Here is a 72,089-nt window from a genome sequence, read left to right on the forward strand (position 1 = left end):
AAGAAAATTCAAGGGAGCAAAATCTTGTAGTTTGATCCAACCCTAAAGATAGATGGAAATAGATATCTGGTCAGAAAACCCTAAGAGAAAACTTATGTCAACGAACACTATAAAAAGTGTGAAAACCAAAAGAAAAGTAAGTAGACTCGCACACTCCAAATCTCTATGTTCTACATAGTTTTTCCTACTAACTAATTAAGTATTGAAATTTGTGTGGCAAGAACCATACACTGGTGTGTTGATATTTTCTATTTATTAAATTACGTTCTTTTTCGAATTACATAAGTTCATAGTTAACCAAGAGAGGAAAGATCGAATCCATATTTACCTCATCTAGATTTCATCATTAACAACACTAATTCACCTAACAATTTCTACATTTTGTATAAGTAACTAATACGAACAAGAATCTATTTGAAAATTTCTAAAAATAATTAATTCTTTTTAAGTACTAAATAAACATCATCCTAAAAATAACATGCTCGTTAAAAATTATACATAAGTGTCTATAGATTTTTTTTTTTTTTAAAAAAATGAGAGTTATCAAATAAGTTTTAATTAAAATCTAAATTTATAATTTTATATATTACAAAGAAGAACCATGCAAAACCAACTCCAAAATAACAAGATACTCTTTTTTGTAGGTATTTTTTTATTATTATTTTCAAGTATAAAAAGTGATAGTTATTTCATTATTTATGTGAATAATAATCATCATTTAATATTTTTTATAATAATTGAATCCTATTCAATAATATGCTTCTAATAATTATTGTATAAGATTCAATTAATGCCTATGACTTCATTTTTCAATTCTTCACAGTAACTTCACTAATCAAATTAATATACCACAACACAGTGAATTAAAATAAAATTGATTGGGAATTTCGAGGAGGAATTATAAGTTTTATTGAATTATCTTTTCACCGAGCGAAAAATCGAATTATATCACATTTCGAAGTTTATTGTACAAACGCTATGTCATTAAATATAAGTAGAAACTATCATACATTTAATTGGTTTGATTTTAACTTAGCATTTTTTAATCAAATTAAAATTAAACTTAATCTCTAACCTTATGTATAAGTGATGATTTAGTCTCTAAAAATTAGTTGGCAACCATTTATAAGTTCTTATCGTTTTTAGTTTAAAACGATTTTGGCTTTCCTCTTTGAGATTTGTACTGTTTGAGTTTTTATCATATAATTTTTCTTTAAGTTAAGTATCAACTTTTGGATCGAAAATGGATTTGTCTTTACTAACTTAAATAAAAATAATAGTTTATGATAAATTTAGAGAAATTGTTACAGAAAAAAAAAATACTATTTACGAGAGAGAAAGACTTAAAGGGAGTTTTTTTTTTTAAATGTTTCGTAAATTTATCTATTTACCTATGTTAAAAGTTTCATTAAATTTTAATAATGTATTTTACAATAAAATCTAGTTCGTTACAAATCCTAAAGGGTAGAACTATGTTATTCATTATCAGTATTAATGTTCAAAATAATTAATTATATAAATTTGAGAATGTAGAAATTTTCGAACTAAGATAGTTACAAAAATAGGGATCTAATTTGTAATTCACAATAAGTTTTTCTTTTTTATATTTTCCGGCTATTTTCACAAATTGTTTGACTTTTGTTTATAATTATGAATATGTAAATAATGATTTCACTTCATTAAGTTCTATACAATTGCACAATCATAATTCTATACATATAATTTTTTTAAAAAAAAAAAAAGAAAAAGAAAAAAGAAAAAAACTCAAATAAATCATTGATTTCTCTAACATAATTTTTAATTGGGTGGTGTCCTGCTTGGAATTGTAGTTGGGAGTACTTTGACTTTTAACCTAATTCATTTACCACCCCAAAATACTCTTACAAACTTAAATATAAAAATACTTTAACATCTTTTAAATGTAAAAAAAAAAATATTTTTTCAAATAAACCAATATATTTTGTTATATTTATAGATAATTTGACTTGTTTTAATGTATTTGAAAATAGGACAAAAGAAAAAGTAAAAATTAGAATATAGTTGTAGACTTTGTATAGTTTTGCCTTAAAATATCAGAATACAAGCATTCAAAAGAGGGAATGATGAATAGAATGAAGATAAGAATTGTGAAGGAGATTGAAGTAATAAATATATATATATATATTTTATCATCATAATAATAATAGTTATTATTATTATTATTTTCGTAATCCAAACCTATATTTATTACTTTGTGGTTCCAATAAACAAAAACTATTTTGTATTACAAAATAAATGGGCCCTACAATGTCCCGTCAATAGTACCATCTTACTTTTTATTTTATCTTTAACTTTACTTTATTTATTTATTTATTACCATCCATCCTTCAAACCATAAAAAAAAAAATAATAATAAAAAAAAAGTGAAAAATATTGATATAATTTCCAACTTTAAATTTTGATTTTTATTTTGAGGATAAAAAATTTGACTTTAAGAATATTTATGAATTTTTTTCGATAGTTCAATAACATATTTAAAACAAAATTTTAATGGTTTTCTTATAAGAGTAATTTTTAATTTTTTTAGAAAGTTGCTAAGGTTATTTTTGAAACTTTTAAAATTTTAAAAATATTTTTGACATAAACAAGTTGAGAGCACTTTTTTGCAATTTAGCCTATTTTTCTTTTATAAAATATTCATAAAACAGAAAAATATAATCCAAATCTAATAAATAGCTTAATTTGAAAATACAGAAATCCAACTTCTAACTTCAGATACTACTTTGATTTTGTGAATCCATAAATCGTAATATAAGTGATCCACAAAGCATGTGATTTGGGACAACTATTTAGTTAAACCAAAAGTACTGTATTAAACTAAACATTCTTCTCACCAATCCTAAGTATTTGATCATTTAATCCCCACCATACAGTTTATTACTCAACTGTTATACTATAGATTTAAAAATTTACATAAAACTATTTTACTATCACATAACCAATCAAGTAACATTGTTAGTATCGAACCCATCTTGCCAATTTCAGAAAGACAATTCTCACTTTTTTGAGAAATTATCCGAGGGAACTATCAAAATATGTTTGATAGTTTTATATGCTTGAATGTTTCGATGTCATGAGTTCAATCCATGATGTCATCTACTTAGGAATTAATTTACTTAGAGTTTTCTTGATGTCAAAATGTTGTAGCGTCAAACAGTTTATTGAAGACCAGTCGAGGTACACACTCTACAGATATCAAAAGAAAGAAATATTATCGTCCCCTATAATACTTTAGCAATAACAACTCTTTTGTTAAGATAATTAGTCATAACAACTCTTGAAATTAAATATCAATACAATTTCCTTTTTAAATGAACGCTCCAATTATTAGTCTATTCTACAGAGTGGACACAAAACTGAAATCCATAAAAACCTATATCTTCCAAAATGTACAAAAGCCAATGACAAACAATATAATCCAAGAAGTTTCCTTAATACATGCCAAGTCAACCTCTACAATATTTGTGATGTAGCTAAACAATGGCTTTTAGAAAGTTGTTTGTTTACTCACAACTCTATAAAAGCCTAATCTGTTTATTGACAAAAATTATTGCACAATAATTTTAGTGAACTGACCTATTTGTCCTCGGGACTCCAAAAATGTATTTAACTTCTTCAAAAGAATCCTTTCAACTCAGCTTTGACATGGGGGAAATACCTGTTTTCTGGAAAAATGTAAGCAAAGATTTGAAGGCAAGTTGAGGAGATGCTATTAATGATTGATTGAAATAAACATATACCGACCATTGTGACTAGATAATGCATCCGTTGTAGTTACTCATTGACACGAGACATACTTTCCAAGCTTCCATTAACAATTGGACATTCATGGAAGAATTCTTATCTTTCAAAACACTGCATTTTCTATTACAATCTAAATTACATAAAATTCATTAATGTTTGACATGTGGATTTAATAATATACTTAAAACGCAGCAGACAAAGAATTGACTGTATAAAGCAGAGGAAGCATTCCTAGAAAAAAAAGTTTCTAAGAGTTCTAATAAAATAATCCTTCAGTATGTAGTTTTTTTTTTATAAGAAACATTTCATTGATTAATGAAATAGGGGAAATCCTGAAAGCCAATAAGCAATTACAAGAAACATTTCCAATTAGAGACTAAATAAGACAAGCTGAAATGCCTTCCATAAGTATTTTGCTTCACAATCATCACTTCAAAGCTAATAGCCTTTATTATGTGCTAACATTGCTGCAACTAATTAAATCAGAATCAGGCAATAGGTTAAGGCAACAAGAAAGTCAGAGTAACTCTGTTTCCCTAGCAAGTGTTAATTAAATGAATATGCCTAAAAGAAAAGGGAGGGTAAAATGGTCATTTTAAGTCCAACTTTATAACCCTTTCACTGTCATAGCTTGTATGTGTCCTACTTGTTCCCAAATTGTAACTGCTAAAATAAATGAGTGATTGATGGAAGAAGTATGGACCTAAAAACTTGACCTTGCTAATGAGTCCAAACCCCATGTTTGGCTGCTAAATAAGTACACAGTCAATATAACATACGGATCCTTATTTCATCTAATAGTGGACTCAACTATACTCTACTTTCAGAACTTAGCTTGAATCATACATTCTATATTCTCCACATTAAGAAAACGGTAAAAAATGGGGGGGGGGGGGGGGGGTATAATTATTTAGGGGATATTGGAAATCCATCATTCAAGCATCCCTATAATTCCACCTTTCCTCATCAGCAATCCAGATCTAGCAAACACTTTAATGAAAAATTGAGACCTGGGATGCTTCTTTGTATCAGTTTCTTACAATAGTGTGGTAAAGGGTACTTTCTTAGCCTTCTGAATGAGGAAGCAATTTATTGATTGTGGACTCCAACCTTGTGAAGGTGAATCATGAACGATTTGAGGCAATAGAAGAAGGGCGGGGGTCCACGAGAAGAAATAAATTAAAGAGAAAAAAAAAGAAGAAGAGAAAGGGGCTTTTTTATGAGCTTAAATGCTTTGTTTATGAGGTGTGAGAAGCAGAGCTTCACAGATCCGGCATTCATATTGAGGACAAGACCGTGGGGACACCTAATTTACTACTATTTCATCACTGCCAACTTTAGCTTTGAATATGGTCCAACATAGAGTAAATAGCCCTATTAAATGTATACCATAACATTTGTAAAAGATATACAAGTCCACACATGCAATTTTTCTTTTTGAAATAAAAGAGACAGATCAAAGCCACAATAAAGAAAACAAGAAAATGAAGGTGTAAGTAAGATCTGTAACCTTTGTTTTCCATGATCCTGCAAACTGAGTTGTATAACAGATTAGAATATTACATTAGGAGTCATTGCCTTGAATTCAGCCACTTCCCCTCCTCTTCTCCAACCATACAGTTCACCAAACAAATCACAACCATCATTAGATTTGTAAATCGACATTAATGACAAGAGTAAAAGACATGATTGTTGATGTCAAATTGCTCATCTCAGTAAAAAGTTAAAAAAGAGAAGATCAAAGAATTCATAGATATGTGATAATTTAGTCATTAAATGTTACTTAAATTGAGATTTACAAGCAAGTAACAGATAGATGAATATTCTGGTACATAAAGGCACATTTTGGGTATTGGATATTTTCTTTGCTTATCCTTTCATTTATTTCTGTCCTAGTTGCTGATATACTCTGCAACATTGTCATTGTCAAAACTTGAATGCTTTTGACAGGCTGTTTCATGTCTTACATCCACACACACACACACAAAAGAAAATTTAATTTAAACCACAGTAAATTCAAGCCATCAGCATAAATGTTTTGAGATTCATTTCTCAGACAGATGAACAATTGTCCTGTACAACCATTGGTTCATGTCAATATGATATGATTTAGAACAAGAAAGAGGGTATTGAATCTATTGATCGACCAAACTCAAACTCATCTGTTGTTTTTCGAGGTACCATGGAATCGACAATCTACTAATTAATACAACAATTTTCAAATTCAGGAACTTCCATCAATGAGATAATCCGAAAACGTCAATCGTAACGATCTTAATCCAAATTAATTAGAAAAGAAACATGAAAATTTCTAGTAGATTCGAGTTTAATTCAAGATTAGGGTGTATTTATTACCTTTTTCTTCGCCCAGCTGATCGCAATGAAATTCTACGGGCTGGTCTCTGTGGCGCGCAAAATCAGTTCATAATCGGAAAGGAAATTGGGTTCGATGAAATTAACTTGGCCCATAACTATTTATATGGGCCCTAACCAAATAGCCCAATAACTTTAAATGGGCCCTAACTAAATAGCCCAAAACACAATTATCTTATTAAAAATAAATCATAAAATGATTTATAAAATGAGTTTTTTTTTTCTTTTTCTTTTTGTTTTATGATGAAGAACCCATGAATGACCTAAAATTCACCTTTTGCTTAAGTCGGATATTAGTTAAGACTCTGCTCTCTACTTTCTTTCTTTCTCTCCCTTGTGCGTCTTCCTCCTCATCTTCCTCTTGCTCATTCTTGTGGTTATTGATTGATTGTTTATTGACAAACTCTCGTGCTCATTCTTCTTCCCACTTTCCAAATTGTTTATCATGAGTTTCGGGATCTAAGATAGAAATAGGAGGATTTTGTGTTGTTTCCAGTACGTAAGGAAGGTGAAAGAGAATAAAATGTGATGATATGAGTGAAGAGTACGTGCAAAATGGAACAAAGAAAGTAAGTCTACACAGTACAAGTGGTGTGAGACATAAGTAAAATGTTAGTATTCATAGTTTTAAATCCCATATCATTCAACATTAATACAACGTATGAATCACATATAAATAAAATGCTCATAAAATTTGAGAAACCAAGATGATGATTTTAGGGTTTAAGTGCCTTCTAACTTCCTCTGTTTTAACTGTAAGGAGAAAAGTTTAAATTGACAAATGATGGTTTGAAGAAGGGGAGAAAAGCACAAAGTTGCCCTCCATGGAAGCTCAAGACGACCATAAATTGAATTTAGCTAGGCTAGTGATCCTAATTAAGTATCAACATTCGTTTCTTAACATAATTATGTTGCGTGATAAGTTAGCTTCATATCACAAAACCAATGGCACAAATAATATATTAGTTTAATTATATTCAATTTGGTATAGTAATTATATGTGACGATGACACACCATTCTAAATATAAATATAAGTCATTTTCAATTTTTTTTTTTATCTAGTTATTACTATACATATTTTTATAAAGATTTATGGTTTGAAGTGAAATTAGATTTTTGTTGAATGCTATATTTAAAATTTATTGGCATGCAACTTCTAAAACATAATAGATATATACTAATTTATTCAAACTTTAGCAACTAAAAAACTATATACAAATATTATTTTATGTTATTTGAGTTTAATTTCACAAAACAAAAAAAAAAAAAAAAGACATATAAAAATTTAATAAATAATTTTTAAAATTGCATATTACATTGCAAAAGAAGTCTAGAAAACATGAATTTGACAAAAATCAATCACTTTTGATAATTACCATAATTGCAAAAGAGTCCTTACAAAATTGTTTGTTTACATTTTGGGACGTAGGAGTGAAAAAATGGCAAATGCTAGCAATGAGATAAAAGCCAAAATCATGAAGTTTCCCACTTCCATAGCTAATTTCTACAAGAAGAAAAATTAAGAAAGATTATTTGACATTTATGGCATTTCCATCATTGCCCTTTTATTTTATTTTATTTTATTTTATTTATTTTTTTAAATTTTTTTCCCTAAAAAAATTACCCTTTTTATTTTCCTACTTATTTGAATTGGGTAATTAATAGATTTGAAGTAACTATACAATTTAGGACCTTACCATTTATAGGTTTTTAGTACCTAATAATGGTTGTGATTAATCTTTATTGTATTTTATTTTAAAAAGGAAATAATATTTATATCATTAATTTTTTAAATAACAAATTTACCCAATCTTCAATATGTCGTATTTGCTTTTTAAATCAAGAGTTTATGTTTTCCAAAATTTTATTTTAAAATCAAAACTTTTTTATTTTGAAATTTTAACACATATATCATTTGTATAAATATATGGATTATATCAGTTAAAAAATAATAATTAATAATTAAATATGTATGAGATTTTTATAAAAGATCTTTTAAACAATATAACAACGTACCAACATATTTACACCCTATAGAACAATTTTAAAAACACAAAAACCTCACTAGCCTACAATGAAAAATATAAAAAATATCTCGCCAACAACGCATGTAATATATTTATAAAAATTTATCTTTTCTACGAGTAGAAAAATTAAAAATAAAGTCAATGTCCAATGAACTATAAATTAGAAATTAAAGTCATTATTAAATAGGAAATTTAAGTAAACCATAAATTATTAATTGAAAGTGGCTATCACAATAAATAATTTAATTTCTCATAAATTATGAGAGAAAAAAAAATTTACTTTAATTATAAGTTCGTTTGTCTAAAATACAAGTTGTCATGTAATTTATTTATTTTTTTAATTCTTTATATTCTGTCATTTGAGTGAACTACTAAAATGAAAAAAAAAAAAAAAAAGTGTAACCTAAGATACATCAAGTCAAATAAATAAATTTATAATAAATTTATAATGGTCTTTTCATATATAATTCATACATTATTAATAACTCATTAATTGGTACAAATTTTGGTGCCTTTCAAATTTCATTTCTTAAAAAGAAATATACTTTTTTTTAGTTAATTATTGACCCCAATTTCATTTTACACTCTCACTTTCATCAAATTAAAAATTTAAATCAATTACCAAAAATTTAGAAACTTTCTTCTATAATAGAACTTCCATCTCTAACTAAAATTAAGATCCCTTAGACCAAGTCTCATCCAAAAAGTTTAGTTAATAGATAACATTTTTTAAATGAGTTGAAATGTAATTAAAATTATAACTAATTTCATATTAGATATATAAATCGGACCTAAAACAGTAAATACAAATACGAAGTAGTGAATATCGTTAGGATCTTAAATTGAAAAGAAAAAGGTTGTGGTGATGGAGGGGTGGTAGCATCACCAACCAAATATTTGTTTTGAGTGAAGACAAAAATTGGGAATAATCGTTAGGGTTAGGCAGATGAATTGAGAAAAGAGAGATATTTATTTGATAATTTGTTTTTTCCTATTTTTTTCTAAAATTTAGTAAATGAAAATTTGATAATTCTAAATGTGTTTATATCTATACTAGGAAATATTTTAATCTCATACGTAAAGAATTGTGCATTTCAAAGACCATCACAAAAAATAGAAACACCTTTCAACATCCAAAGATATCCATCGCCATCCCTATAAAATTTCTAAAACTTTTTTTTTTTTTTTTTAATTTTCATAAAAGGTTTTCAATTGAGATATTCTTCAATTGTAAAATTAGGTTAAAAATACTTTCATTTTTATAAGTAATATATATTAGACAACGACAAAGAGGGTCCTACAACCCAGAAACTGAAGCACACAACAGAACAACAAAACGTTTAGAAAATAAACCCCAATAACAAAACAAAACAAAGAACAAACGATGAAGAGACACAAGAGTTAGCATAAACAAAACACACAAAACAAACGAAAACAAAAGAAAAAATAAGAGAGGCAAGAAGAACAAACTCCACCACAACAAGCACCAATATCCTCAAGCGGGAAGTAGCACGTGCACGAGTAAATAACAATTAATAAAATCTTAAAATTTTTGACTGTAACGATTTACTCCATGAACTCTAACAGCCTGGTCTCTAAAATAAATAATTGTCAAAATTATTCGTTAATTTTGATTATTTTACAACGTAGACTTTTTAATTTTTTAAAAAAATTATTTCTAATTTTAATACTAATTTTAATATTTGAAGGGCTCACGTTTTCTTTTTTCTTTGTTTTTTCTAAAACAAAATGTATATATATATATATATATATATATGTATATATATTTATATCCACACATACGTACCATATTTTCTTTCTCTTAAATAATAAAAATTTTCTAACATAGTTAGTCTCAAAATAATTTTAATCCAAAAGTAAATTATGTCTAAAATAAAAATTGAAATCAATTATTTCTTTACATGAATTTACTTATACAATAATAAACTTAGAAAAACGAGTTTAGTTTTAATATTAATAATAATCATTTTGGATTATGCAAACCTATGAAGTTGATTGAACTCAATGGTATAATTATCTGCATCCACTCTCATTCAGTCATTTTTATTGAATTTTTCTCATCCTAATTTTAAAATAAAATTTCAAAAAAAAAAAAATCAAAATCAACTTGCTAATGATTATTATTACTCTATTACTTTTTTTTTTTGGGGGGGGGGGGGGGGGGGGGAGGGAAAGTCAAGTTGTACATAATCATTAAGAAAGTTTAGGAGGATATTATTAATACCCTTTCATTAAGGAGAGTTTAATACGTTTAATAGGAGCCTAATTATCCATTAAGGAATTTAAATATAAACAAACCATTGGTACCAAATTAAGAGAATTTAAAAAGAAATTACACTTTTTTCCCCTTTTTTTCCCCACCAATACATTAAAACTCATTATGCAAAAATAATATTAAATCAATACCGTCAATTATTCTCTTTTACCAAAGGCTATACATTAGAATTTTAGTACTTTTTAGATTATTATTATTGTTGTATAATTAACTTTTTGATAATGACTAGTATTGTTTTAAAATAGATTCTTGCTTTAGAAAATTATATGTTTTTATCCTATGACTCTTATTGTTTTATAGCTCATCCCAACCACACAATAAAAAGATTAAAAAGAAAAGAAGAAGTTTACAAATTGTAATTTGATAATTAAATATACTTAATGCAATCTCAAAATATGTCTAAGTTTTTTTTTAATCTATTAACTAAAATTTTTATTGATATCAACGGATAAAATTAACATTTAGTTGAAATAAAATATATTAATTTAATCGACTTGTTAATGTATCAATAAGTACAAGATTTATGATTCAAGTTTCCTAATTAACTTCGATCGTATAGAGTGTATATTTTTTAAAAGTTTGCATTGTTTATAAGTAATTTTGAAAAGGAAATATACGTAGAAACAATGGGTTTGCATGTGGATAAAATTAGTTTCTATTATTTATGATTTCTTTTTTGTTTGAAACTAAAAAAAATAACAATAAGGAACAGTGTTTATATTATTTTATTTTCTTTTTAAATATAAAGAAACCAAGGCATAAAACTTTGTGCATAATGATAATAATAAATAGCCTTGATACTCTATCTCTCTTCATATATATAATATATATCATATAGTTTGGTTCATTAATTACTTTTACAACTTTTTAATTTTGATGCTTTTTAAGACTTAACATAAGTGTTTATCCTTCCACCTTTTATCTTCAATTTCATAACAAAACTTTCAAAATTTTAATTTTACTCATTCTACCTTTTAATTAAACTTTATGCAACTTTATTTAGTCTTATCGTAAAGTTATTCTAACATAGTTTAATGTCCATGTGTCATATTCCTAAGTTATTATAAAAGTGAGGATGCTTTACGATGGATATATCTTAAAAAGTCTATGTGAATGTAAAAGTTAATTAAAAAAATCAAAGTTGATGATTTGAAAAAGTTCAAGAAGAAATGGAGTATAAAACTTAATAACTAATTAAATGATACTACACTTAGACTAATAAATAAAATGAGATGTATATCACGAACGAATAATCTTTAGAATCAAGTTTAGTTCATCAATTAAAGAAAAAAAAAATACCATATTGAAAAATTCAATTCAAACTTACCATAATGCCGTGTCAAAATCACTTTGAGAGTCAAAACTAACCATCGGTAGTTTGAAAAAATCAAATTCCAAAATACTTCAAAAATATAATTTATAAGCCCTCATCATGTTTAATAAAGGTTTTTGCATTTTACCTTCATGGTAAGGTTTAATAACTAAGTTAATGTCATAATGAATCAATTCAATTAAAGACATATTTATATCCCTTGATCAAGATGAAAAGTTGGAGTTTGTCATACTCACACATGGTTGGACTTAAATATATATATATGTATGTATGTATGTATGTATGTATGTACAAGTACAAAAAATCAATGAATTAATTAGGGTAAATAATGTTGTTTGCATCAAAATTAATTTTAATCATTTGTAATTATCTCGCGTTTGTATCGTCTCTTTAGTTTGAAAAATACTTAAAATGCATCTTAGGTTATATTCATCTAATCATAATTTGTCACACGCTTATATATATATATTAGTTTTTTAGTATGTATGGTGGGGAGTGATATGCACATAGACATTACATTTAAAAACGATATTTTGTATTCAAGTAAAACTCAATGATTAGATGAAAAAAATTTAAAAATTGCTAAACTTTTTTTCTTAAATAAATAAATAAACAGATATATATAGCAAATTATAAAAGAAAAAAAAGAGAGAGAGAGAGAGAAATAATGTTATTGATGAAATCACATTTTTCCATTCCATTGGATTATGGTACATATAAATTTAAAGCTAAGCCATATATATATATATATATAACATTAATCTTTGAATAATTAACTATTTGAGATTTTTCTATATACAAGTATATAGTATTTGAAATTACACATAATTAATTAACTATACCCCCACCCCTAAAATTAAACAAAACAAAAATCGATCTACTAAGAAAAAAAAAAGGCCTATTGAACTTGGCTTTTAAAAATATTTTTAATAATTCCATAGACTTTCAAGGTCTAATGGATCATCAGAAACCAATGATGGGTTTTGATCATCATCTCCCTCCATCATTCCAATTCCATTAGTACTATAACCCGAAATCTCCACTTTTGGATTCATCAGCATTCTCATAATTGAATTCCCATAACCCGAATCCGCCGTGTTCGGTAAAGGAAACGGCAACAAGGCTGGCGCCGGCGGTAGTGCAGAAGAAGAAGAGAAATGATGATTATAAGTATTAGTTCTGAAATTGTAAAGCTTTGTATCACCACCACCACCACCACCACCACCACCGTCGTTGGAGAAGCAGGAGACGTGCGATGCTGCACGTGCCTCACCGGTGTAGGGCGTTTGCGATTGCGAATATTCCATTAACGCCGGCAAAGCAGGGGAATTGAAGGGATTGTTGTTCATTGTTATTGATGGTAATAGTTTGGACTCCGTGGAACTTTTGTTGAAGATTCGACAAATAACCCATTCGTTCTGTGAATTTTAAACAAAGTTAATAACGAAAAATTAACAAAAGAAGAAAGTAGATTTAGTTAATAAGAAGTAATTTAGGGGGAACCTTAGTGGTGGGCTTGATGATGAACTTGGGTTGTAAGCGAAATTCATGCATAACCCAGTTGGATTTTTCACCTTTAGGAGCTCTTCCTTTATAAAAAACCAAAGTTTTCTTCATACCCACAAGTTTTTTTCCTCTAAAGATCTCTTTATCTTTACCAGTAGCTTTCCAATAACCAGAATCAGTAGCTCTGTTTGTTCTTAGCCCTGTTGGGTATTTCCTGTCTTTAACACAAAAGAAATACCATTCTTTTTCACCCATTTTCGCCCTCCCTGCTATTATCAAACAACAAATAACAACAAAAGAATTAAATTATGAGGAATGAATGAATGAATAAACAAATTGGGGTTAGTTAATTAAATTACCAGGCAAATCCCAGGGCTCGGATTTGTTTAAATCGGCATGGCCAATGGCGATGGAGGAGAAATTGGGGTTTAAGACTTTGGGGGAGAGGTAATGAGTGATTAATTCTTCATCGGTGGGATGGAAACGGAAGCCGGGAGGTAAATCGATTTGTTGTTCTTCGTTATTAGTATGATTCCAGAAATTGTTGGTTTGGGTTTGGGTTTCGGCCATGGTGTGTTTTTGGAAATTGGTAGAAGAAAAATTCATGGGTATTAACCCCAAGGGGGATTAATATACACCAACAAACGTGCTGCCTAACACAACTAATTTCGTGGATTTTTTCAAACTTTTATTTTCTCTTAAAAAAATATTTGATATTTGTCGTCATCATCATCATCATCGTCACCACATTTATATATACATATATATACGGATTTGGATTATTCTATCTTTTTCTTTAATTATTATTATTACATTTTTTTCTGTGCTGTTAATTTTTCACACAAACTTCAAATTTTTATATTTGTGGTACATAATTTGATGCCAACAAATGTTACTTTTGAACCATAATAAAAAAGAGAATCAAAATCCATTTTCAACATAGTTTTGTATGTAAGATAAAGGAAAAATCGGTTTTAATTTAGTTTATAAATTTCAAAATGTTATAAATTTTTCTATGGATAATAAAGTACACGATGAGATTTTATTATAGTTAATGAATAATGAGTATTATTCAACGTAGACTATATTCATGTGTCATTGTTTAACATTTATTTTCTTTTATAGTTTAATTGTAAATTTGTTTTTTATAGTTTTAGTTGATTTTTTTTTATTATTATTATAGATGAGGTGGGAGAGATTGAACATTTGGTCTCGAAGTTGAGAGGATATGTTTAATGTTAGTTGAGTTATGATCATTTCGGATAATTTAGATGAAGTTAAATTTTAGTTCTTATATGGTTTATAAATTAAACTTTAATTAATATGATTTGATAAGACCCTCATATATTGCTTCGATGGTAGGGTCTATTTATGAGGTTTTATAAAGTCAAAAGATCAATAAATTCTAAATTTTGAATCATAAGATTAAATTCTAACATTCTCCAAACTATAAAAACTAAATTTGTAATTTAACTTTCCGACTACATATTACCTTTTGTACTATGATGAAAAGGAATTAAGTATAAAAATATAAAAGTAAATTTAGGTCCATTTGAATTTCCTCGAGAGAAAAAAATTGCTTTTATTTAAATTCTTTTGATGAAAATGATTTATATTAAACTTTAAAAAGTGTTTTAAATTTTATTTTAAATAGTTGTCTAAATGCTCTATATTTTTTTTAAAATAATAATTTATTTATGATATTAATTACTTAAAAATTCAACCCAATATATCTCTAACTTTTCGTTTGCACTTTCTATTGTTGATTGACGACACATAGATGTGTATTGAGCACTTACTACATAGATTCTAGTCACTTCAAATTAAACCTACATAAATCGACACATTTTCCCTTAACCTTAAAGTATACTCCAATTATGATCATGTTCAACTTAAGTTATATTGTCTCAACTTGAGTTGTATTATATATATATATATATATAATGTTTCTTATCAAATCGTGAAATGTCATCGATCAAACTATGACTCATCTCATGAAACATAAGGAGTTGTTAGGAGGCTAGAATGTGATCAGAATTAAAGGTATTGGAAAATGTGTGTCAAATTGAGCGTGAAACGAGAATGAGATTGTGAAATGTCAAAACTGTAGAAACAAAATGAGTTTAACATTACAAATTGATCCCAAAACACTTAATTCAAACATGAATTTTCATATTACATTACATTACAAAATAATTTTATTATGGTGTCTAAAAAAGAAAACAACCCCTCAAAAATTTATAATTTGATTCTTAGTTGTTGAACTATTAAAAAATAGTATAAAGCCATCCAACTTTATAAATAGATTATCTATTTATAGATTTTGATGCACATATTCTAAACTTGCAAGAGTACTTGTGCTCCAAATAATTTATTTCAACTACACAAAATAAAGAAGTAACCAAATTACAAGCCATAGTTTCTTTTTTATTTTTTCTTTTTAATAAAACACAAAGCAATCATAACTTTTATTTTAAAGAATGAAGCAGTTAAAATAAAAGTTTTTTTCAAAATTTTTAAAAAATGACAAATTATTTACTTTCCACGGAACAAAACCACAAAATTTATTACACCTCATTTTCTATAAAAAGAAAATATATTATATCAAATATTCTATTTTTTTATAATTTTTTTAAAAATCATGTTAGATAATATTATAAATTATAAAGTAGAGGTCATGCGTTTAATTCATGATGATCACCTACCTAAAAATTATTTTCCTACGAGTTTTTTTGACACCAAAATGTTGTAGGGGTCAGGTAGATTGTCTTGAGAAATTAGTCGAGGTGCATGTAAGTTGACTCGAACACTCGTATATATATATATATATATATATATATATATATATATATATATATATATATATATATATATATATATATATATATATATAAAGTTATAAATTAGATTTAGTGAGAATTACATAAATAATTATGATAATATATTGATTAATTAGTTGGTGAAGAGAAGAGAAGAGAAGAGAGGGAGAGTTGAAGGGAATTAAAAGTCTTGGTGTTGGTTGTTATTTAATTTTATCAAAATAAAGTCATACGCGGTTTAATTTCATATTCAATGACTTTTTTTTGTAAAGCCTCACTTCCTTTTTTTCCCCTCTTTATTCTGAATTCTATATTTTATAATAATAATAATAATAATAATAATAATAATAATAATAATAATAATAATAATAATAATAATAATAATAATAATGGGAGAAAAGAAAACACATATATATATAATAAATATATATTGGGAAGTTTTGTATATATATGTTGCATGTGACAATATTTGGATGTAATTGTTGGTCACATGCACAATGATGATAATCAATGATTGAGTCAGAATTTATGACACTCTAGAAAAAGAAATTGCAATATCAGCTGTACTAAAATAAAATAAAATAATCAATTACACAAATTGATTTGATTGGATGAATTGATTGTTTACTTTCTTTTTTTTGCTTCCCCAGCAGTTTTCATTTATCATAAAACTTTCAAACTTTTACACCAAACTGTTTTATTTACTAAAAAAGCAAAAAAAAAAAAAAACAAAGTTTTTAACATTTTATTTTTCAACTTCTCTTTTACTTCAATGGTAGGTGCTGTAGGAGATTCAAACTTATAAGTTATTTGATGTAAAATTGAACTCTAGGTTAAATTAGATCTATGTCTATAACTCTAGGTTAACTTTTCTTTTTTTTTAATAAAAAAAAAATTAAATTAATACAAAGCTTTAAAACATTGTTTTGATTGAAAATCAATATACAATAAAACTTAGAAAAAACGTGGAAATCAAATTGAGTTTTATTAAGGACAATTTATTTTGATACAAAACAAAATTAATATTTGTTTTATATATTTAAAATATTATATTTATCTTCTTTAGTGCTTAGTAGCGTGTGCTCATTTCTATAATCTCAACCTACGCCAAATTAATTTGTCCATTGCATTGATACCTTGAATTTTGTTTTTGTTCACAAATTTAAATATATTTGGATAACAATAGGAATTTTGTTTTTAATAATTACCTTTTAGATTATATCACGATGTAAATTTTAAATTATTTTTAAATATAATAAAATAAACTAAAGTATTTATAAAATATAGCAAAAATTCATGTTTTATGGAAAAATAAAACATTGATAGACAGGTAAAATATGTTTCATGAAATTTACTATAAATTATATAATATTACAAAAAACAAACGTTATGAAAAAAATTAGTAAAATAAATATTAAAACTTTCATGAATTATAGTTTATATTCAACCTAAAAAATAGTGGGTAACATACAATTATGCTATTGAAAATTCTTATCCACGCATCAAACATTTTTCTATGTTAACGAATTCAATGTGAACATGAGAAATGAACCAATATTTATATTACATTGTACAAAATAACTAGCAAAATAGAGGATTTTTCAAAAATATAAAAAAGCAACAAAGTATTTACATTGTATAGAACAATTCCGAAAACGAAAAAAGTTCAGAGGCCCATTGTGTAAAATATAAAAAATGTTCCGTCAATAGCATTGTCAATAACACGCATAATATATTTGCGATCGTTTAGATTTGGTTATTGTTTGATACGCGATCATTTAAATATGACTAGAATTTATTTTTTCAATTCTATCGTTTAATTTTATTACACGATCATTTAATTTGATTACATTTAAACCTCAAATCTAAACGATTTTTTTTTCAAATTTTGGTACACAACTCCAAACGGTAATTTGTTTTTTTACACGACCGTTTACTTTTCTTTAGACGATTGTTTACATTTAGCTACTACAATCTAAATGATTTTTTTTTCAAGATTCTTTATACATGAACTTTTATTTTTTTCTACATGATTGTTTACAATTGGCTACTCCAATCTAAATGATTTTTTTCAAGATTCTTTATACACGATATTTTAATTTTTTTTACACAATCATTTATATTTGGCTACTCCAATCTAAATAATTTTTTTTCAAAATTCTTTATACAGGATCTTTTAGATCTTGTTCTTTTTTATATAAGATCGTTTAAATTTAGTTACTCAAATTTAAACGACGTAAAAAAAAGAGGAAATGAAGAAACACGATGGAAAGAAATCGCAGCCAAAAAAGAGGAAAAGAAGAAATACGATGGAAAGAAATTGCAAGAAAAAAAAAGAGAAAAAAAATAAATACGATGGAAAGAAATGACAGCAAAAAACAAAAAAAAAAAAGACGATGGAAAGAAATCGCAAGACAAAGACAATTACAGAAATCGCAAAAAAGAGAAGAAAGATAAAAGGAGAAACCTGAAATATTTAAAAAAGGGATAACTGAACATTGTTACACCGATCGTAAATAGTTTGTTGTTTTGTTACAAGTTTCCCAACAAAATATCCTTAGGGCGTGTTTGGGGTGGGGTTTTAGAGAAAAAGGATTAGGAAATTGGGCCAAACCGTGTTTGGCCCAAGGAATATGATAAATAATCCTAATCCCTAAATAACCCTATCTTATCCTATTTTTACTTTCTTGCAACCCTACATTACCCTACCTAAATAACCCAATCTAAATTCTATTATTATTTTTTAAATTACTACAATCATAATCCTTCCCCCAAACACATATTACTATAACACTACTATCATAATCTCTCCCCCAAACACATACTATTATAATACTATCTTTTATATTCTTTCCTCCAAACACATATTATCATAACACTAGGATTATCATAATCCTTTTCTCCCGTAACTCTTTTCCTCCCCCAAACGCACCCTGAATGTATACATGAAAAAATAAGATTTTATGAATCCCAAGATGTGCCGCCACAAAGGCAGATTGAAAACTGAGTCAGCCATCCACTTGGCGGATTCTCATTGGTGACATGGCAAAACTACAAACCAAACATCATTGACCAATTACCGAAAACCCCCAATGATAATTCTACGTGGGACCCTGCTTCATTGTTCCCGACAAGATCCTACATGAGAAGACACTGACGTGGCACAACTTGATTGGTGGTAAAATGCATTATAGTCCAAAACTTGTAGAGAATTTGACCAAAACTTAGGGTTTTGTTTTTTTCTCTTAGTTTGGAAATAAAATTCAGAAGTTAGGTTACGCAATTAGATTAGATTAATTATTGGAATTATATGAAAAAGAGTTAGCTGTGGACTTTGGAAATTAGGTAAATCGAAACGGCGTTGAGGATAAGCACAAAACTTAATTTTGTTTCAATTATAATTAAATTAAATTAATTGGTTAACCCCATGTGTCAAATTTTAGACAACCAGCTTGTATTCACATTGGCCACAACCTCCAATTTTTAAATACTTAAAAACAAATAAAGATAAATCCCAATTCAATTCGATTACGTAAATTAATTTGTTCAAACTAAGAATCTAATCTTAATAATAAAGTACCATAAAGCTTTTCATTTCTAAATTATATACTTAACAAATAACATTAGTTTCTATGTGTGTGCAATGTTTATGGAATCAAAAATATTATTGCTTCCTAGCTGCATTTTTATCTTTAAAGATTTCTGGTTTTAGATTTTAAAAAATATATATTTTTTTTTCGAAACATAATAAATTTTTCTTCAAAAATATTTGAACGAGTTGTGTTTGTATTAAGTTTTATTCTTCTATTGTTTCAAAGAAATTAAAGAACGTGGAACCTTTTAATCAAAACTTTTTTATTGATATGGTCAATCGCGAAAACAAAGTGTCTTATTATTTTTTTTTTCTATATTCCTACTTTTGAAAGTAGGTTACATTAAAAATAAAAGTCTTTTTTTAATTTCATATAAAAAATAGTAGGTAACCTTCCAATTTTAAAAGTATTCTCAAGGTCAAAATAAAAATAAGGCTAAGTTAGAAATACTATTAGTACTATAGAATAAATATACACCTGATAACTTCAAAACCAAATATATGGTCCTCTATCCTATAATTGTTAAAAGAAAAACAAACTTAATCAATCTCTATAATAATATCTTCCAGGAGAGAATTTTATATGTAAGGTTAAGAAAGTTGAAAGGATATATATGAAATTTCATGGCTTTCTATTAGGATACATCTTGATTATTGTGTCGAGATTCTTTGGGAATAAGACTAAACTATACTCTTAAAATCATAAGGATATAATCGAAGAAAATTCCTAACCCATAACATTTAGATCTTAGCATGCCTCATTCATCAAAATAGAGAAAATTAACCTTGGTAGAGGCAGCAAGATCCCGAATGTCTTTCCCCCTTTTTTCTCTTCAAATGTGTTCAAGAACACCTTAGGGTATGAACCCTTCATTAAATGTGAGATTGAGTTTGTTACTTTCGAGCCTTTTTTGGCCTAATCTCGACTCTTCCCAATATGCGCAGTTGGGTCCAGGGATTGTGAATTTTTACGTAAGTTTCCTTCCTTCTTTTATTTAATCCTTTAATTTGCAGAGTCACACAAACTCGATAATTTTATGTATAATAACATACTTTTTTTAAAGAAAAAAACATCTTACTTTTTTTAAAGAAAAAACATCTTTTATTCAAATATATGTATAAAAAAAAACAATAAAAGTTGGAAGCTGCCACTAAATCCAATGATTTTTAGAATATTCAATAATATATATTACCCGATCAAACTTATAACAAAAGGAAAAAAACAAACAAAAATATTATTATTGGAGTAGGCAGTGGCCGGTTTGATCATAAGCTATTTAACACTTTGATTAGATTATGTTGGACTTTTGGAAACCATAATAACTAAAAGTTTCAATCAAATAATTAAACCCTCATTAGATAGCACAAATCTTAATTATTAAAAAATAAATTAAACAGTTGAATAAAGAAGCTTCACTACAAGAAATCTTGTCATGGTCTAAATAGAAGTAGACAAAAATGAAAAGAAGAAGGAAAGAAAACATTAAACATTAGTATACCTTAAATATCCAATAATAAGACAAGAAAATAATAATAATAATAATGGGGGTAAAGACTTTATATTATAAAACATAGGAAAACAAAAGTATAGTTTGTTGCAATTAAATAATGTAATTTCATATGATATTTTAAAGTCAACGAATAAACAGTTGCATATATATATATATGGGATAATGTAAATAAAAGGATTATGATATTGGTCCAAGTGTAACGCTTAGTCACTGCCAAGTTGGTAGCCTATTGTTTATTTAATTTCACATAGGGGAATTTGATTTTGATTTGGTGGAAATTAACTTTGTTGGCTCAGATTATGATTGTATTATTTTATATTATTGACAAAAAAAAAAAAAAAAACAAATTAATACCAACCTGATAATTAATTATTTGGAATTTGTCTTTCTACTTGTACTACATGGTTGAATGTGCGATTGAAATAGACAACTTGTTCACCACGTTAAAAATCAGACTTTCAAATCTCTAATTTTTACATGTTATTAATCTTGATGATTATGTAGGAATGGAAAGATTTCAAACTTTAATTCTCTCGTCTAAATCAATTAAGTTATGTTCAGACTAATTGAGTAATTGATCGATAGTATTATATGGGAGAATTTATATTTATGTTTGAATGGTAATAGTTTTAGAAATATGTGGTTATATATATATATATAATGCTAAATGATTCGATGTTTACTTTTGAAATTTATAATTTGACACGATTTTATATTTTAGTTGGATGTATTTTTAGCTTACGAGCATCCAGTTATTTTCATGGAATAACAATTGTTTGTGTCTACCCTAGAATACTTGGGTGTCTAAAAAACACGTAAGATATTAAATCCTAGGTAGGTGATCAGTGCCATGAATATAACTAATAACGAATTAATTTACATTCACTAACCCTCTTAAGTTTTTTGGCCAATCGATAATTTCACATGATCAAGAACAAGAGGTATTGCATTCAATCTACTAAATTGTTACGACTTTATTACTACATCTCCTACTAAATATTTTTGATGGATACCCTTAATTTACATATTTTAAATCCGATGAAGAAGAATATTACCCATTTTCTTAAATACATATATTATTTTAATTTCGAAGTTGTTTTTTTTTTTTTTTTTGTTTTTCTTTTCTAAAAAACAAACCCATGAATTTAATATAATAATTATAACTACACCTCTTGTGTATAGCTATAGGGATAAATATTACGTCATAAGAAAGGAATATACCTTATAGTTATTAAACAACATCATATAGAATATTCGCATTAGACTATTAACTATTAAGGCAGTCTTTTGTGACTCCTTATTCATTTACTTTTATTAACAATTTGGCTAACATATATAATTAAATATATTCTTTTAGTATAAAGAAAAAGAAAATTGAGGGAAAAAAAAATAACTTACACAAATTAAAGTAAGAACATCCATCATGGATGACAGCTGCTTTCTCTCATATAGGGAAGTGCTTTCTTCAATCCAAATTTTTGCCACTTTGGTAATTCTTGACCACTATCTTTAATTAATAAGATTATAATTTATTGTATTGAAGTGACTTTAGTATTGGTAGTATTTAAGAATGTATAATCCTCTTTTGTTGTATCTTTTGTGTTTAATTAAGATTTCAAAAGAAATTGTGATCTAATAAAAACGATAAACTCGAAAGAGAAGATAGAATATTTCTTTTTATCATCAATTGATATTTTAATACGTCACTCCATACTGTATAATAATAACTAAGCACTTTTCTTATATATATATATATATATATAAAAGAATGAGTTGAAATTTCAACTTAAGGAAGATGAGGAAAAATGCCTATCCTCAAAGCAATGAGCTTGAGTGAAGGCATTGTCATTGTAAACGTTGAGCTTAGGAATGATATTATTATTAATCATTCATGCTAAGACATTAGAATATTTTGTATTATGTACTTCAAGGTTTCATTTGCACTTCAACATCTTTTTTTTTTTTTAATGTAACAAATGTTTCCATTATTAGCCCTTTTTTTAATCATTTTTTAACAATGTTAAAAAGAGAAGGAGATGGATCGTTGATACATATATAACACCTTCATCATATCCTGATTTTCGAGCTCAATAGAAAAAGTTTCATTAACGAAAAAAGATAATACGATAATACAATATATATCATTGAATACAACAACAAAAATAGATAATGAGTTTAAGAAGAGACTAGATAAAAGTCTTCTAATTGAAAGTAATAGAAGGTTGTATCATAATTACAAAAGATCTTAGATTTGGAGCATAAAAGAACCAGCCAAGTGAACACTATGCGTATTCTTTGATCAATTCTATTTTATTTTTGAGAAATTTTTGTAGATAGAAAAAATTAAAAATATTTATAAAATATAATAAATATATATATATATTTTAGAGAATTTAGATAGATTTTACTGTGTTTTATTATTTTGTAAATAGTTTATCTAATTTTTCCATGATTGAAAAAAACTCCTAGTATATATTCTATTCTATTTTATTTATATTATTATTATTACCATCATTATTATTGTTAATAATAGTAGTTATTATTAAGGATTTTAGAAACAAATTATTTACCGAAAATATCAATAAAAGATAAAAATTGAGTGCACTAGATTTTGATTTTTTTATGAAGAGTAAATAGTTTATATATATATATATATATATATATATATATATATATATATATATATATATATATATATATTGACAATTTTTTTTATTATATTATATTAGAATTAGAGTTATTATTACTGTTATTTGAAGCAGAAAAAATATAAGGTGTGATATATTTTGTAAAGTAAATATTTGAATAACTTGAGTAACACTCAAAATAGGATTTTGAAATGATTAAGAGGCAGTATTCGAAAGCATTTCAAAAAAATCATTTTTCTTTTTTTAATTCATTAATGTCTCTATCCAAAAGATTATATGGATATTTCATGAAATCTTCTCTCTTGATTTGTAAACTAAATTTTATTATGAACTTCTTTCTGGAATTTATGTACGATAATTTGACTTTAATACATCTTTTTTCTTTTCTATTCATCAAAAATCATCGTATTTTATCTATTAAATTATTTATGATTAACAAAATAAAAATATCACATGTTTGTTTTAGTATTATTATTATGAAAATATTCTATTTCTTCAATATCAATGTTGCTTGTAAATTGTAATTAAAAAAAAAAATTAGCCAGTTATTTTTTATGGGTCAATTTTTTCATCTGAATTTATTTAAAAAACTTTTACATGATAATAATGAAAAAAAAAATTAAACTGTATTTTTATACTTTTTTTTAAACAATTATTTTACAAATATGTACGTACTGAAATATTTCTTTTCTAAATGAAATTAAAATGGACCGTACATCATTTATTTATAAGTTGACATGCATAATTAAGAATATATATGCATGTGCACAAATGTTACTTGCAGGAAAAAGTCATATATTACCCATATTAATTTCATTTAGCTCAACGATTCAATTCGATCAACTTGCGTATATATCGATCATAATTAACATTCTCATTCAACAAAGTTCTTTTTCCAATAATGTAAGTTCACGCGTATCCTTATTCATCTTCCAACTTAATAGAAAAATTATAAATGGAATAGAATTTTTAGTTTAACAATTGCACGAGTAGAAAGAATCGAATTATCGATAATTGAAATGATAATTAGTATCGTATTTATGTTCGCATTGACCAACTCTCACGTAGTTTGACCTTTTATCTTTATGGATAAATTCTTCGTTGAAAACTAATCTTTTTTCTCTTTCTTTCTTTATTCTTTTTTTTTTTTTTTTTTGCAAGAAACACACCTTTTAATTTGATTGCTTGGAGACACTTCGCAACTAATTGTATTAAATTTGTTCAATAACATTCAAGTTGATATAAATTCTAAAATTTACTGTATATTATAAATATTTTGGTTTATTTTATTATATTTAAAAAATAACTCTACTTGTTTTTACACGTTAATGTATATTTTTAATTAAATAATATAATAATTTAATTTTAAGAAAACGTTTATGGGACGTGGAAGAAAACATTTCACAATAAATTTATGTCAAATAAATGAGGAAATAGTGTTAGGAGATAACAAAATTTAATAGAAGTTTTTCAAGGCTAAAATTTGGCTTAATGATTTTTCTATTACAAAATCAATTTTGTCAACCCATAAATTGGAAGTGTGTCTCCTATTGTAAATTGGATTAAAATACTTCTTTTTAATAATCAAGTCCCTAAAATCATGGAATCCTAAAAAAAAACTCAAATAATAATTTAATATCAAGAAATAATATCTCAAGATTAACAAGTGACCGAAAAATTGTTAACTCAAGCTCGATAAATCTATTCACTTATAAAACAAAGGGTTTAGAAGCATGGTCGATCGAGAGTTATTATAATTTTTAAAATAGTCGATGACTTTTACTAACAATATAAAATAAATTTAGAAAAACCGTATTATACTAAAACAACACTACTTTTTTAGTTAGTTATAAGGATTGAAATAGGTATATTATTTTCGTATTGATACTTAATTTATATTTATATTATAAACTAATTATTTATGATTCATATGATCTAAATTGCAAGTTACTTTATTTACTTAAAATTATTTTTATGAGAACTGAGGAAAAATGTGTAGTTTTGCTCACAAAAGAATAGCTGTTGCATGTAGTTATAGATTTTCATGTTCAGTTTAACAGGTTATTTAGAAAATAATAAATAATAAATTAATCTATCATTCGATGAAGCCTCAAATTATGAATGAGATTAATAGATAAGTGTCGTTTTCTTATTGGTTCCTTTTGTGGGCTTGGCCTCACTGGGCTTGGATTGTCTCAGCCCATTTAGTGGATTGAGATTTTCTTTTTGGCCCAACAAGAAGAAGAGTCGTGGGAAATTGGATGAAAGGACGAATCTATTTTTAATAAATGTTATATATCTATTTTCTAAAATTTCTAAATTATATATTTAACTCATCCACAATATCCATTTCTTAAGATTTCGAAAAAAAAAATATAGGTTTAGTAAAGTTTTCGAAATATTCTTTTTTATTATTTTAATCTTGTATTAAATTAATTATTATTTATTTTAATAAACTCTTATTCAATTGCTTTTTAGAAATAAATATTTAATTGTTATGTTAGATTAAAATAAGAAAAGATTTTTTTCAATTCATCTAAACGTTTGACTAGTTTGAAAATCGTTATATTTCTTAAATAAAATTCAAACTCCTAGCAAAGATTTTATTTTTTTTTCCATTTTTATAATTGAATATTGTAAACAAAAGAACAAGAGGAGATTTCTAAACTGTATTTTTGTAGAAAACAGAAAATGATAGATAAACGAAGTTCTACAATATTTTTCGATGGTTTGTAGTATAAGTCGTTGTCAATGGTTTTCAACGATTTTCGTCTTTATGGTTGTATGTTTTTGGGTAGGCTGATGGAAGGTTGGCATGTTTTAGGTAAAGAACACGTTCTCTTCTTTGTTTTAATCCATTTTTCTTTCAAGTTTTCTTTTCTTTGATTTATTTATTTATTTGCAAACACGTTTTACTTCTTTTCCCCCCCTTTTTTTTTTCTTTTTTTCCTTTTTTCCTTTTCATGCTTTCTGTATATTATTTATATTTGTTCACCACATTTATTTTACTTAAAAAAAAACTAATTTTAGAATTATCGTGTGTTTGGATACATTTTAATTTAAAAATTAAGTCATTTTGAACAAAATTAAAGTAGGCATGAACGTTCAAAATAATTTGTCCAATATTTTAAATTATCTTTTTTTTTAAAAAAAATTAAATAGAATGATTTAATGGCTAAAATAGATAACGAATTATAATTAAGGTGTGGAGTGCTTTTTAATTATAATTAATAAAGTTAAGTCAATTCCACACAATCTTAAAATTTCATACTTATTATTTTAAGTTTATTTAGTTTATATTAGTTTGATTAATTAATATCTTTCGTGATCTAATAACTAAAATAGATAATCAATTATAATTAATTCAAATATAAAGTACACACTCTTAAAATTATGGACTAAAATTAAATTTATTTTTATTTATGATATATTAAATTAAGTGAAACATAAGTTAAATTAGTTGACTACAACTACAGTTATTCAAGAAACCCAAAATAATGACATGAAAGTAAATGATTTTGAAATTTTGTAAAAAAAATAATTGAGTTTGTTAAACCAAGTATTACTCAAATTTAGAAAAAAAAATAAGAAAAATTATACTAACAATAACGTTGTTTTTCTTAAACACTAATTATAAATTTAGCATTTTTTAAAATTAAATTTATAATTAATTAACCTCTTTCGTTCTCTCTCCTTCCTTTTCTCCTCGCTTCTTCTTCTTCTTCTCCTCCTCCTCCTTCTCCCTCCCAACTCTATTTTTTTTGTTTTTCTTTTCTTAGTTCATTCTCTATTTTCATCAATTTAATGTTTTCTTTTTTTGGGAGGATTATATTTGACCATACTCTTCGTTTTCTTTCAAGAATTTCATCGATCTTCAAAAAGAAAAAAGAAAAAAAAAAAAAAGAAATTGAGGTTTCCAATATATATGGTTAAGAAATCTACCTACAGCAATGTTTAATGTATAAACTTTCTCAGACTTAGTTTTTGGTCAAAAGACTCATATCGGCCTTAAAAGAAAGAAGAAAAAAAAGAAAAGAAAAGAAACCATTTGCTATCTGGCTAAGAAACCCAAATGCAACAATCTTTAATGTATAATTTCTTTTGAGACAGTTTTTTGTCGAGAAATACATCGGTCTTAAAAACAAAAAGAAATAAAGAATTGATCAATAAATCAAGTCAAGAAACTCATCTGCAAAATAAAAATTATTTAGTAGTATGACTGAGTCGCTTTCTCTAGCTTTAAGATTCAAACCCATAACTCAAAGTATGGATATTTAAGATAGCTTCTACTTCGTTTTTTAAACAATGTGAAATATAATAATAATGTTTTATTTTAAATAATTTTTCATCGATAAAAATCTAGAAACTAGGAGAATCGAGGAGCGAGGATCGCGGATCGCACCTACTTTTAAACTTGGGATGGATGGCAAGAAGCAAGCTAGTTCGGGCGTCGAAGAGTAAGGAGATTAAAAGAAGATTGATGGACCATCCTTGTTGTCGTGTTGTTGATATGGTGAAAAGTAACTCATGGAAATACTTATTTATTATTATCAAATAAAATATTTTCCAACATGGAAATACTTTATTTATTAAATTTAACGTATAATAAATCATCAATATTATTTTTATCACCACGTAAAACATCATCAATTTTCATGAGACGCCGGAAAAAAGGAAGTAAAGAAGAATCGTCGAGTTTCAATGTCATCACCATCATCGTCATCAAGGGGACAAAAAAAGATGTAAATGTGGGAGCCATCACGCGACAAGTGAGATTCCATCATCGATCTGGGAGATGAGACGTTCAGGATCATGGTCGGGAATGAAGATCAAACGGTAAGAATGGAGGTTAAGTTGGTGAGCAATGATTTGAGTTCTAAGATCATGTCTTCAACCTTGACGAAAAACAAAGAGCCAGTCAAATTTTGCACCACCAACTTCATCACATCTTCGCCATATACAATTTAAAAAATTATTTTGTGTTTTAAAATTAATTATGATGGAATAATAGGAAGAAGAAGAAATATTTAGAAAAATCACCCATAATTTTAAACAAATATCTCAAAATCTCTTTTAATTTTTTCACGTTTCTGTTCCCATGTTTTATATTTTTCATATACCTATATAATATACTATATATTTTTCATAATATACTATATATTTTTTCATATACTTTAATTTGTTGACCAAAAACTATATAATATACTATATACTTTTCATATACCCTAAAAAAATTTTGAAACATGAACTACATAATATACTATATACTTTTCATGTGTCATAAAAAATTTTCAAAGCATGAACTACGTAATATACTAATTTTTCATATACTCTAACAAATTTTGTATATAATCACAAACTCTTACTCACAGAAAAAATTTGAAGGAGATGAATTAAGTAAGAAAGAATGGATGGAGAGAGAAATGATGGAGGGAAGAATATTTGAACAAAATCAGTAAAAAAAAAAAATATGACAATTAGAGTAACCACTAAACTAATAATAAATATTAATAATTAAGTAGTTTTTTTATATATATTATATAAAAACGATAAAGTTGAGGGGCCCTTAGGCTTATGCTAAATCCGCGGGTGTGTAAAATTGAAGCTTGTTAGAACATTTATAAAAAATTTGGCAATATTAGGTCACTATTGTAATAAGACATTCTATTTTGGAGTATAGTAATTAAAATCCCTAAAATAAAACTATTATTAAATATATAAAACATAAATACATTAAATTAAACCACGTGAATCAAAGTAAACTTAGCTTTGGTTATCGTAAACCCTCCTAATGTAGATGAAATTTAGTCTTCGTCCAAAACAAGAAATAATTGAACCTTGAAGTGAAAGTTGTAGGGAGTAAAATTTGTAGTCGCATGAAAGCCAAAATCTCTGTCTTAATATTGTTATTTTCTAGTCTCAAAGCAGTCCTTTTTGATGATTCGAAAGAGAACAAATGACAATCGCTTCAACCGCTTTCATCACTCTAGTTTATGGCAGAAATGCACCAACTTTCGTGCTTTGAAGCAACTTCATGCCTTTCTGATCGTCAATGGCCTTAATTCAACCAATTCTGTACTCAGAGAACTCATTTTTGTTAGTGCAATGGTTGTTTCTGGGACAATGGATTATGCCCACCAATTGTTCGCTCAAATTACTCAACCGGATATCTTCATGTGGAACACCATGATCAGGGGTTCGACTCAGAGCTTGAAGCCTGCAACTGCTGTTTCTCTTTATACCCAGATGGATAATCGTGGGGTTAGGCCTGATAAATTTACCTTCTCGTTTGTACTCAAAGCCTGCACTAAGCTTTCTTGGGATAAGTTGGGAATTGTAATTCACGGGAAGATTTTGAAGTCTGGATTTCAATCCAATACATTTGTAAGGAATACTCTTATTTATTTCCATGCTAATTGTGGCGATTTAGCTATTGCAAGAGCACTTTTTGACGATTCTGCCAAAAGGGATGTTGTGCCTTGGTCAGCTATGACAGCAGGCTATGCAAGGAGAGGGAAATTGGATGTTGCACGACAGTTGTTTGACGAAATGCCCGTGAAAGACTTGGTCTCGTGGAATGTGATGATTACGGCATATGCGAAGCTTGGGGAGATGGAGAAGGCTAGGAAACTGTTTGATGAAGCTCCGAAGAAAGATGTTGTTACTTGGAACGCGATGATTGCGGGATATGTGCTTTCTAGATTGAACAAGGAAGCCTTGGAGATGTTTGATGCAATGAGAGCTATGGGACAAAGGCCGGATGATGTGACAATGTTGAGTATTTTATCTGCTTCTGCTGATTTGGGAGATTTGGAAATTGGAAAGAAGATACATCGTTCCATTTTCGACATGCGCTGTGGAGATTTAAGTGTTCTTCTTGGCAATGCACTTATAGACATGTATGCCAAGTGTGGAAGCATAGGGAATGCTATGGAAGTTTTCCAAGGGATGAGAAGAAAAGATACCGCCTCATGGAATTCAATAATAGGAGGTTTGGCTCTTCATGGACATGCTGAGGAGTCAATAAATCAATTTCAAGAGATGCTCAGGTTGAAAATGAAGCCAAATGATATCACTTTTGTTGGCGTGTTGGTTGCTTGTAGCCATGCTGGGAAAGTACAAGAAGGGAGAACGTACTTCAGTCTTATGAGAAACATGTACAAAATTGAACCCAATATCAAGCATTACGGATGTATGGTAGACATATTGGGGCGTGCCGGGTTATTGATTGAAGCATTTAAATTTATAGACACAATGGAGGTTGAACCTAATGCCATCATTTGGAGAACACTACTTGGGGCCTGTAGAGTTCATGGAGATGTAGAATTGGGAAGGCGTGCAAATGAGCAATTACTCAAAATGAGGAAAGATGAGAGTGGGGATTATGTACTCCTTTCTAACATATATGCATCACAAGGTGAGTGGGATGGAGTGCAGAAAGTGCGGAAGTTGATGGATGATGGTGGGGTGAAAAAGAAGGTAGGACGTAGCCTGATTGACGCAGATAACAGCTTCCTAATGCATTTCTTGTTTGACTCAAAGCCCAAATTTGTAGAAGGCAGTTGATCCCTGTTATATGTTCTAATGCTTCATCTCTACAAGGTTTTACAATGTTTTAGGATCTTTTCCTTTTGGGCTATATATGGCCACAGAAACAAGCACACAGATCCAGCTGTGGTTGAAAGCGTGACTGTGGACCATAATTTCTATACTGTTTGTGAAGATTTGTCTTCAAGTCTGATTGTTGAACACGAAGTTAAAGCCTTCTTTGTGGAGGATTCTTGTGCTTTCTATTGCTGTGTTTCCTGATGGAATCCCCAAACTGGGGGTTAGAATGGTTGTTTTTATTCAAACAACTATAGATTAGTTAAATTTTAGGCTTCACAGCCCTGTAAGAAGTTGTCCTACCCTCTTCAGTTATTTTTCAAAAAATAAAAACAAAAAAGCTTCTATTTTCCCTTTTTGCAACAATTTTTTTACTCAAATGGGAACGTTTTTTATCTTGTTCTTGTGTTGAAATCTCTATGTTGTTCGGCTGACTCAGAGATGTTATAGTATTCATACGGTTCTCATTACAAACTGAAGCTAATTCTTACATCCACTTGGTAGAAATAACAATACATCACCCACACAAAGACAAGTTGGACCTCTAGCCATTTTTTAACACACTCAAATTTGTATATGAACTATGATTTGCAGATTAAAAGACCCAGATGTAGTTCTCATAAACTTGCAAGGTTGTGATGATGATAAACTACTTTCAACGGCGACGAGACAATGCTGCACCAGACAGGAAAATCATAATCATAAGTAGAACAATTGCTACAAAAGATCCGATCAAAGAGCCAGAGGTTCGCTCGCAAAATGAGTTAAATTGCTGGCAGATAGCTAGCCAATTTGTCTTGCCATTTCCTTTGTGTGCTAAGTACACAATGGCTGCCGCTGCAGAAGCCCCAGATGTCAAAAGAGCCATCATTCCCTTTTCACAATTGCACAAAAAACACAAGTAAGCGAACTTGGTCGACTTTTCTTTCTTTCTTTTTCTTAATCACTGCCAAAGTTTATTCGCATGTTTTTACTCGATTGATGGTTTTTGTAAGCTGTTGACAATGACATTTATGAAAAGCTATGAGGCACAAATACTTCATGGCATGCAGAGAACCAATATTGGATACGTATCACATACCAATACTTCTTGATATTTCTTAGATCCATATTGGATGCACTATTTGACATATTTGTTATTATTATTTTTAATATCAAAATACGTGTGATCCTTTCTAGAACTTAGTAGCCTTTTTAAAAACCTCACAGTCACTGCCCAACCCAAAACTAAGAGAAAAATAAAAATAAAAAACCAAACCCTAAAATCATATAATCTCCATCTTCACGCTCAGTCCCCACAAAGCCGCACAAAAAATAATTCACCTGATTATTTATCTTTAATAATTCAATGAAGAAGTTATTCGTTTATTTTCATATATTTTCCTATAATCTTCTTCTTTGATTGATTTGACCTTGGTGTTCTACCGACCTTTTCTATTGTATTTTATTGACTATTCATTCTATTTCAAAATATCTCTATCCCACCTTTTGTATTGTATTATTATCATTAAGTTTGACATTTTTTGCTTTTAAGTGGATGAATTTAGTATCTCTATGTTTATTATACATATGTTCCGAGTTTTTTTTTTTTTATAAAAGAACGTATCTTATCTGTATTCTAGTTTTTAAAAATTAACGTATCACCATATCATATTATATCTATATCCATATTTCATATTTGTTAGTCTATGTGCTTCATAGATGGAAAATGGTTAAACTTCATACGTACAGCGTCCAAGAATACCAACACAACCCTTGTCGCACGTGCTCTGCTCCTCAAGATGTGGAATATAGAAAGAGGCAGAGATAGAACCAAGTAGCCACTTACAATGGCGCAGGCTACAACAAAGAAGCTGCTCAAACAATCAAAAGAGGTTAGTAAAGTCATGAGGAATTAGTTTGAATTATAAATCAAATGCTTGTGATTTTGACATACGTAAACATAGGAAGATCATTATACTCAGCTCTAAACTGAATAAACTGTGTGGCAAATGGAAGAGTCTGGGTGGTTGTTCCCATAGCTATTGCACTTCCTAAGGCTCCAACAATGGCTGCCAACCTTAGGATGAAATCGAATATCGATAAACCGCGGTTCACCCCTGGTTTGAGTTTGGAACTCTTTAGCTCACTCGACTCGCCGGTAACAGCCTTCATCTTAATTTCTAGAAAGGGTTGGTTGTTGTTTGGATTATGAAGGTTGGAGAAGTGGTTTCTTTTGGAAAGCTTAATGTGCATTGCTAGACAGTGTGCACCATGGAGCTATTAATATGCGATGCATTGTTGTTTTGGTGAAGTTTAGTGGCTGAAAAACCCCAGAAGAGAGCATAACAACTCCACTCCAAAGACAGGGGGAACTTCCTAGATGATATACTCTGAATAAAATAAAATAAAATAAAATAAATTGAGTAGTTTTAAAATAATTTTCAAGATATTATAGTTTAAGTTTTCTTCAAGTAAAATAAAAAATTAGGAGTATGGTGCTTTTTGAAATTAAAGTCAGAATTAGGTTGGTTTGTCTAGTTAAACTATTTTATGTTCTAAATGTAATTCTTCATGTTTATGTAGGGAAGCATATTGATTATAACACATTATATATGGTTGTATTAAACAAGATGCATCCTTAATGTATAATTTACATTGCATTAGAACTCCATTTTCAACTTTTTTTTTCTAATTATTATATGATGTACCAAACATTCAAATAAGGTGTTTTCTTACATATTGTAAAAAATAGTTACGTTACAATTGCAAACAAATGTGCCATTACATGTTCTCTTGAATCTCTTCTAATCTTGAACTAACATAAATTGCATTTTAATGATCTCTTGATGGATCGAGTATATGCATAAACTAGCTATTGCTCATGTAGATACATATATTTTGTGTTTGATGCACGATCATGTATCCAATGTTTGAAATTGTCATGGTTATGGATTACTTATTTATTAGACTTTTATTTTCCTTATTTTTTTGGTATGAAATAGATAAAGGATTATCTAAGACTATAAATGCTATTTTAAAATCTCCAATTAACCATAATAAATACTATTTCAAAATCATCCATTTGCTACTGTTTTTATTATTTTACATTCATCATTTTTTGTTTTTAATTTTTTTTGCTACAATGTTTAGTTTATTATTTCTTTATCAAGCTAAAATAATAGCTTACACATGATATTGTACGCACCAAATACATGTTTATTAAGCTAAGATAGTTTTTACTATTTTACGCACCAAACACATGCTATTGTAACCCAAACTAAAATAATAAATATAAAACATTCCTCAAATTGAGCTCAATTACTAATCAAATATGAATTTTGAGGACTTTTGATAGAGACCAAAATTTGGTTTTTTTTCAGGCTACAACATTAGCCATTTTTTGACCGGTTTGGGTACTAGCTTAGTCCAACCCTAAGAAGCACCCTTCAAGAACCATAGTTCATTTACATGTGAAGACGGGTAGACCGTCTCATCTCTTTCCTCAAAGCGGTGGATCGAACTTCGATCATATCACGAGAGTGGTTTCAGTTGATTTCCTCAATCACCCTGTAAACCTGACAATTTTTTTCAAGTCAAAGAGTACTATGTCCTTGCTTATGGAATTATTGTTTCAAAATTTACAAATCAAATACAAACTATTATAAACTCAACTATTGTCAACTTATAATTACAATAACTCACTTCTTATCCTCAAACACCATCTAAAATAATGAAAAAAAAAGGGTTACATTTGATGATATAGTCTATATTAAGCTACGGTTAGAGGGCACCAACTCCTCTTGGCACAACCTAAGGAAGACCCAAAATGGAAATGAATTTGGAGTTTGGTTATGTGGGCAGTTGGAATTTGGTAGGAACAAAATAAAAAAGATATCACCAAAATAAAAAAAAAAAAAAATTGAGGAAAGTTGACTACTCTCCAAAACCATTCCACTTATATATATTTATATATTTATATATATATCGTGTGTTTGACACGTTCCTTTTCACCCAAAATTTTAAAAAAAAATTAAAAAAAAAATTCTAAATTAGATACTTTTAACATTACAATCAACTATTAAAATATTGATTAACTAAAATTTGAATTTTGATATATCAATAAAATATTAATATTAAAAAATATTTCTAAGTCCTAAAATTTATTTCGATTAATGGTTAACTGTTTTTACTGAAAAAAATTGTAAATATAAATTATTTATATTTTCTATTTATATTAAGTTGTGATATATTTTCTTTTATGAACATCTAAAAATGATACGGATATTTAGCATTAATATCAAACAATTGGATTTACAAATATATCGAAGGATATATTGAAATATTTATAAATATTTTAATCCTTGAATACAAAAAGATAAAAATTAATTATTTAATTAATTTTAAAATATTAATTAAACATTAATTAATCGAACTTAAAAACAAATATTAAATAAAATATATTCGTCGATCTTTTGTCAATAGTTTAAATTTCAAATTTGAAAAAATAGGTAAAAGTTTTTTTTTTTTTTCAATTTGACTAAAAATAGCCCCATTCCAATCTTAGTTCGTGAAATAAATCAAGATATTCAAATACAACTACAATCCGAAAAAGATTTTACACCGAAAATTAAGATATCAATAAATAGATATATATATATATATCCATAAATCTTAAGATTGGATATGTATCCATGAATATTTTCAACATCTTTTTTACATCCACGTAAAAGACAATACATCATCATACTTGGATTTTATGAAAAACTTAATTATTAACCTACGTAAAATTTGTTACTTCTAAAATAATTTATCAATATATTCGTAAAATTAAATTTTCGTTATTGACATATCTTAGTCCTCAGCACAACGAAACATCAAATGTCAAGCTTTATCATGAAAGTCAAACCATACATTTGAATTTGAAAGCAAAATCATACATGGCTATAGCCATAATTTTTTTTTATTATTGTTCTCTATTCACTAATTTTTAAAAAATATTTTAAGATTTTGATTATTATTATTTCTTCGTTACTTCAATTAGTGGAATCATGTCTACATCACAATCACCTCAACGATGAAACGTCCAAAAAATATCAAAATTTAAACGTACACATCTATTATTGAATTGAAAAAAATAAACTTAAGAAATAAATTTAACACACGAAATACTAAAACCATTTGAGAAATGTTGAAGGGAACCACCAAATATAGAACAGCCAAATACACATTAGGAATTATAACACAATCTTAATCATTAAATTTCAATCTATAAAGTTGAGAAAGAAAAATACAAAAACTTCCCATTTTAGTCACGTATTCAATCCAACCTTTCTCGTCCAAGCTTGCGCTCGCTCATTCTAGCCATCAACCATTCTCGATAGTGGGTAAGACCAGGTTATAAGGTCCCAACTCCCAAGATGAAAAGCCATTTGATTTGAAGACAAATCTTTCATATCGTTTCCAAACACATTAACAACTTGTAAGTACATTTTAATCTAACCTTCAATTCCTAGAAGCCAATAAAACCTTCCAAGGTCCATATGAGTTGTAAAACTCCCTTGCATTCAGCAACAGCTAATACTAATTATACCACGAATCTGCCACGATTATCGTAATACTTCCAACTATCAAGTTCCCAAGCAAGAACTAGAGGCTTATAGCATAGACCATGTCCAGGATCAGATTAAGTTAAATCCTTGCATGGAGGAAGGGTTTTTTTTTTTTTTTTTTTCTTTTGACGACACAGTACCAATAACTTGGCATGCATGTTTCGGCTTGACCTCGCAGCTATGTTAATCAGAAAAAGTCCTTTGAAGATAAAATGCTGTAAACCATGCTAAGAAACAACAAAAGATATTGAAAGGCATTGTAGACGATTCCTATAAAATACACACTAGACTGACCAACAACATAAACAATAAGCAAAGCAATGCATTTTCAAAACCGAACCTTACCTTTGCCTTGTCAAGTATGGTAATATTGCCTCTACACGTAATGGATAAAATAAAACAGCATGCTTCATTGAGCACGTATTATTTCTGATTTCGGTGTGTTTAATAGGTATAGAGCTTGAAGAATTAGAAAACAAAATGGACGTCCTTTCCTTCTCTTTTTTGGCTGGTTATACCATAATCTTAAACAACTATCAGGTTTTTATATTTCCTTTTGGATAACCCAGTAATTCAAAGGCCACACACCCACTAATCCAAAGGCACCTGTACGCACCATCCCAAAGTATTGACAAAGAAAGACAGCTTCTAATAAGACTCGATGAATCTTTTTCTTTTATAGAAATTAGGAAGTCTGAAGTAGGGGCGTTTATATCGCCAAAAAAACGAATGACTATTGGGTGCAAGAGAGTAGAACTTGACATTCAAACCCTGCACAATTTAGGAGATGATGCAGAAAGAGGGTGCACTCAAGGGTATAAAAGGGGAAAAAACACAAAGCAGAGTTTCAAGGACATCACAAACTCTAATCAAATCTTATAGCAGTAAAGCACACAAAACGAAACTCCACAAGTGTCCAATGCGGAAGTCAACATGGTTTCATAGTTCAATCTTTGAGCAGGAAAAACAAGAAAAAAAGCCAAGGCATTTCAGCTAGTAGGTTCTTAAGGAGCTCAAGAGTTTGTGCATGGTCATCTTGGTATGTGGACAAGTTAAAATTAAGAGTCAACAGGATCTTCAGGCATGGTTCTTCTAAAGGTAGCATCAAGGTGGGCAATGAATATGTCAAACTCTGGTTCATCTGGTCTTCAGGTTTAGGCAGTAGGCTGGCCCTCAGGCTTCATAAATCTCAGCTGTTTTGATGGGAAGGAAAAGGCAAGGGGAAAATAACTGTATCAGAATTTTGACCATAGGGAGTCCGGATAGCTTTATTTCATCAAACTATCAATTGTCAGCGGTGAGTTGGCGAATGTTCTAAAAAGGTAAAGTTATCTTTTCTCCGTATTTTCTCTCTTTAGTCCTGCCCCAAGGGGAGAAGGGAATAGCATACCTGTAGCTAATGAGCGCCATATCTAGGAATAGTTTCTCCTCCGAGAAACACTGCCATGTCCAGAAACCCTAGACAAAAGAAACAATCAGATACAAAGTCAATCTAAATCATTATTCCTGCTTTCATGATTAGCACCACCTAATGTAGATGAAGAGATGAATTTACCCTGAACTACCACTTCGTCCCACAGAAAAATTTCCATAGGCCCCATAAGCACTGCCACCACCACCACCACCACCACTTCCACCACTACCAATCTACAAAGGAAAAGGTTGGCTTCAGTTACAAACAACAAACTAATTATTAAGGTAAAAAAAATTGTCTTCAATTAAAAGTGCAAAGGTGGAATAGTTCGAAAATCTTATCTGGCATTTTAACCTCTAAAAGCAGATGGAATCACTGTCCCCATTGCTATAATCAGACATGTAAAGCTTAATATATGTACCTGTGAGCCGCTGTAGCTTCCATAACCATCACCACCAGCCAAATCATTGAAACCCCCATAACCACTTGAATATGAATGTCCACGCCCATGTCTTTTACCTTCTCTACCATCGTAGCTTAGACTATCTGAACCATCAGCTGACAGAGGAAGATACGGCAGAACAGGCAGAACGGCTGAGAGAGCACCTTCTCTATCAAAAAGGTTGGCTCTAAGCCTGGTCACTATATGTATAAGAGCCTCCTTGGCAACATCAAGATCCCCAGATATCTAATCAGAAAAACCACCAAATTAACCCCCCAACAACATAAGCAATATGAAATTCAATAAAGTTCATGACATGAAAATGAAAATAAATTAATTAACAATCACCTGCACCATTTCATCATCTTCCAAGGCAACCTTGGGGAGATTTTCCTTTGACAGTATTCGAATATTAGCCTTGGTGAGCCTCCTCAACTCGGTAATGATAGCTCCACCTTTACCAATTAAGCAACCAATTCGTGAGGTAGGCACAAGCAGACGGGTTGTGAATGAAATAATCCCAGAATCTCTTTCTACTTTCTCACTGCATCTTGGTTGCAAGCGCAATGCAGCTTCCAGCGTGGGAGAATATGAGTCTTCAAAAAACTGAAACAGTATATGAATAAAACAGTTAGAACTATTACTGACAGCCAACAAAAGACAAAGCTACAAAAGATTAGATCAAACCTCCTTTGATGAAATATTTATCAAACAATCATCTCCTTCAGTAGCTGAACTATCAACTTTTATGGCAGCCTTGGTCTCCTGTCTAATCTGATTGATTATTGCTCCACCTTTTCCAATGACACCCCCAATATTTTCAGTTGGACATATCAGTCGAAGAGAAAACTCTTTTGAAGATAAATCTTCCCTTGGAGCTGAATATAAAGACCTGGACCAATTACCACTGTCACCTTTATAACCTCCATACGGACTGACCAATGGGGCTAATCCCATAATTGGGGCACCATGTGTAGAAGCCATAAGTGAACCACCAGAAGAATATACACCAGGTATGGCAGAAGCAAGTAGATGCTGAGATCGTGATGGATTGTCATGCAAACGTGATGCAATCTGGTACAAGGCTTTCTTCACAATCAAGGGTTCACCAGATATCTGAAAAACATAACTAATTTAAAAGGCTATCAAGGAATCAAAAGCATGCACTTTGAAAAGAATTTAGGGAAGACTACGCAAAACCATTTGATAAAATCCATTCACTTACTTGCACAAGTTCATCAGAACTCAAAGCACAACGTGGTAAATGATCGTCCTTAAGAATGCGGACCTGTGCCCCAGTCTCAGTGCGAATATTCTGTACAATCTGTCCACCTTTTCCAATAATACAACCAATTTGATCAGAGGGTACAAGAAGTCTAGCTGTAACCTGGTGACCTCCTCCTTCAGAATCCTCATCCATAAAGTCATCAGCCACAACTCTATCGTGGATTTTGAACAAAGCCTCTTGAGCTGGAGAAACATAATCACTACTTTCTTCCAAAGAATTAGTCTCGTTGCTTGCGCTATAGATCGTTATAACACGCTCATCTGATCCAGGCACTGTTTCTCCAATCCTAATCTTTGATTTAGTATCTACCCTTAGCTGCTTCACAATCTCTCCTCCCCTTCCAATAACACTTCCAATCTTTTTAACAGGGCACAAATACCGGTAAACAGTATCTTCTGAATCTATGACAAACTGGTCCCGGTCCTCACCATGACTTCTTCGTTTGTTGCCCCCATTTTCAGAATAATCAGACTGAGAATGGTTTCGTTTACCATAACTATTCCTCTGCCCAGCCATGAACTTATAAAACTGGGTATATCTGTCTCCACATGAAAGAAAAAAAAAACAACAATAATAAAGTTATGAGCAAATCAAACAGCCATAACATATCCTAGCTAAATCATAATTGGCACATATAAACTACTACAACATCACACGTTGCTCAGTTACAATCAGAAGAAACTCAAGCTAAGCTTCAGGCCAATAACAAGAAAAAGATGAAAAGGAATTCGCTTTCTTTCCTCATGAAGAACAAACTTTGTTCCTGAGCAGTGATATTGCCAAAATAGCGGAAAACAAGGAAAGAAAAAGCAAAACTAAGCAAGTGAAACAAGGGTGGGGTTGAAGAAAAACAAAAAATTAGATCTCGAGTCGTCAACGCTATCAGTTGGGTGCAAAAACAGAAAGAGGATGATGAATACATGGAAATCGCAGAAGGATCGGGGGATTTGAGGAAAGAAGAGATGAAACAAACGGAAGGGTAAACAGAAACAATAAGAAGGAAGAAGAACGTAAAAATGAGAATGAGGAGAGTTAGAAGGTAAAGAGGATGAAGAAACCTGTAGAAGATCGAGGATGGGAATCGGAGAAGCGAAGACCGAAGAGTGGGAAATCGGAGAGTTTTAGAGAAAGGATGGTTGATTCTTCTATGCCGGAGTCTAGGGTTTTGACCCTCCCGACTCTTTTTCACTTTCCCTAAATTACACTTTTTGCCACCAAATATTTCTAAATTCTTATTTTTCTTTTTCTTACGTCTAATAACAATATCTTCACTTTTCAATTAATAAAACATATTAAATTTGAATGTAATAAAACATGTTAAATTGAATATAATTCTATGTTTAAATTAGTAAAATTATAGTTAATGTAAAACTCATAAAAATGATTCTTGAATAAGTATTTAAAAATCAGAAATTATATTTAAAAAAAAAAAAGACAAATGCAATTTATTGTAATTGTCTTCTAAAAAAATATAACAAATAAAATATTGAACAATTTTAAAATCGAAAAAAGCCTACACGCAATTAATTTGGTACGGCACATGAAAATTTAGATTTGGCTAAACCATTTTTTCAAGATTTTTTGGTATAATCGTTTAGCCAAATCTAATTGCTTACACGATTCTTTAGATTGAACTAAACCATTTTTTTCAAGATGACTAAACGATCATGTTGTGTTTTGAGTTGCAACGATTTTTTTGTTTTGAACTACAATGGTTTTTTTCAAGATTTTTATATTTGGTACACGATTTTGAACTAAATAATACAAGATTTATTGATTGAAAAAACATATTATTATTTTAGAAAAATATATAAAAGAAATAAGAGAAGAAAATGATTTTAAGGAAAAAATGAGAGAAGAGGAAAAAAACAAAAATAAATGGCAAATCTGAAATATTTTAAACATGGCTAACGTTCTTGATTTGTTATATTTATAAAATTAATCTTATTTTAACTTTAATTATTATATATAAAATAAAAGTTTTTAATATTTACTTACTAAATTACTTTTATATTAGTGCTAGACATTTGTTTCAAGAGTTGTTTTAGGATAATCTCAAATGCTAACTTAAAATTTCATTTTCGTCATTAACATTCAATATACCATTCTTCAAAATATCTAAATCTAACCTAAATTCTCCAATTTTGAAAAATAGTTCAATTTTTAGTACCAATTGAAAAGGAGAATTTCAACTTAAGCTCTCATGAATGAAAATAGTTCAATTTAATCATCTATTAATACATCAATTAATTATTATGGATATGGTGCACATTTGAAAACAAAATAAATAAATAAATAATAATAATAAGGAAACTTTCGTAAATGTAATAAAATATCAAGTTATTTATTAAGAAAATTCATAAAGTCAGTATTTTTTAAATATTTTAGGTATGCCCTTCCATTTTTCTTTTCTTCCCGAGGATGAAATCGTTTTCCTCCTACGATTTCTTTCATCTTCCTCCCTTTATTTCTTTCATAGTCTTTCTTCTTTCCTCTTTTTTTTTTTTTTTCTGTGATTCTTTCCATCATCTTTCTTATTTTTCAATTTTTTATTTACGTCGTTTAATCTGTCTTTCTTCCATCGTCTTTATACTTTTTCTCTGCGATTTCTTTCCATCGTTTTCTTTCTTTTCCTCTTTTTTTACTTTACATTTGGTTATCCAAATCTAAATGACTGTGTAAAAATAGCAAAATCTAAAAGATAGCATATAAATAATCTTAAAAAAAAATCATTTAGATTGGAGTAGCGATCGTGTGTAAAGATAAAATATCATATATAAAAAATCTTGAAAAAGAGTAGCCAATATCAACGATCGTGTAAAAAAAGAAAACGATCATGTAAAAGTAATAAATCTTCTAAACGATTGTGTACCAAAAAAATTAAAAAATCGTGTACCAAATTTTGAAAAATAAAATCATTTAGATTTGAGTTTTCAAATCTAAACGATCATATAACCAAATTTAAACATAACCAAATTAAATGATCGTGTAACAAAATTAAACGATAGAATTGAAAAGATAAATTGTAGACAAACGATCGCTTAGCAAACGATAACCACCAAATCTAAACGATCGCAAATATAATCCATGCGCGTTGTTGACGGCGTGGTTGATGGGGTATTTTTGGTATTTTACACGATGTACCTATGAACTTTTTTCGTTTTTAGAATTGTTCTATAAATTGTAAATATTTTATCGTTTTTTTATATTTTTTATAAAACCCCTATTAGTAAGAATAATAATAATAATAGCCTCTCTTTCCCTCCTCTAATTAACCCTCGATTCCTCCTGCGAAAGCTCATCGTCATCGGTGCTAATGGTGATGATGAAGGAATTGGAATTACAAGTTTTCTGACAAAGTTGAATTGCAACTCGATTAAGCAGAACTAAGAGTGATTTTATAATTATTATACAAACTGATATTACATTTGTGATTGATAATTGTGGTGAAAGTTCTTTTTTAACAATCTTTGTATATACTCATGTTATCACTTTTCAAATACATTTTAGGAAGAATCATTTACATAGTTATAAATACAAAATAGAGTCTATATAACTTTTTTTCATGTCACGGTTAAATTATAAATTTTCTCAAATATCTTTAAATTTTTTATCAACACTTGCCGTTAAAAAGGTTAATTTATAAAATAAATATCGTGTTCATTGTAATTCAATATAATTGAAAGACATATGTATATTGACTATTTTAGTCATAGATTTTTTGGCTAAGCATGAGACTCTCAACCATCTAGTTATACATTTATTTGGCTAAGTATGGAGATCGACCCACATGGTTGTCAATAAAGCCATTAATTTATTTAGCTATGTAGGGAGGTTGATCCATAGGGTAGCTTAGCTACCAGGTCGATCATCTCATCATCTGACAACTAATGCGTTTCACTTATTGAACAAGGTTCTATGGTCGGTCTGCAACCCCTGGATAACGAAGGCGTCCTTGGGATGATCTCATAGTTCCTACGCCACAATGCCCAAGTATGGAGATTGATGATAGTAAAGATCGTGCCTAGCTATATGTTGCATCTTTTTGCACATGCTTGTGTCACTAGTGAAATATAGATCCGATGATTCACAATGGTCGGTAACTACGACTTAATTAATTACATAAAGAATTAATTATGTGAATAACCATTGCGAAACATATTGATATATGATTAAGAGAGTTGATCATAAGATTTGAGGTACGTTAAAATATACATCCGAACTTCTATACTCTCAAGCTTTCTCTAATCAATTACCGACCCGATTTTCGAAGTTTCAATGGCCAATCACCACACCAATGCGAGTTTCTCCAATTTGTATGGCATTGGTTCCATTCTCTCTCGAAAGTAACAAATTTACCAATGATTATTATCATCACAAAGGAAGGTATACATTTATAAGGAAGAATATCTTTAAACCCACTTACGTTTAACTAAGAATGGACCATCTTCAAATGCATATCTTCATGTCATTTCTTAAAATACAAAGATTCAATGTTACAAATACAACAAAGGAAAAGGCAAAGCAAGACAAAGATAAACTCATAAGCTACAAATATAAATAATAAAAATAAAGATATATTAATTTTTATATTTTTACTTCTTTCGACTTTCAAATATCTACATTTACATATTCACTAAAATAGTATTTATCTAAGTATAAATTACGTAGTCAAAGTGATCAACTGATCTTAGTGTTTGTTAATTGACCTTGGCCTTCTATTTTAAAGGTGAAAAGTTCGATTTCACAATCCCACGATTGCTGTACTAAAAAAGCTGTAAGTTATCTAAAATGATTATTTGAGAAAATATAAAATAGAAAATATCGACTTTATTGTAAAATAATAAATTGAAAAATAGAAAATATTAATTATATAAACATATAGGTGCGTGTAGGTCTTGTTTTTTCTTTTTTTAAACCAAAATTTTAAGGGACGTTTGCAAAAATAGCAAAAAAATTTATAATAACAGGATTTATATCACTAAATTTTCTAAATTTCAAAAGTATAGCAAATTTAAAAACAGATAACCATCTGATAGTCGTTTGATATATCTAATTACTTGTCATATTTGTCATATTTGCAATATGTAAAAAAGAAGTGTTATGTATGTTTTTTTTTTCTTGTTTTATCATCTAATAGCAATTTTCCAAAATTTAATTTTAGAACTATTTAATACGTAATATTTTTTAAAACTAAAATACTATGGCTAAAAAAAATCATATTCTAGCTTTATAAAATGTTTATTATCAAAATCCTAACAAAATAATCCCAACAAAATCTATTTATTTTATCCATTTATATTAAGGTTTAAAATGAAAACAAATATTTTATTTACACTAAGCTACAAACTATACAATTGTTTGAGCTTTGGCAACATATTTAATAATGGTGATTAAATCTTTTGTTTATTATTATTTTTATTTAAAAAAGGTAATAGGTTAAATACTATTTTGAAGAAAAAAAAATTTAAAACAATAAATCAATGCAAGTGGTTGAGAATCCAATCTACAAACTCCCAATTTAATGGGAACATATATTTAGTTGGCACTGCTTTTTCTTTTCTTCTCTTTTCTTTTCTTTTTTCAACCAACCCTTTTCAAATTCAATTTGATTGAATTTACTATATTATTTGGCTTCAACAATTGCTTCATAATACCTTATCTTATATTCTGATTTTTTGAATTATTTGTTTTCATTTTTTTTGAATCATTATAATTCTTTTGTTGGTTGGGTGTCTAATCTTTTAATTTCTCTCCTACTCTTTGTCTTTATAATATGCTTTTTATATATATTAGAACCTTGTGCATGTACAAGTTGTATATTTATGAATGATCCATAACATGCAAACTTAATTATTCATGTAAATTCATGTAAAATCAAGTTTATATTAATTTGTAATCAATTTTTCATTTTTTTTTTCAAATTCCACCTATTATAATAGTATGATTAAACTTTATTTATTAAAACACCCTTACAGTATATTTCTGAGGTAAAAGATGCTTTTGATTACTGGACTCTCACCATCAAGGATGCAACATTTTACTACTTCGCCTAACAGCACGGCGATTGTATTGCTCTCCCACAACTTTGTTTTCACGATTTAGGCTACTCCCATTTCACTCCCGCTACAACATGAATCACTTTTGCTCTCTTTTTCTCTAGCTACTAAGATATTTCAATTTGTCAAGTTGTCTCTTGCCTGTCGATGGATTCAACAAAGATTACTAATACCCCATCTCATTAGGGTGCGAAAAACAAATGGACATCTAACTATCCCTTCTGGAAAGTGATTCAATAACACATTGATATCAAAGAGCTGACAATGACCTTCTTCCCATACAAAATGATAAGGATTTCCATCCAAACCAATATTTTGATAAAATTGAGATCATCTTGATATTTCCTACGAGATCAATATTTCAAAACGTGTTGATACGTTTTTATTATAGATTTGGATGAGGGTTGAATTGATGGAGTGTAAAGTAAAATTTTATGGTAATATATGTTTAATCATCCATGAGATTTATTATTATGATAATGATGATGAAGGTAACTTATTTTATATACATCGAAAAAGGGTGCACCGACACCTTTGTATATAAGTTAAACTTACAACATTTAATATTAAAACAAAAGAAACAAGGGAACAAAGGGAAGTACGGATTTGGCCAACATTAAGAAACCCAAACACACCCTTCCCCTCTTCCCCTCTTCCCCTCTTCCCCTCTTCCTCATCGTGCAAACATCTCCTTTTCTTTAATACCAAAATTAATTTAATTTAATTTAATTTAATTTAATTTTCTCATTTTATGACAATTTATTAGAGTAATGATTTTCTCACCTTCCAAACAATATTCTAAAATCATTATTTATTATTTGACTTCCATTCATTTCCAATTGTGTCACACTTACCCAAAATAACTACTATAAAACTTAAGTGATATGATGTACTTAATTAAATGAAATTAAAAAGATGTGAGTGATATATATATATATATATATATATATATATATAACAACTAACACTCTTGTGATTGAGATGGAGGAAACAATATGATTCGTAAGTGATTATATATAACAATTTCACACGTAACAAAATTTTATATCTTAATTTTTGTATTTTTAGTTTCATTCATCTTTTTTTTTTCCTTAAAAAAAACTCTCTGTCTTGTCTTATTTTTCTGTTTTTTTTTGTCCAAATACAATTGAGAGTTGTTCTCAACAAAACAAAACAAGCATTTTATCCCAATTTTAATCTCTTCCACGGTTTTGTTTAAATTATATAACGTCATAATCCATCAAATCATGTTTGGTTAGTATTTTTCAAAAGAATAGTTTGCTCGATCAATTTCTATAACTATTTTTAAGTATACCAAAATAAATCAAATTGTTTACAAAATATAGTAAAACTTCCTTAGAATATTTCTATTGAATGTGAAAGCTCGTTATCTCTCTATCACATGTTAAAAAAAAAAACATATCATATAAGACAACAATACAATTAACTTTTAGTGATGGTAAGATATTTGGAATAACTTGGGAGGTAAGACAAAATTAAAACTTATAAAATTATAGTAAGTTAAGCATAAACATCTTTTTAATAAATAAAGTGGTTAGATAAATTATTCACTCAACAAAAAGAAAAATAATAATAATAATAATAATTCCACCACACAACTATCTCTAGGATACTCATTCATAATAATTTATTTACTACACCAAATTTTATTGCTTCCTTCATAATTTGGACTAACGTTATTAATAAATAATTAGTATAGAGATTAAGCAAAGAAGAGTGAAATGAGATTGTCAAAGTATTAATTAGACAAAGTTAGGTGAAACAACAAAGGCATGTGCAAGGTCTAGCTATAAAATTGACAAAATAAAAAAAGAAAAAATTGAAAGGGTTAGAAGTTTAGTCAAGTGATTTTATAGAACATCCCCATCAACTTCCCCTATTAAGTTGATAAAAATTGGTGGGATATTGATAATATGTAATGTCATTATCCTATCTCTTTTTTTTTTTTTTTTTTCTTGCTTAGCCTATCCCTATTGCATGCTACTTAAAACCACATTTCACCTAATATCCTAAATCCACTTGCATTCCAAAATTGTCATGTTGATAATATGTCAATATTAATAAATAATTTCTATAAAATTTAAAGGAATTATTTTAAACTATTAAATAAAATATTTTATGTTTTTAAAATAAGTTAGTTTATTATTTATATATTGTATTTACGTTATCGATTTTTGTTGAATTATTTTAACGATATATAATAAAAATGTCGATTAATCCATCGTTTTGAAATCGAGGTTATAAAAATGTGACAATATCAGTCCAAACACTGATTTGTCAAAAAAAAAAAAGTTTATGAACAAATTGACGAAAATGTTGGTTTAATTATTTTCTTTGGGAGAAAAGTTGTTTTTATAATTACTTTAAAATATTGAGCTCGTTCGATTGGCTGTTATTATTATTTTAAAAAACATTTTCTATTTTCAAATTGGTTTTTAATCTAAATGTGAAAATTGTTTAAAATACAATTTAGAAAATCGTTTTGAGTAGTTTCCAAATACTTCACCATCTTGTTTTATATGTTTGGGTGAGTTTTACCTATTTTTTCTTAGAGAAAATTAATTGAGAACTCTCTTTCAATATATAAATAAATAAGCGTGTTTGATTTAACTTTTTTAAATGTTTAAGATTTTAAAAAAATTATTCCAAAATAATTAAAACTCTTGCCAATCACTCGAGAAAACTTTAAAATGAGTTTATAAAATAAGTTGATCGGAAAGAAATACTTGAAATCAACCTTCTTTTTTTTTTTAAGAAATATAATTTTTAATAATTTAATAGCTAATTTCTTCCTCATTTGTATAATTCTTAAAATCATCAACAAGTCCTTAACCAGGTCTTGACCTCATTTCCACTATGTTGTTGGCCACTCTTTTCCAATGACCATGGCCACTGGCAACCTGCTTCAGTGAGAGTTCTTAAGAATCATCTCTAATAACTACCACCCTACGACCACCACGGACCACCATCTTCAATGTCTACTACCAATGACCACCTTCGACCACCACCTCCAATGGTGCACTCTCCAAATAACCGCCACCTGCAACCACTCTTAGCCATCACCACCAACTACCTCCTGCAATCACCATCATCAACTTGAAGTTTAGATTTTAAACGGCGTTGCAATATACAAAAAGAAATATATATATATATATATATAAAGAAAAGAAATATTAGAATTTAGTGGATAGATTTTGGTTTGGATTTGTGTTTATAAGTAAATGGGACCTTATAGTAAGAGGTGCGTTGATAGAAGGGAAACAACAATGGGTATGCAATAAATAAGAGAAAAGAAGAGCATTTAATAATGTATACGAAATTTTAGAACATAGTCCATGTGCCACTACCCCATCACTACTCTCTCTCTTTCACCCCCCTCTTCCCTTCAACAAACCAGTTGCCCACTCACCCCTTCCTTTCCTTTAATTAATACCACAATTCCTTCAATCTTCTATCTCCTTACCCCTCCATTCCCCTAACCCCAATCAAATAACTAATTGGATCTCATCTTAAATTACACGTTTCATATCTATCAACGTTCGTACAAATCCCACGTTAGTTTCTTCTGACATTTTTCTTCCTATGCATCTCATACCTTCTCCTCGTGTCATTCTTTTACATGCTCCACGTTAAAAGTATTCATATAGTTTAAATGTATCATTAATCCATTCACTCAATTTTTTTGATCATTCGATGATTTATACAATTTTTATTAAAAATTTAGAGGAAGGTATCTAACATACGGTTACTCTTAGTTAATTACTTTTTAGTTTTGGAACCCCATATGATTGAACGACCAAAAAAAAGAAAAAGTGCAAACTTCATTGCTAGGTATTAATTTTTTAAAAGTTTTTCTTAATCATACTTTCATATATCCTTAACGTGATCTCAATTTTATTCATTTATTTCGATTAAACTTGAATTTTACGTGAATATTTTAAATTTTTGTTTCAAAAGTTATTAAAAATTTTCAACAACCTATTAAAATCTTTTTAAAGTTGAAAAAAAAAAATAGACTAAACTTGTTTGACTATTCCTGAGCAATTTTTGGATATCAAACAAACCTCCCCATAAGGTAATTTTAATGTGGTCGATTTCTCCTCTTTTGCTGCTCTAGCTAATTGTCCCCCCTTCCCAAGTGTGATTTCTATGTTATGTATGGCCGTGCCTAAGGGCATATCGGTTGAAGTAGATTTTTCTTTTTGACCAATCAAAACCCCTTTCCAAACTCTACAAGCTTCTTCCAAAGCATAAGACTTTCTGGATGGTAGATGATGATATCTATACATATGGATCTTATATATATAGTACAATGAAGTACCACATGAGTAGATACATAGGAATCCAAATTTGCCGAATCACTCATGTTATGATCTTCTACAATCCTAGGTCTTCCTAATAATAATAATAGAGGTAATATAAAAATAAGAACACAGAGAATTTATGTGAAAAAAAATTCATATAGACATGGAGAAAACCTATAGTAAAATTATTACCATACACAAATTAGAGGGTTTTAAATTTGATGGATATGAAATAAAAAAGATGTAGGTTCTTCTTATAGTGCTTCAAGCTTATAATTGCTTTTTGACATCTTTAACTTAAAACTCAACGTTAGGGTTATTATTAATTTACTGAGTGGGATAATACTTGGTGAGAAACATAACGAAAAATTAATTGAAGTGACCAATTGTGTACTATTTCCTACAAACTACACAGACTTTTGCTTTCTAATTTAAATCTATATAAATATATTCATACCCAACTAGATGTTGAAGCAATTAAAACCCCCCCTGTTTCTTTGGGATCCAACTAAACTTTTCTGTTCTTACTACAGGTAAATTAATTAAAGCAAGTTTCAATGGAGTGTTTTGGTTTATTTATGAAGGTCTTTTATCTTTTGTTCTTAGTCTCTTAAATTTAAAGGAAGAAGTATTTATTATTGAATTTTAAAGTCCCAACATGGAAAGAAACTCAATCTTTACCTGATAAAATAGTAAGATACATACTAATGTACTACCCATTTTTGGAGATATTGTTGGGTCTCGGTTAATCTAACTTTTGAGTTTTAAGATGGATATATAAGTTAATCGAGGTCTCATGATATGAAAATAGAACTAAAGAAAAACTAAAAAAACTAAACACATTATTATTTGGTAGTCTAGTACTCATAGTGTTGGAATGCTTTGAATTTGTTATATGATATTTTAAATGACCAAATATGGAGTTCGTTACTTGGTCAGCCAGTTAGGGTCTAGGGGTGGTGGACCATGGTGAGGTTATTTACATGTTAATTGACATTTTATGTAATTTACATTTATGATTTTAGAGTTTAGAGAAGTGTTCTGTAGATATTAAAACTTATAGATTTCGTAACATATTGTTTAACTTAAAACACTTTTAAATGGAACTACCTCCTCATAAAATTTTCTAAGAAGCATGTGAGCGAGGATATAAAAAGAAGGTGGGAAAGCACAAGCCAACCCTCTTATTTGAGGTCGTTATAATTCGAATCTTATATTATTTTCTTGATCCAAAATGATTCATAACAATTATGTCGTGGATTGATTGTAGAAAATAATAGAGTCGTCGTAGTCCGTAAAAAAAATGAGGGCAAGTCAGTAATTAAAACAGAGAGATAATGATGTGATGAAACTTGGGGAAAAGTTGCCCCCACACTTGAATTGAGAATTAAATTTCACAAGCAAAAACACACCCAAATGAGTAAACGCGGTTTCAAATTAAAATCACAAACACACACCACCCTCTATTTATTCCCATTTCAATCCTCACTTCTCTTCTTCAATTTTCAATGGCAATCATAACAACAATCCTCCAATTGCTTCTTTTTTTCTCAATCTTCTCCTCTGTTAATGCAGATTATGGAGGTTGGATCAGCGCTCATGCCACTTTCTATGGTGGAAGTGATGCTTCAGGAACAATGGGTTTGTAATTTAATTTGCCCCCTTTTTGCTTTTTGATTCCCTCATTGTAATTCTAAATTGTTGGTTTTGTTTTTATGACAGGCGGCGCTTGTGGGTATGGGAATCTGTATAGCCAAGGCTATGGGACGAACACTGCAGCGTTGAGCACGGCGCTTTTCGATAATGGACTCAGTTGTGGCGCTTGTTTTGAGCTACGCTGTGTCAATGACCCTCAATGGTGTATTCCCGGCACCATTGTTGTCACTGCCACTAATTTCTGTCCTCCTGGTGGCTGCTGTGACCCTCCAAATCATCATTTTGACCTCTCTCAGCCTATCTTTCAACACATTGCTCAATATCGCGCTGGGATTATCCCCGTCGCTTACCGCAGGTACTTTCAAAATATCTGTTTTGGTTTTGTACGTTCTTTGATTTATTTTGAAGATTGAATTTAGGGTTGTTTTTAATGTAATTTTGCAGGGTAAGGTGTAGGAGAAGTGGAGGAATAAGATTCACAATCAACGGCCATTCATATTTCAACTTAGTACTAATCACAAACGTGGGAGGCGCCGGAGATATTCATGCGGTGGCGATTAAGGGTTCAAAAACAAGATGGCAACCAATGTCTAGAAATTGGGGCCAAAATTGGCAGTCCAATTCTTATCTCAACGGACAAAGCCTCTCATTTTTGGTGACCGCTAGCGACGGCCGGAAAGTCCTCTCCTACAACGTAGCTCCCTCCGGTTGGTCCTTTGGCCAAACTTATGTCGGCGGCCAATTTCGTTATTAATTAATTAATTAATTAATTAATTATATTATATTAAAGAGAAACAACAAACAAATATTAATTCACTTCTCCTAAATGCCAAAAAAGGGTTTTATGGTTTAAAAGATTTCACCCTTTTTCTTCTTTTTCATCTTTTTTTGCTTTTGGACCACTTCAAGGACTTGTTTGGCTATTGAATATAGTTTAAAAGAATATAAGAATATATATATATATATATATATATATATATATATATATATCTATATGTTTTAATCATATGTTGTACGTATAATATAATTTAAAAATAATAGAGAGAGTAGTAGAAAATGAAATTACATAAAGATGGAGAGGGGAATTAAAGGGGTATTTTGGGTATGGGGTTGGGTTGGGGAGATGTAGAAGCATGTGGGGTTTTTGGTTTAAGTTTGTGCAATATTTGAGACAATAGGTTGTGGTGTTGTTTCTAAATGAAAGAGATATTTTCCTGCTTCTTCTCTCTACTTCCTATGCATACTTATGCTACTAAATATAGTACAATATAAAATAAGTATATTTCCAATAGATTTTAATATATTTACAATTCTTTTCGATAATACTCAATTATATCATCTTAAAAATACTATCCATTGCAATTATTCTTTTCTTTTACCTTCCATTCAAGTATTTAGAATCCTAAGAGTGAATCATTGATTATATTATAGATATTATATCTTTAGTATTGAGATACTTGATATATATATATATATATATATTATATATATATATAATTGTATTTAGTTGTTTTACGAAATCAATATGTAAAAAATAAGGAAAAAAATGTAAAGAAAGATCAACACACAGGTATATATGGTTCACTAACAATGTGTTAACTACATTTCCAAGATAGAGAGAGAATAATAATATTATTAGACATAATATTTTTCATAATACAATACTACACTACTAGGGTCGGAGAATTTATATATATAGGAAGACCTCCTACTTAATTGTTCGTATTTTTAGATAACAAATTCAAGAGATTCCAACCCGTTAGAATGATAATTGATATAGGAAAAACAAAGTTATTATAACAAATATGTTTTTTTTTTCCTTCGAGAAGCAGTGTACATATGGTTCTAATAGTGTAATAAAGACTTCGTTCTTCAACTTTTAAATGCATTATTTTATTCTTCAAGACATGCATTCAAGTTTTCAATTTTCACTACTCTCATTATTGAATTATTCCATATTTCTATTCTTAGAAATGCCCACTTTTTAAAATAGAAATTAAACTAGAAATTGTTTAGAATTTTTTGCCATTTGTGAATGAAATAATTTAATATCAAACCATATTTAAATTTGGATATATACATGGAGAGAAAAATACAAAAGCTATAATCTAAAAGCTATGTATAGAAATTAACGAAGATAGTAAAATAGAATTATATATATATATATATATATATATATATATATATATATATATAATGATGAAGGATTATTGAAGGTAGTATTATTGAAGTAAAATGATTTGGTGATTGAAATATTAATTTAAGTGGTCGTATTAATAAATATAGAGCAACGTAACATCTTTTGTAATATAATGAAGGAAAACATTATATATAGTTAGGGAAAATGAAATTAATTAAAATGCATGGGAGGCACCGACAAAAAGATTATACAATTAATAAAAGGGAAGATAAAGGTGAAAAAGATTATACAATTACTTCTACTTCTTACTTCTTAACATTCATTTTAAAATCCACATTCACTCACTACTAATACGAACTTAAAATATATAAAATAAAAACAAAAAAAATCATGTTATACGCAAAAGTTCTACTTCTAATTTATTCCTTTTTATCTTTTCTCATCTCTTCGTTCTCACTCATTTTCTTTTTTTGGATGGAAATCTAAGACCGATATTTACTGTTATCAAAGACATTTTTTCTTATGCTCGAAAACAAAAAATGTTAAGCTGCATGGAAGTCATATATCCAGTACACAACTTTATGATTAGTGTGACAAACATATTGTGACAATTGTTGAGTGACAAATTAGTAATGCACTATGAAGCAGGTGATCATCTACATAATAATTAAATATACATAATAAAATACTTGTTTTTCATTAATTAAATATATATAATAATTTTTAGAGAATTTTTATAGGTAAAAAATATCAAACTATTTACAAAAAGAAAAAAAAAATACTAATAAATATCTATCAACCTCTATTAAATATTACTTATATATGTTTCTATTATTAATACTTTTATAAATTTCTATCCTTTAATAAACCTTCTTTGCAGAAAATAAAAGATAAAAAATCTAATAAACCCCTTAAAATATTAGCTCTAGAGTTTGAACACTGAAACTCTTAAATTAACAAGTTTCTAAGATTGAAAACTCAAAAAGCCCATTTAATGATGTTCCCTTTTCATATTTCATGTTTCCTTGTTTCTCATTTTTTGTTTCTTCTTTTGTGAGAATAAGAGAAACGAAATTATATTTTGAAAAAAAAAATTATATTTGATGAATATTCATATTTCCTATTTCTTGAAGAAAAGAAACAAAAGCTGGTTTGATAATCATTTTTTCTGTTATTTTTTCTAATATTTTTGCTAATTTTTTTTTAAATATTATTTACTTTTGTAAAAAAATATACAATTCATTAAAAAAATATAAAAAATAATTATAAAGCACTAACGTTATCAAATATACATAAATCGTGTTACAAAATTAATAACTATAATTTTTATTAATTATTTGTAGTTAAATTTTGATTTAGAATAATATTTTTCATTATTCATTTCTCTCAAATGATATTGATTCAAATTCAACTCAGTTATATTATTATATAACAGTTATATTATTATGTAAACAGTGTAGTTGTAAAATATTAAAGATAGCCTAAATAACTATCTTAGCAAAAGAAATTTATACAACGTAAAATTCGAACTAATATTGATGATACTAAACATAATAGATTTAAATGTAATGTAACATAAAAACATGCAAATCGTGGAATTTAAAATTTTAAAAATAAAAAAACATTTAAATAAACATACACAACCTATATTTGAAAGATCAAAATAATATATAAATTTACATATCATCAATTTAAAATTTAAACTTAAATTAAATATATAAATATATAAATATATCTAAATAGAAAAGAAATTTTAAAATTAGATATAAAATTTAAAAATCAAATAATACATTAATCTAAAATTTTAAAATTTAGGATTTAAAATGGGGTCTTTTCAAAAATATAAAAAATCGGCAAAATATTGAACAATTCCAAAAGCGGAAAATGCCTAGAGGTTCACCATGTAAAATATAAAAAATGTCCTGTCAACCACGCCGTCAATAACGCGCGCATAATTAATATATTTATGATCGTTTAGATATGACTATAATTTATATGCTATCGTTTAGATATGACTACAATTTATTCGTTTAATTTTGTTACATGATCGTTTAATTTGGTTACGTTTAAATTTGGTTAACGATCGTTTAGATTTGGGAACCCAAATCTAAATGATCTTTTTTTCAAAATTTGGTATACAATCTTTTTAATTCTTTTGGTACACATCGTTTACATTTCTTTACACGATCGATCTTTTTTACACGATCGTTTACTTTTTTTTATACGATTGTTTTACTTTTTTTTTAAACGATCGTTTACATTTGGCTACTCTAGTCTAAATGAATTTTTTAAAAGATTTTTTATACACAATCTTTTACTTTTTTTTTACACGATAGTTTACTTTTTTTTACACGATTGTTTACATTTGGCTACTCTAATTTTTTTTTTCAAAATTCTTTATACACGATCTTTTATTTTCTTTTTACACGATTGTTTACTTTTTTACACGATAGTTTACATTTAGCTACTCCAATCTAAATGATTTTTTTTCAAAATTCTTTAATCACGATCTTTTAGATTTTGCTATTTTTTGTACACGACGTAAAAAAAAAAAAGAAGAAAGACAGGGAAAGAAATCGCAGCGAAAAAAAGAAGATGAAAAGTAGAAAGAAGATGGAAAAGCGAAAAAAAGGAAGAGGAAAAGAAGAAAAATGATGAAAAAATTAGACGAAATAGTAGGAGAAAGACGAATCGCAAAAAAAAAAAAAGATGGAAGGACAAACCTAGAATATTTAAAAAATTGCTAACTTTATGAGCTTTGTTACACGAGCTCTAAATAATTTGGTGTTTTGTTCCATTCATGTAAGTTTTCCATTCAAAATTGAATTGAACATATAATTTTGAAAAAATAAAGGTAAGAAAAAAATATATATTAAACACACACAAAATAATAATAAAGATGGAAAAAAATTAAGAAAATAAAGACATATAAATATGAAAAATTAATAAAGGAAGGAAAAATTAAAACCAAGCTTAAAAATATATATAAAAAAAGAATAAAAAAATTATAAATTGAAACTAAGACCTTTAGAACAAAATAGATATCATGCCTCCCAACTAAGGAGCCAATTTAAGATTTTAAAATACAAAGGAAATAGAATCACACGTAAAATAGGAACAAAACTGAGAGAAACTATTTTCTGCTGCTTCTCTAATTTTGTCGATCTTTTTGAAAATGCTTCTTAAATTTTGAGATTAAGAAACGAGATTGGTTATCAAACACGTCTGTTTTAAAAAAAAAAATGAGAAACAGAAATAGAAAACAGAAAATAAGAATGTTATTAAACATATCCTAAATCACCAAAGCTTTGAAACTAATTGGAAATCTAAAGGACACAAATTTCTTGAGGTCTTGAAGATTAAAATACTATAGTTGAAAGGATTTTTTCGAAGAGTAGAGTACTATGTAAAACTCTTTTAAGTAATAAACTCCATAGATAACTTGAAATACAAGTCAGAGACTAATTTAAAAAGCAAATTATACTCCAAACATTGAAGACTCAAATACATCTTTGTAGACCACAAGAACTTCATAGATCAACCGACTTCCAAACCTAAGAAACTATAACTTCAAGAATAAGTTGGAAAGCTTTTGAGACAAATCAACATGCGGTTCTCCCTACCGATCAACGATATATAAATGATAGGAAAAAAAGTGTATCAAAATCTTACTTTCTTTCGGTCTCTCTATTTACACTTTGGCAAAGGGGAGGATAAAATTGCTAAGCCCCCGAGACAAATCAATATTTTAAAACAAGCTATAAAACATAGAGACTGATGATCATTAAGAACAAGCTACAAAATCCCCAAGACAAATCAACATTAGAAAAACAATCTAGAAGTATTCGAGACAAACCTACCATTAGAACAAACTAGAAAGCTCTCGATACAACCTTACTTTTCGGGGAAAGAATCAAACCCTACTTAACAATTTCTCTGAACATCTTGTGGAAAGCTTTCATTACTGTTTCTTAGTTTTTTTTTTTTTTTTTTTTTTTATAGAGATAGAGTGGTAAAATAAAATGACTAGAAACATAAAAATAAAAGAGTGGAGATATAAATATATGTGAACATTGTAATATAGATATGAAAATTACATGGTCATGAAATATAATGGGCCAAAGTTTCAATTCCATTTACCCAAAAAAACACCCCAAAGAACACACCACAAAAGGGCAAAAGGCTTCATTTTCGACCACACAACAAACATCAATTCAATAAATAAAAAAATTCAATCTTTTCAATTACAATCAAACCACAGCCTCCATCAATTTAACAAATTCTTCAAAATCAATTCTCCCATCTTTGTTATAATCAAACTTACTAATCATCTTCTCGCAATTCTCAATCCCTTCTCCTTCTTTGAATCCCAAAACACACATCACTCTCTGCAATTCTTCAACGTCGATAAACCCATCGGCATTAATATCAAACACATCAAAAGCTTGTTTCACCTCCGCCGCACTAGCTGCCGTTTGATCGAACATCTCTGCCACTTCTTCCGCTGAACCAAACAAAGGAACAGAGGACCCTTCGCTACAATCCATCCCTAAATTCCCCATAACCCATTTCATCTCCTCTGTACTCACCAGCCGCTCCCGCTCCCCGGCGCTGGATTCCACCGATTTTGAGGACGCCGGAAGAGTACTCTGTTTTAGCTTTGTGGAGGCGAAGGAACAGAGCCAAGAGGCAAGGTTTTGAAAACGGAGGAAGTCGATGATTATGAGGAATCGGAAAGAGGGGTTTTGTGGGGTTGATTTGTCGTCCATGGAAACGTTGTAGAGACCAAAATTCATTTTGTTGGTGACTGTTGTGAGTTGTGAATGAATTTTGTGATAGTTGTTCGATGGAGTTCGATTGTTGAATTCGGGGTATTTGAAGAAGCTCTGTTTTGCGCGTTAGTGGGGTTTGAAAGAGGGAGGAAACAGGGGAATTTGGAGAAGAAAGTCAAAAGAAATTTAATTTAATCGAAGAAAACAACGTATAAACAAATTTGAGAGTTGTTGAATAGGAAGCTTCGTTTGGGAAGGGAAGGGAAGGGAAGGGAAGGTAAGGGAAGGTGGTGGGTCGGTTAGGTATTCTCTTTGTCAAATTTGGGGACTTTTCTACGAAACTTTTGGAGTTTTATTGAAAAGGTTTAGAGGAAAAAGGAAAGAAAATGCATTATATTGTTTTGAATATACTCTTAATTAATAATGAGAAATTATTTCAGGTTGTTTTTAAATTATTTTATAATCTATCGATGAGTAAACTCATTAATAAGTTTTTGAAATTTTGTAAATATTTTAATTTATCTTATTATATTTAAAATCATCCCATTAATAATGGTATCAATTTAAATATTTAACTTTTATATGTATATTAATTTACACAGTTTTTTTAGATTTAGTTTAGAAACGATTGTACGAGATATTAATTTTTGAAGTAATTGTAATATATATAAAACATTGAATAATAATTAAGTGTATATTACAGAAAAAATGTATATTTAACGATTTAGAGAAGTGCAAATATAAAAAAACCTATCGACAATGGACTCTTATCGATGATAGAACTCTTACTAGTTATATAGTTTATCATGGATAGACTTTGAGAGATGGATCTAAATTTTACGATATTTTGCAATTTTATGTATTGTGCTATATTTGCTAATATTTTGGATCTTATTGTTATCTGTATCTAATTTTTTTAATTAAAATTTTAAATTGTAATATGAAAATTAATTTAGATTCTTTATCAAGATATATATTCGAAAGTTTTTAAAGTATTCAATTTCTTACATATGTGTCTAACTTCTTCGAATATTGTATTAACAAAACCAACGATTAAAATTGATGCACGAACACTTTAAGGAAAAAGCCATAATTGAAAATCTAAATGAATCATTTATGAAAGCAAAGATTTATCTAAAAATTATAAATTTCACTAAGATGTTTATCAAAAGAGAATATAAAAATAATGGAACATATAATATTTGAATGCCAAATGTTACAAGCCAAACTTTGGATTATAAATTCTTATATATATATATATATATATATATATATATGTATGTATGTATGTATGTATATGTTTCTATTGTTTATTATTTGGGATTTGGTTTTGAAGGTTCTTGGAATAGGTAATTAAGTTGGACAAAGTGGTTTTCATGTTTAATTCTTTTCTATTCCCTCCTTTTTTTTTTTTTTTAATTATATTTGTGGCTTACTCTTCTTCCCACTAAATTGGTGGGCAGAGCTAATTATGTTATTAATTACAAATACTCAACTAACCCCAACAAAAGTTCCTAATTCCATACTTACATGGTCAAAAGGAAAGGTGCAACATTGAATTTATTACATTCTTAAAATTTAGGGTATATTAAACATAACTTGAAATTTTAACGGCATATATATATTAAGTATTTTGTTTAAAATTTTGAAACTAAATACATCTCAATTTAACATTTTTCAAGTATTTTGCGAATTTGGGTGTTTGTTCATCTAAGATTTAATATTCTATGAATTTTTTATATTTGGAATTAGACAAGTTGTTCAATGAGATCAGTTGAAATGGACATTTATGGATATAATAAAAAGTATTTTATGAATTTATTATTCTTTTTTCAATTAAGTTCCTATTTTTTTAAAATAATTTAATCTTTCACCATTAATGAGAATCAAAATTGGTAAGTATTAAACTTAGGGAAACTTACATAAATGTAACAAAACACCACACTATTTACAAAACCGTAAAGTTAGTCATTTTTTAAATATTTCAAGTTTACCCTTCCATCTTTCTTTTGCGATTCGTCCTACTCCGGCTATTTCTTTCATCATCTTTCTCCTATTTCTTTTATCGTCTTCCTCTTGCGATTTCGTCTTTCTTTTTTCCTATTTTTTTCTGCAATTTTTTTCTATCATCTTTCTTATTTTTTAATTCTTTATTTACGTCGTTTAATCTTTCCATCGTTTTTCTTCTTTTCCTCTTCTTTTTTTCGCTTTTCCATCGTCTTTCTATTTTTTCTCTTCCTTTTTTCACGGTAATTTCTTTCTATTGTCTTTTATAAAAAATAGCAAAATCTAAAAGATCGTGTATAAAGAATCTTGAAAAAAAAACCATTTAGATTGGAGTAGTCAAATGTAAACTATCGTGTAAAAAAAATAAAAGATTGTGTGTCGTGACGTGATCGCGACGCGGAGCGACCGACATCCCCCAATCATTTAATCTTTAATATTTAAAAGATTTGGAGTCGCCACCAATCATATTAAGGTGTGATTGGTCACCACAAAAAAAATTGATCTTCAGATTTAAGGTTCGGGAGTCAGTTGTGTGTAGGGAAGGTATTAGCACCTACAACACCCATAAAAATGATTACCAAAATTTATCTTTTAAACTAAATTAACGAGGTTCACAAAACAAAGTTTTTTGTTTGATATTTTTTAAATGTCCCATGGTTATCAATTCATAACTAAAAAAACTAAGTCTGAATTGATGATTATATGGGTGGCATGAGAGCCATTAGAAAAATAGAATTTAATTTTTATTTAAAAATAATTTTTTATTTAACTCAAGAATATTAAAATATCAAACTTTGATATTTTGATCTCCATCATAGGCCTTTAATGAAAAATTTCATGTATCTAAAGAATTAATGAATTCTAAAGAAAACACTACTCAGTCCCATTCTAAAATATAAAATTGTTAGATATACTTTGTTTAAAAATAATTGTATTAACTTTTAAAAATTGAGAAATTTAATGTATTTATGGAATTTTAACCATAAATGAACATTACTCTTTCCCATAAATAATACAGTATAAAATAGTTGGCAAATATGACAAATAATACATAGCCAAATAATAATAAATAATATACAGTGCTGAAATAAGTACTTTGCCATTTAACCAATCTAATCAATCAATATCAAACATACTTAATAAACAGTAAAACAACAAAATTAAACCCTACATTTAACAAATTTTAATCAAATTGCTTACTTTAACTCAAATTTAAAGCATAGGGGATTTTATGTAGCACAAACAGATTTGATGTGATAGTATCCCTAACAAAATTAAACACAGTGGCAAATTTGATAATTTGATGTAACACTATTCTATTGATATTCAATTGGTTTAACCTTAAGAGCCATAATTTAAAAAAAAAACTGAACATAGCCTAGGCAACATTTGATACAATAATATCCAATTAGTTTAACCCAACAAAATTAGAATACAAACCAACGATATAGACTCAATTGGTCTAAACCTAACAAAATTAAACACCCTAAACCTAAACCTAAACCTAAAAAAAATTAAACACAGTACAGTAAAATTTGACGAAGGAATAAAATCAAAACGAATTAAAACAAATTAAATCTAAAGAATGGAAGAACAATAAAAAAAAACTTACCTTGGCTAAATAAATTTTTTTGCTTTTCCCTTTTAACTGATCTCTCTTTTTAGTAATCAAGAAATCTCCCCTCTCCTCTCTTTTTTTTCTCTGTCTTTATAGGGCACTTATAGCTTTTTTTTTTTTAGATTCCAAAATCATGAAGATCGTGTTTATGATAGTGGGAAAGTGGGAAGAGTCGTGAAGAAGGAGAATCGTGGAGGGGGATCGTGGAGAGGGAGAATCGTGGAGAGGGAGGGGAAAAATCGTAGGACTGGAAGTGGGTGAGAGAAAACAGAGAAAATATATGAAATTTAATTACTGTTTTCTTTTTTTTTTTTAAAATAAATTCAAACTCAAATCAACTTAATTTAATAAAAAAATAAAATAAAATAAAGTAATAAAAAAATGTAAAAAATAAATGGCCAAAATATGGTATCTACTTGTGTATAAAGAATCTAGAAAAAAAAAATCATTTATATTGGAGTAGCCAAATGTGTAAACGATCCTTTGAAAAAAAGTAAACAATCGTGTAAAAAAAAATGAAAGATTGTATATAAAGAATCTTGAAAAAAAATCATTTGCATTGGGAGCCAAATGTAAATGATAATAAAAGTAAACGATCGTATAAAAAAATCTAAACTATTATGTAACAAAAAAAATTAAAAAAATCATGTACCAATTTTTTTTTTTAAAATCATTTAGATTTGCGATCAAATCTAAACGATCGTGTAACTAAATTTAAATGTAACTAAATTAAACATGTAATAAAATTAAACGATGGAATTGAAAAGAAAAGATAAATGGTAGCTAAATCTAAACGATCGTGTATAAATTATAGTCATATCTAAATGATCGCAAATATATTACGGTCTGGTTGACGGAACATTTTTGGTATTTTACACGGTGGACATCTGAGCTTTTTTCGTTTTGAGAATCGTTTTATAGATTGTAAATATTTTGCTGTTTTTTTATATTTTCGAAAATACTCCTTAAACTTCCATGATATTTAATGAATTGGCAAGAAAATGAGAAGAAGAAAAAGATCAAAGAAACTAGAATTTCTACCCAAATTATTTGAACTTTTATTTTTATCTTGATAAGAAAAATTGAATTAACAATCTTTAACGTAAAATTTAAAAATAAAATGAGTATATGTTAATTACTATTAAATTATATTATTTTATACATTTTATGTCAAACTTATTAATTACATGTATATATATATATCAATTTTAAAACAAGCAAAATAATAAATTAAATGATGAGTCAACATGAGTTTAAATTAACTAGTATTTGTATATTTTTAAAAATAAAATTTGTGAAAGGGTAACTTTTCTCTAGTTCCTTTTACTGATATCTTTTCAAAATAAATAAATAAATAAATAATTCCAATTTAAATTCTCCATTTTGAAATCCTTTAAAAAATAAATTAATTAAATAAAAAATGACGTCCCAAACAATTAAAAACCAAACATATATTTAGTATTTATTTTTTAAGCTTATACATATATTGAGCTATTTAACATTTTACAAACTTACAACTTAAAACATCTTTTGTTTTTAAAGTTGTGTTAAATTACCATCTCAATTTCAAAGCTTAAAAAAGTCCTACAATATAATTCTTCCTAGACTATATAAAAAGAAGAATGACAAATAAAAAGTTGATTAGTAAAAAAGATTTTTTCTTTTCGAGTTTGACATGTTACATCAACAAATTTTTTTTAAATTAAGACGAAGTTTAATAATATTAACATAAGACGCACACACTAATATTTACAAAGATAAATGATCTATTATATGAATTGTTATTCTTTGTATTTTTCTTAATATACGACATGATTCTTTTCTTAAATCATCTTTAATTTTTTTTGAAGATTACTGTCTCTTTGATATAGAAAAAGAAGACTTGTCATATGGGCAAAATTAAAGTCTTTCTTAGTCTTTGAATATGTTGTAGCAGTTGTATGTCTATTCAATACTAATAATTTTGTTAGACAACTCATAGTGAATGAACGATTCATCCATAATTAGTACACATTATTTTCTCTCAAGATTTTCAAGTATCTTCATTAATAATTTTAAATGCAGTGCTTTGTCTATATGTTTTGAAGACTCCAAATATATAGACTACATATATATTTTTTTACTGTTATTCCTTCATTGATAATATAGAACGAAATATTAATCTCAATCACCCTTCCCTTTTCAGATTATTGACTCTTTCTATAACGAATGGTTTGCTCGAATAAATTAATGTATTAACAAAAAATAGTTCTTGCATTTTAACATCAAATTTTTATTGTGTCCTGAAATAATGGTTGAATCTAATGAAAAAACTGCACGTTCAACAACAATAAAATCAAAATTGGTATGGTTTATAGCAATTTTTTGATCCATAAGAAAAGATATGTAGCTTAGTGGATATGTTAGAATAGGTTAATGGGTTGGTGGAACTAAACAAGAAAAATAAATTAATCAAACCATATTTTGCACCATATCGTGTGTATCCTTCCAAGAAAAAACCTGACTTGAAAAATGTTTTTATGAATAGTGATTTTGGAGAAAGATGTATTTATGAACTTGTTGCTACCAGGTCTTGAAAACGAACTTGGGTGTAATTGTGTAAAATTTTCAAATTAAAGAAATCCCTTAATGTCCTTAAACTGACTCCAAAATCTTGGTTTGAGTATTTTGAAAGAGCAGCGTCCACTTATGGATTTTTCTTTCAAAGTCAAACAGATTATACTAAAATTTATGAACACTTGGATAACAATAAAATCTCAACTTTGATTGTCTATATATATATATATATATATATATATATATGATTCTCACAGATAATGATGAAACAGTTTTATCTTAAGATTTTAGGTTCAATGTGGTTGATCAGGAGGATTTGTTCAAACCCTAGTAATGTTATTCCAATTAATATTGTTTTCCATCTTGTTGGTGTTAGATTCATTTCATATTAAATGTAGAATTTCACTTTTTATTTTAACCTTTTGAACCATTATACTTCAGAAAGCACATGCAAATTAGGTAATTTTCAAAGAAAAAAAAGCCACAAAATAGTTACTAAAACATCTTAATTGATACGTTAGGAGATTAGTTATGTACAGTAGTTGTAAACATCGTTATGCACAATCAATTCAACTAAAGTAACACATGAAGGAAAACAAATAACACATCAACATCAACATTTGTTAACTCAGTTCGATGATTACACATCTAGATTTGGAGGGTTGTTTGTCTAAGATGAAAGATTTTACATATTGTGTACATGACTTAATAATCATAACTCATAAGTGAGACAACATATCTCCCACTTAATCTCAGGATTATGGATGCCCTATTCAACTCAAGTTTGATCTACCTCGGTATTTCTTCTATCGGTTTTTTTTTTATTGTTTTTTCATTAAAAAAATCGTATAAGAAAAACTTACTTTCAAAAGCTTATATGCTTTTTCTTCCTTCCTTCAAAACACGTCTCATACATAATTTTAGCAATATATAAGGAATAAATCATAACCACTTGTAGGACCATCCTTGAAAGAAAATCTTAACCGATTCTTTAACAATTCTATAATCAATATATCAATAATGATTTAATTTGCACGTGATTGAAATAAAGTAGATGAGACCATTTACTAACACATTAATATGGCGGCAAGCTAGAAAGTACATATGCATGAAAGAAACAAGGTTGGCGGTGAATTAGTTCAAGTTCTCCCATGCATTATTACACTTGGAGCCCTTGAGAGGACGAAAAGTGTTCGGTTAAAACTAAAAAAGTCCAGGAAATTGGGAACTGAAGTGTTAGAGAACTGAATCCTTTTATCATATAGATTCATAGAATTTATGATACTGCTGTACTTACACATAAACACCATAACAGAAGATGGTTGGAGTAAAATGAGAACTCCAAAACAACATATATACTTTTAAGTTACTAATATACATTTACGAGAAAAAAAGAGTCTACTGTAGCTTCGAAATACACTGTCATAAATCTATTATAGGGTTCTGTCCAAAGTTGTGACAGTTCTTCAAGTTATTAAAAATATTGAGCTTTTTGTAGCATTTGTTCAAAGTTATGTAGAAGTCCTACACTTTATATAGCGTTTTGTTACATGCTATAAAAAGTTTCTTCTCTAGGAGTTGCTAAATGCTATGAAATATTAGAATTTCGATAGCGTTTTATAGATGCTATGAATGCAATCAACAAATAGCAAATTTGGTCTTTGTAAACACGTAAGATAGCATTTTTGAAAAATGTATACAGTTATTTTTATAGTAAATTATTATGTAGCTTTCCTTTGTCTATTATAGCATTTATTTACTACTACAATTACTTATTTAATGAAAGCTATAATAAGCCTTTTTGTCAAAACGGTTTGTATTCATAGCATTTCTATAGTACATTAGAAGTCAATCATGTTATATAATTTAATGTTCATTGTTTAATACTCTTAAACTTTAATAAACTTTAATTTAGTTTTTTTTATCCAGACTCGTTTTTAGCTAAGGTATGTGTAGGACTTTGGTCACACTCCCCACGTAAAAAAAGTTAATTGTGGACCCCATACTTGTCTCTGGGTAGTAGAGAAATTTGGACCAAACTCCTAATACTACTACAAAGTATCCATATTATTTTTGCGGGTAAATTGCAAAAACTATTTTGAAACACGTGGTAGTTGCAATTACTACCACAAATTTTTAATTGTAAAAATTGGGTTCCTAAACTTTAAAAAGCGTTCAAATTAGATTCTCAAACTTACAATAATAATTGTTTACCATGATAACATCATTTGAAAATAAAACCGAGTTCATAAAATAAATGAAAATAAAACTCAAAAGTAAATTAAAACATAACATTTTGAAACGAGAAAAAATAAAAGTAAACTACGATGGTGCATAAGTAACTTCAAGTCCATGACATATCGATTAGGATTACATGCATCGACAGATTTAGCATAGGTCCAGGGGGCTCGAGTCCTCTCTCAACTCTATACCCCTTACTTTACATATATTTATAAAACTAAATTGTATCTCATTCAATAAGTTAGTCCAATAGTAAAATTGTTTTTTAGCTTCCTCTAAATTCATGTTCAAGTCTTGTCGTCACGTACCCAAGACGACGCGGAGCGGCCGACGTCCTTAAGAATGATTTAATTTTAAAAACGAAAAAAGAGGAGTCGCCACCAATCTTTTTTACGGTGTGATTGGACACCGAAATAAAGTGAATAATTTTAAATAAAATAAAAACTGGTCTACAAAAAAATTAGAGTTGAGTTCGGGAGTCATTTGTGTACGGGGAAGGTGTTAGCACCCCATAACACCCGTTTTAGAAAACGGTGGCCAAATTTAATGTCTTGAATAAAATTTATTTTTTTTAAAAGAATTATGTCTTATTTCATTGCTCACTACTCCAATATTCGGAGCAATGATCCCATAAAATAAGTGGGATACACCCATTAATTAGACTATATCGGGGAAAAATTCCTCACCTTAAGAGAATGAGAAATCGTTACAATTTCTCAAATTCTATCATAGGCTAGTCTTCGAATAAAGTTTTTTTTTTTTTAAAAAACATTGATTAAATATATTTTCTCTTGGGATCAAATCTCGGACTCCCTAAAATATTGATCCCTCACCTCAAGAATCTAGAAATAACGGACTCCCAGAAATTTCTAGATTCCATCGTAGGATTTTTTTTAGCGAAATCGGCATGAGATATTATAAAAAAAAAAGTAGATTAGGAAATCTTATGAAATATATATTTAATTTTAAGTTTAAAAGAAATAATTTTGAAGCAAAAAGAAAAAAAATCTAAATGGTTTAAAGAGAAAATTAAAAAAAAAGATTTCAAAATTGCATACAAATATGGTTAAAAGTATTTTAAAAATTTTAAGAAATTTTTAATGAATGTCAAATAAAAATAACAAATATACCACACAATAAATTAGACAAATAATTTATTATATTAATGCATGCATATACTAAATATAACGATAGTAATAAAAATAAGTTAAAAGAAAAGGAAAAGAAAAGATACATAATAACGATAAATAAAATAAGGAAAAAAATGAAAAGAGAACTAAGTCAAAAAAAAAAATGTAAAAAAATTAAATAAATAAGTGAAGAGAAGAGGACATAGGGATGATAGTAAATTGAAAAAATAAAAAAATTATGAAATGAAATAATAATAATGATAATAAAAATAAAAATAACAAAAAGTTAAAGAAAATCACAAATATAAAATAAATAAATAAATAAATAAATAAAAATTATATATATATAAAATAAAAAACAAACAAAAGGTTATTCTAAAAATAATATTTATAATAATACTAATAAAATTATAAACTAAATTAAACAATAAATAAATTATATAAAAAAAGAAAAAAGAAATAGAAGGGTGGCGCCACCTAAAAGAAAAAGAAAAGATATATATATATATAATAATAATAATAATAATAATAATAATAATAATAATAATTTTAAAAATTATACATAAAATTTAAAATTTTAAAAAACTAAACTTAAATAAATAAATGAATAAATTAAAAATAAAAGAAAAAAAAGAACCGAGAGTGGCGGGTGGCAAGGTTGCCTCCACCCTTTTGTGGAGAAATATGTTTCTTCAAAACTTTCATACGAATTCTCTCTACAGAATTTCTCTAAAACAATTTTTTTTTTCTTAGAGATTCTCTCTAAAGCAATTTTTTCTTCAAGAATTTCTCTAAAATAATTTCTTCTCCTCTTTTCCAAATGACAAAGGATCCTATTTATAGACCCGGGGTGTGCCACAATTTAGGAAAATTTAATAAGTATAAAATCAAATTAGATATTATGTAATTTTATTAATTTTCTTTTTTCTAAAATAGTAAAAATATGATATTGAAAGACTTTGTCCGAAATAAATTTTTTGTTTTTTTCCTAAAGTGATAAAGATAAGTAGAATATGGTATTAAAATTTTTTGTATAAAATAAATTATCTTGCTTTTCCTAATATGATAAATCAAAAGAGATTTTGTATAAATAAATTAATTTGTTTTTTTTTTCCTAAAGTGATAAGTCAAAAAAATGATTTGAATTTTTTTTAAAATAATAGATATTCTCATTGATCACTTTATTTTCCATTTTAATAAAAAGATAAGAAAAAACATAAGACTTCATATTATTACATAAAGATTTTACCTTTTTCTTTTTTTAACAAAATAAATTAATGAAATATTTTAACCATTGTCACAATTAATAATTTAAAGAATAATAAAAAAAATGTAGGATAAAATTAGGTGGCTACAAGTCTCTACTCCTTAACTTTTTTTCCATGTTATTTTTACTAATCTATAAAGTTTCCTGTCGATAAAATTCCTAAATCTACCATATATATATACTTACCTATAGAAGAAAAGGATAAAAGAAAGTACACACTTTTTAAAAGTACATAATATGTATAGATTACACTAATTTAAAAGAGAAGGGTTGAAAATTACATGCAGCCACTGCTTACGTCCATGCATGCATGGATTATTATTACACACTTGAAATATGAAGACAAAGAAAAAGCGTACACACTACAGCTAGTAGTTTTGAAGTACATGCATTTGGATTTTACAATACACTGATATATGATGTTGATAATTAATTAAGGTGTTGCAGAAGGAGCCGCCATATTATAGCTAGCCTTTGGTTTATTAGGTCCCGGACCATGATAGTCTTCACGCAATTGAACCATCACGTCTCTCCATTTTCCTCCACTTATTTCCTGTCAAACATAAAAATACAAAATCTCAGACGTTCATTTGCGTTGTATACTTTTAATCATCTGTTTCATTTTAAATTTTTCTACTTTCAAAACCTTCATTTTGATTTTTACATGGTAAAAAAATGAGATACCAATTAAAACGATTATCCAAAAGGAAAGTTTTTGAATTAAAATAAACCAAAATCGAAAGTAGAAGGACAACAAAATTTGAATAATCACCTTTTCATGTGGAGTAAGTGAGGCTGCCTGTTCCATAGTTCCCATCGTTTCTACTCCAAATCCTTTGAGGAAAAAAAAAGTTTGAACAGAGAAGAGATAAGAGCAATGAATGTAATAATAAAAATCCAATATGACAGAAGAAATAGGAGAGAGAAGAGTACCAGGAGAGAGAAAGAGAAAGAGAAAACATGAAAGAAGAAGAATTGATAAAATTCTTTTGTTATCCATTTTGAGGCCTTTTGGGAGGATTCTCAAATTTCTTTCTTGTGAACACCCAAGAATAACTAATTAGCTCTATGATGCTTCACATTTGAGATTCAACTCTATTTATAATGTAACATTCATGTTTATCCATTAATGTTTTAATTTTTTATTTTATTTTTTTTTGAAAATTAAGTCTATTTTTTCTCCCATTCTTCCAATAACATGAAAATTGGAGTCTAAAACAAATTTAAAAAGATAGAAGCAAGTTTTCAAAAACTATTTTATTCAGTTTTTTAAAAAAATTTCACTTAGTTTCCTAAATATAGGTAAAAGAATTAGATTACACGAACTCAAAGGGGAAAGAGATGTTTATAGACTCAATTTTAAAAAATTAGAAAAAATTAGAGATAAAAAATAAAACAGTTATCCGGTAGGACTTCAGTTATATATCTTCTAAGATTATTTTTAAGTCTCTTGCTTCATACATCCTATTGACGTAGAATCTTTTCAACATATTACTTTAAAGATGGCGTCTCTCTGGATTTATAATTCTTGAGTTGATTTAAATTAAATTCATGTTTAAGTTTCATGAGTTAACTCAAAATTAATGAGATATGAAGAGAGTAACCATGAAATTAAATCTCAAAACTCATTAGGTAAGAGAAGAGTAACCATTTCATCTATCTCTAACTAGGATCTGCGTTAAACACCCGTTATGTATATGTATAGCTCAAAATTTTTAAAATAGTTTTGTTAGTTTTATTTGTTTATTTTTATTTTGTTAGTTCATCTGTGATACTAAAATGGAAAAGTCGATCCTTAATATACTATTTTTAACACGATATTGTTTGGGTGGCAGTGAGATGAAAGAATATGTGTCATTCGACATCTGAATATGTTGTTTTTTTTTCCCTCGTAGAACATATTGGATAAGTTTCATAATTTGGCGGAGCAAATAAGAAAGCAGAGCATTTTTGCAGTGTATCAGTTAGAGTCCTTCATGCATGGATTACATTTGGAATTAAGAAACATACAAAAGTGTGTAATAAGATTAAACAAGCTGAGACTTTGGGAAAAGTTTGGGTGCATGTTTTGTTGGTTAGTTATTGTTAC

At 28.1% G+C, this 72,089-nt stretch overlaps 6 protein-coding genes across 7 annotated transcripts; 2 read left to right on the forward strand and 4 right to left on the reverse strand.

The window, feature by feature from the left end:
- Positions 1 to 12,470: 12,470 nt before the first annotated feature.
- Positions 12,471 to 13,934, reverse strand: LOC103498497 (NAC domain-containing protein 92-like). Of its 2 annotated transcripts, none has more exons than XM_008461112.3 (3): positions 13,679 to 13,934; positions 13,317 to 13,588; positions 12,471 to 13,231 (listed from the first exon to the last, which is right to left on the reverse strand). In XM_008461112.3, the coding sequence occupies exons 1-3, from the start codon at positions 13,923 to 13,925 to the stop codon at positions 12,740 to 12,742; spliced, it is 1,011 nt and encodes a 336-aa protein (XP_008459334.1). In that variant the 5' UTR covers positions 13,926 to 13,934; the 3' UTR covers positions 12,471 to 12,739. The 2 variants fall into 2 exon arrangements, with proteins under 2 accessions (XP_008459334.1, XP_008459335.1); XM_008461113.3 differs by having other exon boundaries at positions 13,317 to 13,585; positions 13,679 to 13,932.
- A 15,700-nt stretch (positions 13,935 to 29,634) lies between these two features.
- LOC103498496 (pentatricopeptide repeat-containing protein At5g15300) lies at positions 29,635 to 31,844 on the forward strand. The gene has a single exon (XM_008461111.3). It carries the CDS (start codon positions 29,827 to 29,829, stop codon positions 31,453 to 31,455), a length of 1,629 nt encoding a protein of 542 aa, XP_008459333.1. The 5' UTR covers positions 29,635 to 29,826; the 3' UTR covers positions 31,456 to 31,844.
- Positions 31,845 to 31,863: 19 nt separating this feature from the next.
- Positions 31,864 to 33,714, reverse strand: LOC103498495 (casparian strip membrane protein 1). Its single transcript, XM_008461109.3, has 3 exons — positions 33,431 to 33,714; positions 33,224 to 33,347; positions 31,864 to 32,368 (listed from the first exon to the last, which is right to left on the reverse strand). The coding sequence occupies exons 1-3, from the start codon at positions 33,646 to 33,648 to the stop codon at positions 32,150 to 32,152; spliced, it is 561 nt and encodes a 186-aa protein (XP_008459331.2). The 5' UTR covers positions 33,649 to 33,714; the 3' UTR covers positions 31,864 to 32,149.
- A 4,216-nt stretch (positions 33,715 to 37,930) lies between these two features.
- Positions 37,931 to 41,454, reverse strand: LOC103498494 (KH domain-containing protein HEN4). The gene is made up of 8 exons (XM_051090211.1): positions 41,288 to 41,454; positions 40,167 to 40,767; positions 39,629 to 40,057; positions 39,290 to 39,547; positions 38,921 to 39,187; positions 38,641 to 38,732; positions 38,476 to 38,543; positions 37,931 to 38,278 (listed from the first exon to the last, which is right to left on the reverse strand). Exons 2-7 carry the CDS (start codon positions 40,743 to 40,745, stop codon positions 38,498 to 38,500), a joined length of 1,671 nt encoding a protein of 556 aa, XP_050946168.1. The 5' UTR covers positions 40,746 to 40,767; positions 41,288 to 41,454; the 3' UTR covers positions 37,931 to 38,278; positions 38,476 to 38,497.
- Positions 41,455 to 52,026: 10,572 nt separating this feature from the next.
- On the forward strand, positions 52,027 to 53,488 carry LOC103498493 (expansin-A5-like). The gene is made up of 3 exons (XM_008461106.3): positions 52,027 to 52,254; positions 52,336 to 52,624; positions 52,714 to 53,488. The coding sequence occupies exons 1-3, from the start codon at positions 52,122 to 52,124 to the stop codon at positions 53,021 to 53,023; spliced, it is 732 nt and encodes a 243-aa protein (XP_008459328.1). The 5' UTR covers positions 52,027 to 52,121; the 3' UTR covers positions 53,024 to 53,488.
- Positions 53,489 to 58,464: 4,976 nt separating this feature from the next.
- On the reverse strand, positions 58,465 to 59,491 carry LOC103498740 (probable calcium-binding protein CML45). Its single transcript, XM_008461478.3, has one exon. The coding sequence runs from the start codon at positions 59,203 to 59,205 to the stop codon at positions 58,660 to 58,662; it is 546 nt and encodes a 181-aa protein (XP_008459700.3). The 5' UTR covers positions 59,206 to 59,491; the 3' UTR covers positions 58,465 to 58,659.
- Positions 59,492 to 72,089: the final 12,598 nt, after the last annotated feature.

This window comes from Cucumis melo, chromosome 9, assembly GCF_025177605.1.
Source record: "Cucumis melo cultivar AY chromosome 9, USDA_Cmelo_AY_1.0, whole genome shotgun sequence".
NCBI classification, from domain to species: Eukaryota; Viridiplantae; Streptophyta; class Magnoliopsida; order Cucurbitales; family Cucurbitaceae; genus Cucumis; species Cucumis melo.

Bases quoted from the DNA above. Each gene is read 5' to 3' on its own strand.
- LOC103498497 (XM_008461112.3), bottom strand. From the start codon at position 13,925: ATGAATTTTTCTTCTACCAATTTCCAAAAACACACCATGGCCGAAACC. The intron at 13,589-13,678 runs GTAATTTAATTA...GTTTGATAATAG, and splicing joins CGAGCCCTGGGATTTGCCTG to CAGGGAGGGCGAAAATGGGT. The intron at 13,232-13,316 runs GTTCCCCCTAAA...TAAAATTCACAG, and splicing joins TCATCAAGCCCACCACTAAG to AACGAATGGGTTATTTGTCG.
- LOC103498496 (XM_008461111.3), top strand. From the start codon at position 29,827: ATGATTCGAAAGAGAACAAATGACAATCGCTTCAACCGCTTTCATCAC.
- LOC103498495 (XM_008461109.3), bottom strand. From the start codon at position 33,648: ATGAAGGCTGTTACCGGCGAGTCGAGTGAGCTAAAGAGTTCCAAACTC. The intron at 33,348-33,430 runs GTATGTCAAAAT...TTGTTTGAGCAG, and splicing joins AATGATCTTCCTATGTTTAC to CTTCTTTGTTGTAGCCTGCG. The intron at 32,369-33,223 runs GTACGTATGAAG...AATTGTGAAAAG, and splicing joins TGTTGGTATTCTTGGACGCT to GGAATGATGGCTCTTTTGAC.
- LOC103498494 (XM_051090211.1), bottom strand. From the start codon at position 40,745: ATGGCTGGGCAGAGGAATAGTTATGGTAAACGAAACCATTCTCAGTCT. The intron at 40,058-40,166 runs GTAAGTGAATGG...TATGTTTTTCAG, and splicing joins GTTCTGATGAACTTGTGCAA to ATATCTGGTGAACCCTTGAT. The intron at 39,188-39,289 runs GTGATTGTTAAT...TTTTCTGATTAG, and splicing joins AAGATGATGAAATGGTGCAG to ATATCTGGGGATCTTGATGT.
- LOC103498493 (XM_008461106.3), top strand. From the start codon at position 52,122: ATGGCAATCATAACAACAATCCTCCAATTGCTTCTTTTTTTCTCAATC. The intron at 52,255-52,335 runs GTTTGTAATTTA...TTTTTATGACAG, and splicing joins TGATGCTTCAGGAACAATGG to GCGGCGCTTGTGGGTATGGG. The intron at 52,625-52,713 runs GTACTTTCAAAA...GTAATTTTGCAG, and splicing joins ATCCCCGTCGCTTACCGCAG to GGTAAGGTGTAGGAGAAGTG.
- LOC103498740 (XM_008461478.3), bottom strand. From the start codon at position 59,205: ATGAATTTTGGTCTCTACAACGTTTCCATGGACGACAAATCAACCCCA.